Consider the following 54,085-nt stretch of genomic DNA (forward strand, 5'->3'; position numbering starts at 1 on the left):
TTTTTTTTTTTGGCCAGCTGTCTCTGCCTGTCTAAAGTTGTTTCCCGCCCACTATTTTTACTTTTTAATTTTTTTTTCATTTACAACCGTCTTTTTTTTTCTTTAATATATATTTTTTCTCTCTCCTTCATCCCTCTTTCTTCTTTCTTCTTTCTTCTTTCTTCTTCCTTCTGCCTTCTCTGCGTTTTCTTCTTTCTGCAATATTAGGATTAGGACACTTGTCCTCAATCAAACGGTCACTCTTTATTATAAATATGTGTTTCGAATTTCAAAAGAGAAGAGAAGAAAAATATTAGGGTTTGGTTTGAGGGCAGTCATCTTTGACTGATTTATAGAGGTCTCCGACGCCTCGAACGGCCGAAAAATGGAAGGTCCCGAATTTCTCAAATTGTTCGGTTTATCTTTGTAATGTTTTAGTTAATGAAATAATTTTAGTTTACTATTTTTTTGTGTTTTAATGTTGTGTTTTGGTTGAATAAGAGTTGAGTTCCTAACAAATGGTATCAGAGTCATCGATCCAATGGGGAGGACAAATGATGGTCGAAAATGTAAAGAGTTGCCGAAAAATGTTTATGGAGGAGGCTGACTTGAATGGGAGAAATGAGTCGGTAGTTACATGCTGAAAAAATGCCAAGAAGAAAAAAGAAGAAGAAGGAGACGAAAACAGAAAAAAACAGAAAAAGGATATGAAAACAGAATGTCGGCAAAAGTCTGAAAAAAAAAAATTACAGAAGACAGAAAGAAGAAAACGCAGAGAAGGCAGAATGAAGAAGAAAGAAGAAAGAAGAAAGAAGATAGGGGGATGAAGGAGAAGAAAGAAGGATGAAGGAGAGAGAAAAAAATATATATTAAAGAAAAAAGAAGAAGACAGCTGTAAATGAAAAGAAAAATTAAAAAGTAAAAACAGTGTGCGGGAAACAGCTTTAGACAGGTAGAGACAGCTGGCTAAAAAAAAAAAAAAAGAAAAGGAAGAGAATGAAATGGGGCACAACTTAAAAAAAAAAAAAACTCGTCTTGAGGATAATATAATTTTGAAGGGAAGGGAAATGCGAGGATTGAGACACTTATCCTCAATCTAACAGTCACTCTTTATTATAAATATGTGTTTTGAATTTCAAAAGAGAAGAGAAGAAAAATATTAGGGTTTGGTTTGAGGGCAGCCATCTTTGGCTGATTTAGGGAGGTCTCCGGTGCCTCGAACAGCCGAAAAATTGGAGGTCCCGAACTCCTCGAATTGTTTGGTTTATCTTTGTAATGTTTTAGTTAATGAAATAGTTTTAGTTTACTATATTTTTTGTGTTTATATTTTGTGTTTTGGTTGAATAAGAGTTGGGTTTCTAACAGACTTTTTTAGACTTTTGTCAAATTTTTAAATACTCTCTAAAATATTACGTCCTTTAAGGATCCTAGCAGTTCCATTGTGTCCCTCTACGCCTTTAATGGATCGTGTGCCTTGTGTGGATACCTCGATGTCGTCCTACATTGGATCAAGAGCAATATGTACACACAACTTCAACATTTAAAGACGAAGGAGCCTCCAAACGAGAGTGAGTATACAAAACAACCTATAAAAGTTTTGTCATAGATTTATAATACAAAACATAACCTATAAACTGATCTACTAAATCATGGTTGAATAATGCATGTTAAAATTTTAAATTATTATTCCGTTGTGGTTGTTTTATTTTTGAGACCATGAATGACAATCAAAATTAGTTATTACATACAAAGATTTAACCTTTTTCTAACAATTATTTTCAATAGCTTTTGAAAAGAATTATCACCAGTATGGGCACCTAAAATGCCTCAAGAGTGTAACAACAGCTACTCCTTGGAATAAATAAAACAACTTCATATGGTAATAATGATTAAAGAAACTGATTCAAACCTTCCCCAAAACAAAATATATAAACTACATCTAGTTTAAAATGAACATAATACTAAAGGAAAATTTTAAGACAACTATCATCTAAAAGTGTGAACTGAGTATGGGGAGAACTTTTGTCGCATGGATGGTTGAATTTAATTATGCCAATTTCATAAACATATAATAAACTAAGGCATACGAAATCGAACTGTCTTAAATGTTAGATTTCACTGTTCTAGGACCATGTCTCAATGCAAAACAAGCTAATGTGGTGCCTAACCTATAGGATCCAATATCTTATCAGTTCCAAAGGGTGTACTCTCAAATATCAAACCCAAGAACTATAGCAAATACTCATCATCTTGTATGTGCATAACATAGTTTCAAGAACAAAAAATATCAATTTATCTAAATAATAAAACCTGTCACAGATTGAATATGAGTAATTGGCACTCCAACTCAACGAATCTTGGTCAAGTAAAATCATCCTTATTTTGAAATATTAACATACAATGCAAAACTTAGTATACACCTATCAATATGTGCAGTGACAATTGAGAGTTGCATGAATGGATCCTTTAAATTAAGTTTTTCAGCAACCCTTAGGACCGGCTAATAAAAAAAGATTTCTTATGTTTAATATCCGTAAATATGAAAACGAAGATGAATTTAACTAAGGGTTTTCTTAAGTGTCTTACGGGCACTTGGTAAGTGCTGATATGAAAATTTACCAAAAAATTAAATTTTGATCAAATAATTTTCCCTACGTCAACTAAAACATAAAAATACACATTTCAACAAATACAAACATTATCTGAAAAAAATCACAATTGAAGCTGGATTTAAACCTGTATCAGGTCTCAGAGATCCTTGAACAAGACCGGCTCACCGGTAGCAGTGAAAACTGTTCTGCAATGGCTCTTACAAGAAAACGCGATTCACGGAGGACACTGTTTCATGACTTGAAGGCGAAATTTGTGGCGATAGTACTAGCACGAGACTTGAGGCACCGATTTGAAAGAGAATGGGAAACGAATTTGGGAGATTGAAGTGATGCGAAGGGGAGAAGTCTTGCAGATTATAGAGCTCCTGTAGATACTGTAGCAAAAGCTTCCGAGTTTCGATTTTTATCTAAATTTGATCGAGGAACGAGAGAAATAACCAACCAATTGGCAAGTTTTGTGTGTGGCGGGAGGAGACGATTGTGTTCATAGCCCAATTGAATTGGACACACTCAAAATTCTGCATTGGATCCAGTCCACTTAGAACGAATTGGGTTCTAGATGGCTTTCGCTTTCCGGCCCAACTTGTATCTAAAAAAAGAATTGATTTTTCTTATTTTAAAATTAAATAAATAATACTTTGATGTAAGCAAAGAGGAGAAACTGATAGCCAGCCACGTCTAATTTATCAATATTCTTCAATATTATTTTTTCATAAGTTTAGATTTAATAAAAATTAAAAATAATTTAATTTTTATATAATTTTATAGTTATTGAAACTTTTTATTTTATTTTAACTATTGTTTGTAAATAAATTGAAAAAGAGTAAGCACGTATAAATTTTAAAATTGATGAAAATAAGTGAAAGCTAAGAGTATTACTATTTTAATCAATTTTTTAATTAACCATGAAAAATACACATAAAGTAGATGAAAATTAAAAATCACTTCACCTGCTTAAGTTTCTTGTCATTAAAATGTGTGTTTGGTTTTAATAATTTTTTATTATAAAAAATAACAAATTACATAAAGATAAATTATTTAAAAGATTATTTATTATTATTATATTTAATTAAATTTGATAAAATATAATAGACATAAATAATTATTATGTTTAGTTAGAGGTAATAAAATAATACAAAGTATTATTTTATTTAACCCTTAGATATTATTACTTTTGGCCAAAGGACTATTTTTCACCCATAGTTTAATGTAAAAACAAATATATACTCACAAGATTTTAAAAACTCAAACACTTACTCATAGACCTACTTTTATTAAAGGCAAAGGTAAAATTAGTATTTTATTACTAACCTTTAAAAATTTATATAATTTTTGTCTTTTAATTTAAAAAACTAATAATTTTCCTGCATGATTAAGTTTTGAAAATTTCACTTTTCTCCCTAAGGTTTTTTTTTCCTTCTTCAATGATCAAATATTGTTTCCGTCGTTGACCGACATTCCCACCATCTTCTTCTCTTACCATTGACCTTCCTACCGTTTTTGTCCGATGAAGAGATGAAGATGATTTATTGTTTTTGTCTCTTCGGTCAGACAAAGATAAATCACCTTTGTCTAATTGACCAATTGATATCAAATAAATCTTTTAATATTGATCCATCTAGTTTTAGATCATTCTCTAGCCATAAACACAACAAAGATGGTAGGAAGGAACATGTTCATCGATTGATGAATATGGATGGTTCATCACGTTCATGGCTAGAAACGATGGCTGCATCATCATTCGGGATGCAAGAGGGAGCACCGATAGATAGGAGGTTAGTCGAAGAATGTTGCTAGAGAATGAAGGCAAAAAATGAAACCCTCGAGGGGAAAAGTAGCTTTCAAACTTTTGGATGAAGGGAATTGTTAGTTTTTTAAACTATGAGGAGAAAATGAGATAAAATTTTAGTTTTTTTTTAGTATTATTGGTTAAATAACAATTTTACTCTTATAATTAGTAACAAGTTTTAATATAAATTACATAACGGGTGGATGTATTGGTTTTTGAAACCTATGGTATGTTTTTGTCTTCCTGTTCAATCTTAGGTGAAAAATATTCCTTTGACTCTTATTTTAAAATATTATTTATGTTATTTATTATATTAATTAAAAAAATGTTATTTTTATCTTTAAAAAATTAATAAATAATGATATAATTATAATAAAATCAAAATTATCTTATTAACATTTTAATATTTAATGTGAATGTTGTAATATGATTATTTTTATATTATTGTTGATAAAAAATAGATTATCAGAAATAATCTTTAAATCTTAGTACAAACACTCTCAAAATATGTAATATTAGACTGAATTTTAAAATGAGTAGTGTTATGTACAAAATTTTTATATATAATTTTATATATAAACAATAATATATTATTATATGATTAAAAAATTAAAAATTATAAATAAAATAATATTAAATTATATAATAATATATAATTATTTGTATATAAAATATCCTAATGATATTATTGTTTTAAAATAGGGAAAAAGACTATTTCCCACCCAAGTTTTAGTCTTATCTCAAAAATATATCCATTCCTAATGAAAAACTCAAATATCTATCCAAAATTTAATCTGTTTGGACCTACTTATATATTTTCTATTATGGTTAAGGGATAAATTTTTCAGTTTATCAATAATATTAAATAATTAAAATTTTATCTTATTTCCCCCCATTTAATTTAAAAAACTAACATTTGTCCACTGAATTAAGTTTTAAAAAATTTACTTTTCCCCTCTAAAATGCAACCACTTTCTCCGGCAACGACGTAGAAGTTTTCTTCCAAAGGTCGACCATCTCTAGACGACGATCGTCGTCTAAGAAGGAAAACCGTCGTCTAGATCTGGATGACGAGCCTCTCCAGATTTGGACGACGAGGAGTCATCTATTTTAGAAGATGTTTCGTCATCTAGAGAATGGAAGACGCTTCGTCTTCCAGTGAAGGTGAACGAGCATTGTCCAGATCTAGACGACGCTCTTCACTCTCCCTCCAGCCACGTCGTTACCGGTGGCGGGAGGAAAGTGAAAAAAAATTAAGGATTTAGGGGGGTGAAAGTCACTTTTCAAAGTTCAGGGATGGGGATAAAAGTTAATTTTTAAAATCGGAGATAGAAAATACAATAAAATTATATAACTTAAATATAAACAGTAAAATGATTGTTTTACCCCTATATTTAACAGAATACTTAACAGTGGTTTAGAGATGGATGGGTGTTTGAGTGTTTTTATTAAGTGAATATACTTTTAAAATAAGGCTAAAACTTAGGTGGGAAATAATCCTTTTTCCTTTAAAATATCTATTAGGGTCTCTTGGCTTCAGGTAGTCTTAAATCTTAACGAGTTATGGGTGTGCCGTGCCCTCAAAATAAAATGAAGTGAAATAGAGTAAGCATAGGTAGTGTTGACCGTGACCTACAAGTAAGTGAAGTTATATTGAAAAGACAGTTTGAAAAAGAAGTAGGCAAAAGGGTTTCCGGTCCCTCAACGAAAGGACTGAAGCAACATGCTTGTTGCTGTTGTTGATGGAGACCCATAATTTGGCTTCTTCTTCTTAACCCCATTTCCTTTTATCGTTTTTGTGTTTCCTTCCAGGCCACAACACAACAGCAACTCCAATTATTTCCTGTTTTGAAACGGGAAGCCTTCAAAACTAAGACTAATACGTGATGATATATGGAAGAAGGTACAAAGGGAATTCAATTTTGAATGGTAATATTAATGGAGTATTATACATGTGCTGTTCATTTATGTACATCACGTGATGTATTTATTATGATGCATATATACCATCAATGAAGTGAACTTCCAACCCAAGTCTTATCCCCAACACCAAGTTTTGATTAAGCAATTGAAAATGAAGTCAATAGAATTAAAAGAAAACAAGGGAGCAGTTAAAGATAAGATAAAAATAGTACTGTAGAGGGCCTGTCTCAGAATCAGAAGAGATTTGTGCTGTGGGATGTTGGGTTACAGGGGTACACTTTCTTTAAAACTCTATTAAAATCTCAAAAGGATAACATCACCAACAAGACAAAAAAAGAAAAAGGAAAAGTTGTCTTCTCAATCTCATCATTCGGAATGTGAAATTTACCAGCACATTCCCTTCAAATGAAATGCAAATGAATTTGAATTCCATGTTAAACGTTTCCTGCTTCAAACCAGCAAGCATTTCATGGGTTGGGTGGCCCATGCTTCAGACCTACAGGACCCAGTACCACTAGTAACTTACTTTATTAATGTTAATTAGTTATTTCCATTATATAATTATATTAATGAAAACATTTCTGGTAAATGAAAAGTCAAACTTTTCCTTAAAAGAAACTTCATGTGGGATTAGATTTTTTTTAGATTGAATTAATTATATTAAATAAATAAAATTTTAAATTTAATTATTAATTTTATAATCATTAAATTATATAAATTAAAATTTTTATTTTAAAATATCGATAAAAATAATCCATTTTTCTTTTTACATGAAACTCCTCCATTGCTGCTGAAGACACCTCTTCCGGGTACCTCAACGAGATTGAGAAAGACAGTTTTCACACATCAACCTCCCCCGATTTTCTAAACCCATAACAGAGGTGAGGTAATTTTTTGCAACAGTTAAAATGGGGAAGCAGAAACAGAACATCTGGACCATCAAACAAGGTTATTATTATTATTAACAAGGAGAGTTTGACTGTGGCTTTTTGTATTTATACGAGATTTCCCATCTTGACCTCCTCCAATCTTCATTGTACTGTTATTACATTATCCATAATAAACCAGTAAATTAAAATAGGAACAGATGTCGGGGTACATTAGTAAATATAATTAAGTAATGTTTATGTGAAGGGGGAAATGGTGGTCACAATCTTTTTGTGTTTTGACCAGATCAGAGAAGAGCTGCCGAAATGAGCTTCAGGACAAATTCGTCACTTTTGCTACTCAGCCTAATTATAATAATATATAAACCGTATCTTTTTGATAATAGAGTCACGTGGGAAGGAGGTGGTCCTCCGCCACAATCTTATTATAAAAGTGATTCTTTTTCCCTCCATTGCAATTACTTAATTACCCATCTTTCTGCATATTAATTATCGGGTATTTTTACTGTGGATTTCCCAATATTATTACCTGCGGGTAAAATTATAAGAGCAATAATTACTGTTCCACTGAAATATTCGATGCTCCATGTGTTTCAACAATCAAATCCAACGTGATTTCATAATTCCATTTTGATTATATAATATGTATTGATGCTTTTTCTTTTTATTTATTGTACGCTGATTTTGACACAAACGTGAAAAAAAAATATGAAAATTAAATAAAGTTTTCCTCTTAAATAAATAAGATATAAAATAGCTAATGAAAATTACTTTTGCTGAATATCATTTTTCTTACCTATGCTTTTAATTATTAAAACAATTTTTCTTACATATTTCTTCTACTAAGGGCTTTCTTAGCAAAGACAACACTATGATACTTTCAAGTATAGAATTCAGAATTCTATTCGACTAATAACATACCTTAGACTTACAATTATCTCAGAAGGTGATAACAAGTCCTACAACCTTAAGATTTTGATTAGTACCTTTACAACAAATAGGAACAAGTCAAAAATAAAAGTCAATAGAGACCAACTTGAAGACTTTAAGAAATAGTGAGCAAAAAATGTAACACTCACATATACATTTTGAGGATATTATGGTCCTTTTGTTTGCATTTATGGTCATATTCGATTGTGGCTTGAGTTTAGATGTAAATTGAGTTAAGGATTATATATTTAAGGTGATGTACAACCATATATGAGGAGTGTATACCCGTACATCATATGCTATGTTATTCAGATAGATAACATGTCACGTTGGACATTTTAAAGGGATTTACAATTGTGCATACTAAGCATGCATTCCCGTTCATATTGTTACAGTGAGAAAATTTATAAAAAGAAAGTTATTGACAAATTAGAGATTCTTATCCTACAAACTTAATTTGTGCTTATCTTTATGATAAAGAGAGAGTTTGAGTGACTGTAGGAGGAGAAGATTATCGACAACAAACATTCTGACAAGAATAAGCCTATAAGTGGGTAATTGTTTAGGTCTTTTTTACTATTGGAATCTTGCCATCAAATATGTAGAATAATGATATAGTTAGTTGTTTTTAATAACAATGATGATTGAATAGGAATTTTGTGTGTTGCTTGTTGCACACATATTTTGCATACATTTTGTTGTTTAGAGTTGCGGATTTTAAGATCATTTCAGGTAGAATTAATTAGATTTAGGGTTGATTTTGTGTTATTTCATAATATTTTCTTGCTTTGCTCCAATCCATTTGGTTTTAGGAAATAGGGGTGAAATAAAGGAAAAGCATAAGAAATTTGAGTAAACATGAAAAAACCAAATCATATAAGAAAACTATAAATCCTTAGCACATGAGAGATACAAGTCCTACAAGAAGTCAAATATAGGTGCTAGAAGGAAGGAGTAGATTTGGCATAGATTTGGAGAATCCTATAAATCCAGAATTCTTGGCTTCACACAAGTTGTCAACCCTAGTTATAAAAAGAGCACATTACGCAACTAAGAGGAGACTTTTGCAACCAACTTTTACTTCTGTTTTTTGGACTTTTGCAACCACATAGAATAATGATGAGTAACTAATTTGTTTATCTAGGGATTAAGAGAGATTCTTCGATCCTTATGAACTTGTAGTGTTTTATTTTTAGTATTAATGTATTATTTTCATGTTTGTTTTGATTTAATGGATAAGCAATACACACCTTGCATTGATTTTAGGCCTCGATTTCATGCATGCTTGTAGGTTCACATAGATTATTGAAAGATAGGTGGTACTTAGTTCGTGCATCCATTAAACCTAGAATTTTAACTTTAGAGATAAATTAAAATCCTTGTAGAGTTATTAGTTGTTACAGAGCTTAAAGGGTTTGTATTAACTTAGTACCATGAGTTAGGTATATGTTTAATGTTTACACGTTTAATCAATCATGAGAAAGGAATTAGGGTAAAATAAGATAGCCCATTCCGATTAACCTTTTCATGGTAAGGTCTTGTATAAAACACTTGTTAGGTGAAATCTAACAAAACAATTATATTCTTTAGTCAATTTACTAACAAAAACTTAATTGCAATTGAAATAAGCTAAATAGAAAACATTTTTCAATGAAATATGATTAGTTATTTTAACGTTCCCAATCAACTTTATTGTTGTTGTTTCTTCATTAGACAATGACACTTTGATTAATCTTTTAAGCTTCACTTTATCTTTTATTAGTGTCTTATCTGACACTATGTGGTTAGAGGAAGCTCTACTATCCAAGATTCAATCTGTAGTTTTAGTCACAATACTAATGAAGTTGACTGTTAATGATGTCTTTTTCTCTTTTACAAGTAATGCCACAAGTTGATCAAACTGTTTTCGTGAGAGATTTAGTTGATTGGTTAGCCTTAAAACGTCTTCTTTCCCTTAGAGTTTGTTGCATATGTAGTGCGTCTTCCATTTTTCTCACCTTGCCATTTTGTTAGATATCCTATTATTTCAAAACAATTGTCTTTCATGTGCCCGATTTTCTTACAATGGTCACAACTTGGCTTTTCGTTATAATCCTTATCTCTAAACCCACCAGTGTTGACTTTAAAAGTTGTTGACTCAATTGACTAAGTCTTACCAATCGTTATTTCTTCTAAAGTTAGTAATGCATAAGCATTTGGAAGGTTGGACAATTGATCTTTGCATAACAAATTCGAACTTACTACTCCATAAGCATCATTTAGTCTCATAACAAATTCATGGAGTCTCTCTTCTTCCTTTTCTTTTGTTGCAACACCATAGGTACATCCAATGAATTCTACCTTGTGTTGCTTTAAGAATGCATTGAGTTGTTCCCACAAGCCTTTTATTTTAGCATAATATGTTGAAATGTTCATATCTCCTTAGTGTGTATTGTCTATTTCTGACTTAATTTTTTGGATTTTTGAATCGCTTCCTTGTGAAAAATGTTCTTTTAGTTCTTTCTACAATGCATGTGCGGCATCATGAAAAACCATATTGTCATGTAATTCTTCACTCAGGAATTTAAAACCCAAGACATCACCATTGAGTTATAGGTAATCCAATTTTCTTCATCAAGATCACTTACAAGAGGTTTTGGAAGTTTGCCATCAACAAACACCATCTTGTGTGCTTCAATATCAAGGCATTGGTCATGACTCTTTTTCAAGTTGAGTAATTTATTTCCTTCAGAAGGTGTGTGACCAACTGATCTCTAGGTTTATCAAAACTACTGCAACTAATAATGTGGTGCCTTTTCTGCCTTGATTGTGGTTGCTCTCACCATTTCTCTTTCTGTTTTTGAATATTGAGGCAATCAAACCAGCTTTGAGATCATGAAAAAATTTTCTTTATGGATTGGAAAAGAATGATTGATATTATTCACTTATTCGAATTGATACAACAATTAACATATATACAAAAAATATTCCTAATTAATGACCTAAATACAAGGCTAGGCAGTTGACCATTTTCCTAAAACTATGTTATAATAAAAGAAAAATGCATGATTGATATAGAAAATTGATCTTATCTCTCAATTTTAGAATATCTCATGATCTTAGTAAAATATTCATAATATCATTACTTAATCTCATTAATTGATTTAGAATATTCGCACTTGATCTCGATTTAGAATGTCCACAATTGATCTTAGTAATTAATTCATAATATCCACACTTCAAGATTATGTGCCTGAAAAGGAGAACTACGAGAGTTTATTTTTTCATATGGTCAAGGTTTTTGTGCATTTGCAGCCTAGTTTAGTCAGAAAAGCAAAGTAAGTGAAAAGAAGTGTTACGATGTAAAGAATAAACATGCTTTCATGAAAATTAAAAGTTGTAATGTATTTGTTATTGTGGAAATAGACGAGAAAGGAGCCTTGATGACTTTAGTTATGTGTAGTGATACATGTGTGTTTTTTTTTTTAAGAAACAGAAAGATAATGTGAAATTTGAGTTGCGTCAACCAAGATACTGTATAATTCATCTACTTACTAAGTATATAACACTAATTTATTCCTTGTAATTTTTTTATAAATATGAGATTATTTATGCGATGCTACAAGAGAAGCGAGAGTCATTGAGAGAGGATGCACAAGCACACGATTTATTTTATGATATATTATGTACTTTAGGCTTTGTTTTTATGCACATTTGTTATGTTTGGATTTGTAACTTGTTTTAACTATTTATATATTGACACCTTTTACATGTTTATTTATAAAATTCTATTCAATGCTCATTTAAAATTTATTATGACTTATTTTCACAGTGTTTTTGTTTAAATTGCATAGTTTTAAGTAAAGTAAATTAATACATCTATCAAAAAATGTATTATCTATAGAAGTTATTCATCTAAAAGAGTGTTGCATTGAATCATATTAAAAACTCTTTTTTGATTATCTTTTATACACACAATTTTAAATATTTATCGTTACTCATTTACATCATATAATAGATGCAAAACTAATATAAGGTTCAATATTGTGTAATTCTAATCGCAAATTAGAAATCTTTATTTTTCTCAACTTGAAGAAACTAGTAGATGGCAAATATCAATGGGCAATAATAAAAAACCGAAAAGGAGGAAGAGTGATTAAATAAAGTAAGTAGATTATCTGCCTTAAAATTGCCCAACAGTATCAACTTTAAAAAAAGGCATTATTATACATTTAATAAGAGTAAGATTTTTCAATGACATCACGTGGGTGTTGATGTTGATCCCACTCTGCCTCTGATTTTCGTGGAAGTCCTTCAAAAAGAAAGTCCCCATATATTTCTTTTTTCAGGAAAAAAAAAAATCATTAAACGGGTCTTCGATTAATGTTTGAATTAATTAAAAATCTGCCGATGCTTGACTCTTAAAAGTAATGAAGACTTGGATTTGGAAAGTCAGCAATTATGGTTACTAAATAAAAGTAAAAATTTTACCTAATTTAATAAGTAATTAGGGTTGTAAATGAATGCATTTATTTACTCAACCATTTTAGTTAGGTTTTGTCTTTATACCCAGCGGTATTATCTTAATAGACATGGTTGTGGTAGACCATCTCCGGCCGTGTTAGATTAAATTAAGTATTGTTTATCGTGTTAACTTAAAACCTTTAAAGGTACCCTTTTGCGAAATTTTAATGGATTGGTTTGTTATTATATATTTACATATAATTTAAATTTTTTAGCTTTTTTAAAATTATTTATTTTCTTATTGCTTGTATCAGATCGATCATAAGTTCAGTATAACTCATAAAATTGTGGATCATGCCCGGAATATTCTTGCCTTTATCCATAGTCAACCCCTTGGACATGTCTAAAAAAGGGTTTCAGTTAGTTCCGTGGATGGGAAGAAGTTTACAAAAAAATTGAGAAACCAAAGGGAGATTTTACGTTTGTGATGGTGCATGCACTCCACCTGTCTGATGAAATAAGCCAGTGGAGGGCTAAAACCCACGCACTAATCGTGCTAAGAAATCTACACGGTTACATTAAAATCATAATTGAATGCAATTAGCTGTTAACCCATTTCATGTTGGCAATGTGGCAAAAATATATTGAGGCAGTTACCTAACACTTATTACTAATGGGTCACGTGGCAATCACATGTTTGTTCAATGCCACTACCCCTTTCCTATACAGTGACAGATGTGACTGACTCTAATTGAAACCGTCGGAGGCTAAAAAAGTAAACTCATTAGTCAAGAGGTGCTGTTTTGCTAAACAACAAGGAACCTACAGAGGAAATTTCCACAAATGGTCTACCTGCTTCAATTTACTATTCTACCCTTTGTTGAATTTTCACTCTAACTATGAAATTTATTCTAACCCTTTTTGCCCTTCTATTTTCTCATTTAAACCTTTGGTCCCTTAAGTTTCTATTTTTGTGCAATAGTAAAAATATGTACGCATAACATTGTTCTTCAAGATTAGACTTTTAATTTATCTAGTAAAGTGATTATGAAATTGATCATTAAATTCAGGGTTTCACATATTTAGTGTTGTTGAATCTACTTTGAAATAATAATTTGACCTAAATAAAGTTTTTCGTTACCTTAAAAAAAAAAACAGTTGATATAATTTTTCTTAAACTTATTATCTTGGTAAAACAATTATCTGTTTATTTCTTAATTTAGTATATTATGTCAAGATAGCAGGAGAAAGAAAAACTCATTGATGATAATTATGTAAAATATCGCTAAAGGATAAAATAGTCAATAGCCTAGTTTGAAACAACGACACCGTATTGAATTATGTATAATATTTATAAAATATCACACTTCATACTTGTTTTGGTATCAAATTTAAAAAAGTGAAGATAAATTTTAGAGAAAATATTTTGCTTTGACGATCATGTTATACAGAAAAAGCAAAAAGCCAAGAAGGAATACGAGATGGAAGAGAGAGTAAGATATACAAATCATGATGTATTGTCATCAATATCATCACAAAACGTATAAATAAGGTATGATTGATGGGTAAAGACTATTTTTTTTTTCAATCTTATGACAAATACTTATAAGATTGACCGAGTTTTAGCTTGATTTTAGCTTTGGTATATAAATATATATGATTATTTATGCAATATTTGAAATTTATATCTTTGATATGTTTTTTTTTTGTTGAAAAAAAAAGAAAATCATTATTTGGTAAACATTGAAGGTTTAATTTCAAATTACATATATTTAACTTGTGATTTATATCTCCTTGTGTACTAATTTTGTATGAAAAACAAATAATAAAACCACAAATTTCTAAGTTCATGAAGCAAATTCTTGTTCTTTATATTTTTCCCAAAATTATGAATAAAATTTTACCCTCAAGTAGTTTTTTTTTCCCTTCTTTACAAAATACTTGGTGATTAATATTTTCCCAATTGTAGTAGAAATTACTAAATATTAATCAGATAATTCCTCTGATTGATTCATTATAGAATGTTGATAAAATGTAAGGTAGAATCCTTAATTATTGATCCTGAAACCCATCATGTCATATTTTTCATTTTCAATAAGATTAATGGAACTTGATGGATATTATGATTTTAATTAATACATCAGCTAGCTAAATTTCCTGCATTTTTAAGTAAAGAAATAAATGAAAAAGAAAAAAAAAAGATAGATTCTTTAAATCTCAATTAATATACTACCAATTATGATTTAATTTAATTATTAAATACTAATTAATACCCCTATCCTCCCCCAATCACCAAATCAAAAGCCAGCTTAGAATATCTGAACATATTTATTATCTGAACTCAAGAATAGTTAAATTGCAATTTAGAGTCTGATATTTTTATAAAGATTTGGGAGAATTTTGTAAATTAAACTCAAAATAATTGTAATAATAATAATAATAATAATAATAATAATAAAACAAGGATAAATATATGCTGTGTGGAAACAGCAGTATGTCTTGAGTTGTGGAGTGAGTTTGGAATTACCCTTTGTCTTCCCATCAGTTTCTTTCATCTCTCTCTCTCCAATTATTTCCTTTTCCATCTCAAAGATCAGTCTAAATAGTCTGTTCAAACAGTACACAGATATACTCTTTTTAAAGATGCGCTTCTTTCTTCTTAATTTGTTTCTTTCAACTTGAACCTGTTTAGAGCTTAAAAAAATCCAGTACTTTCTTATTTCACATATCAGTTTAACTCATTTGCCGTTTAACTTTTGTTGCCCTATGGAGTTCGTTTAGATTGTTGCTAGTGTTGGTGTGTGTCTAAAATATGGATTTTGGGATTCTGGGTTTGGATGGTCTTGTGGTGGGTCCTGAAAATGGAGCTCCATCTTCAGTTTCAGTTTCAGTACCACCTGAGACCATGGCAAGGGTTGTTGTTGGATCTAGGTTCTCTAAGCAAGAAAGATCCGGCTCTGGTGAAGATGACCGGGGAGCTTTAAAAATAGCCAAAACTGGTGACTTCTCATCAGCTTCCAAGGCAATGCCATTACAACAAGGCATTCCTTTGTTAAGATCTAATCCAATTTTTTCTGCTTCTGGTGAAACTTCTCGTCAACCGGGGCAAATGCTGAGCTTTCGTTCAAACAAACCAGAAACTGCATTATTCAATAGGACTAATGCGTTTCTTGAGAGAAGCCCGCAACCCACTGTGTTACCTTACTACAACCGCACACCTCTTGCTTATCCCAGACCTGCAGGTATATTAATAATATACTTCTGTGTTTTGTTTGTTCCGTTAGAACTGTTTTGCGGGTTTTGGGGAAATTTGTGTCGAAGGGGGTGAATATGGAAATTTTTGGAGTACGGGAGTAAGTTTTTAGTTCTGTTATGGGATTTTAATCTCGGTAGGGTTGAAGGTCTTTTCATGGGCATTCTGAAATTTTAAGTATTTGATTCTTGAGGAGAGAAAGTCCTGTTTGGTTTTTCTTCTTTTCATCACTAGCCGGCAATTTTTGTTGTGTTCTGTAAAATGTTTAAAAATATAGACTTGCAGGGGAAGTGAGCAAGAAATATTCGGAAAATCAACTGTACCAGCTTGTATGAGCGATTTGTTTGTCTTTGCCTTTCTCCTTTTTGTGACTTTTTAGCTTTATAGCTTCCTTTTATCCTGTTAAAGTTGAAATTTTCCATACATACCATGAATGTCAAGAGCCTAAGATAGTCAGGTTTACATTTTACAGGTGATAATTCTGGAGGATTGAATGTAGTCATGCATGGGGCTTTTCCTGGGGTTAAAGGGCCATTTACTCCTTCTCAGTGGATTGAACTAGAACACCAGGCCTTGATCTACAAATACATTAGCTTAAACGTGCCTGTACCACCCAATTTACTCATCCCCATCAGAAAGTCCGTCCAATCATTTGGCATGCCTTACTCAGCTACTGGGTCCTTTTCTCCCAATTCATGTAAGCTTCTTCTCTCTGAAAAGCTCTATGCTTTGAGTTTTTTTGTTCCCAATTCATGTAAGGTTCTTCTGTTTGAAATGCTATATACTTTGTGTTGTTATTGCTATTCTTTGAGTTCCTTAATTTTATTTTATGTGTGGTGTTTGGGTTTGTGCGCTCCTGTTAATTTTTTAGAAGCCATTCTGTTGCAATCAACTGGAGATTCGGAATTAGCAGTTATTACATTCGGTTTTTGCAGAAAACATAAAGTTTTCTGTTAATCTTTTCTGAGTTTCTTGGTATAAAACCAGGATGTAAGTTCGCTATAGAGTAACACTTTGCTTGATAAAATTTAGCATCTTCTTTGTTTTCTTCCTTTTGGTTGGTTGGTTTGTTTCTTTTCTGCTTTCATTTATTTATATATTTTTAAATTTGTGCAGATGGATGGGGGCCTTTCCATCTAGGCTATGCTAGCAACACTGATCCTGAGCCAGGGAGGTGTAGGCGAACAGATGGAAAGAAATGGCGGTGCTCAAGGGATGCTGTTGCTGACCAAAAGTACTGTGAAAGGCACATAAACAGGGGCCGCCATCGTTCAAGAAAGCCTGTGGAAGGCCAAACTGGCCATGCAGCCTCTGGGACCACTAATTCGATGGTGGTGCCAATGACTTCCTCCATGTCAACATCGATGATAACCAGTGATGGTGCATCCAACAGTCTAGCCATCACCCAGCACCAGTTCAAAAACTTACAACCTGGTGCTGCCGCCAAATCTACTGCAGATGCCTGTGTCAGCAGGTGAAGCATAAGCTTTAGAATTTGAGCATTTATCTGTTTATCTTATATGCTTTGATTTTTAAAGATGATACTGCAGTTTATGGTTTTCATACTTATACTCCCATTTACCTTTTCCCTAATAAAGGTAATCCAATTATTCCTTCTACTTTGGCAACAAAAACTAGTCCTAATGTTTAAGACTTAGGATTCCAGGATATATTTGTAATTGTTCTGTTTAGTAATTTGGATAAGAGCCATTCTGAAAAACGACATAATTATAAAATTCTAGAGTTGGACATTTTTTCTTGTCTTTTGCCTTTTAATCTTCTTTTTCCCTTATTCCCTTGTAAGGATCTTTTTACTATTTATTTCTCAGTAAAGTGAATTTGCGTGGCAGAGTGCAAGATTCACGAAGTGTCTCCATGATGTCTTCCACCATTGACCTAAAATCTAATGAATCTACTTTCCCTGTTACGAAACAAGACATTCCATTTGAAAAATCCTCTCAATCTGTTTTTGGATTTCTGTGCTCTGACTCCCTCCTTAATCCTTCCCAGAGGAGCTCATATTCGAATTCCAAAAACTATGGTGGGTCTTTCCTAGACTTTAATGACAGTGAAAACCAAGATCAAAATCCTCTTCGGAAATTCATGGATGACTGGCCGAAGGATGAGTCAAGCCGTTCCATTCTTACTTGGCCTGAAGAGCTTAAATCAGACTGGACTCAACTATCAATGTCAATTCCTATAGCTTCAGAATTCTCATCATCATCCTCTCCCAACCGTGAGAAACTGGCTCTATCACCCCTTAGGTTATATCGTGAGTTTGAACCTACCCAAGTGGATTTGGGGTTAAACAATGATCTCAATGAGCCAACCCAAAAGCTAACAAATTGGATACCAAAGTCTTGGGGAACTTCAATGTGTGGTCCTTTAGGAGAGGCCTTGACCAATACCTCTAACAATGTGGTTACCTCCGAGAGTTCATCTCTTAACATGGGAACTGAAGGGTGGGATAGCAGCCAGCAATTGGGATCTTCTCCAACAGGTGTCTTGCAAAAGTCAGCTTTCTGTTCACTCTCAAATAGCAGTTCGGGGAGCAGTTCAATGGCCGATAACAAGAAGACACATGATGGAGGAAGCATTGGTGATGCCTCAACTCTTCTAAGTTCCTCCTCCATTCCATCCCTGTAATCAGTGCAAGATAGTGATAGTCAGAAGTAGCTGGATCGGAGTGGAGAGCTTAGCAGCAACTATGTTTGTTGTACTAGTTTCTATGATTTGTTCTTCTTCACCATGCAGTTTTAAAAATTTACTCAGTACTTTGGCTAATCACTTTGTTAAGCATTGGCCATTCGAACTCATGAACCTATGGGTCTCTACAGTTTATGAATTGAAGTAATTTATGATATGCTTAAGTTGTTGCATACATTTTTGTTGATAGCCTAACATTTGGTTGCTGGAAGGGCAGCTTCTCTTCACATAATGAAGCTGTGAAATATATTTTGTTTTGATTACGCTAGACTCCAAAGTAGTGGGTTAGCTGTGTGAACTGGACCATAATGTTGTTATTATCTCTCCCCAATCTTTTTCCTGTTGGTGGATTCCTTGCTCCCCAAATATCAACATTATGGAATTTGTATTACACTATTTGGTAGATTGGATGGAGATTCCTTGACTCCAGGCAGGAGGCACTCTTGTGGCTTGCCCACCCGGCAGATCCTTGAGTGGCCCAGCCACTGACACTACTTACACCATTATGAACTTGGCTTAACTTTTAGTCATCATTTTTCTCAAGACTGGGACCTATTCTCCATTGCAAATTGGACTCAGAATATAAGTAAAATGATAATAGTACTGGTCGAACTGTTTATTTCATGATGTTTGCCAGTTTACTCATGAATTTTTGTCATCTTAACTTGTTTTTCATTGCTTGTCCGTTCTGCAAAAGCAGTATTACAAATAAACCAGACCTGCATAAAAGTTGACAGATAAGCATGCCCATTACTAAATTATTAAAGTGATTGCTCAGACATAAGGTTGAAATGTAAGAATGAATTTTACATTTGGGCATTATATGTTTGAAACATGTCGGATACGAAACATGTTTTGCAATTCACGTACTTTTACAAGCATGATATTTAGTGTCATAAAATGGGCTGCAAGATTTAGTAGAATGAATTGTTGATCTCTCAAAATCTCAATCACAGAGAAGTAGGTGAATATTCTTCCTCTTTTCCAGGAAAGACCAAATTCCACAATATATTCTTGCTCTTTTCCAGGAAAGACCAAATTCCACAATATATTCTTGCTCTTTTCTACAACCCACCCCGTCCTTTCTGCATTATGGTAATCAGAGTTTAGAAAATGAATTTTCTCATAGGAGAAAAATAATGTCCAATTGTAAATTGATGATAGCAATTGTTACGGTTTAACCTGAATGGCCGTTTGATTTATTGTCTAAACAAATTGTTCCTCCATTCCAAGGTAGGTAGACACAGCACCGAATTGGGCTGGGTCTAGAATGGCCTGTCATGCCTAGGGTCAAATTGTACCTAAATTTGTCAATTGGCAAGCCTTGCCAGCTCACTAAGATTGCAAGGTGCGGGCAAACCCAAAACCCCTTAAATCGCGCCTTCATTAACCCTCAACAAATCAGCCCACAGGTTTTGATCTAAGACCCTTGACAACCTGCACAATGGGCCAACCTACTTCCCTTGACATGTCGATGAGCAGGAAAGTCTCCAATGAATCCCAGCAATCTAAATTTAGCTTGACAGATTACCAACTTGTTCACCATTACTGATTTAGTGAGCAAGCCGCATATTTCTTAAACATCAAAAGCTTTAAGCAGAAGAAAAAACTGATTTTAGTACCCAGAAAACTAAGCCAAACTACTTCAAACCAATTTTATAGTGAATACAAAATTCCTTTCTGGACGTTACTTGATTCAGATTAAGCCCTCCATCTAATCATTTCAACAAACATATATTTAAATTTTTAATGGCTACTGAAAAGGTGGAGTAAATTCATTGTTGAGATAAACAAAGAATAAAAATGATTTCATAATGTAATTTTCGGAAAAAAAAAAAACAAAAAATCTATCCGGCCACAGAATTATTTCTGCTTCCAAGTTGCAACTTCATATTTTCAGTCGTCCAATTTATGCATTACATTCGGATTCATTGGCAAGAATGATTCGAAGCAATAAAGAAAATATACAGTCTTTACATTTTCTGAAAAATCATTGTTTAATTTAATAGCATAAAAAAAACCCAAAGCCATAAGGAAATATAGAACAAAAACAATTGCTATCAAGTTCCATTGCTAAAAATCAAAAGAAAGAAGATCAAAATTTGAAGTGGGAGAGCTCATATTCTATGGGTGTAAAAGAGTCTGTCATGCATATACGCATTCAGAACGAGGAATTATCTTATAATCATCGCAACACCCACTTCATTCATCTTTCAATCTGATCAAAAACAAATTCAATAATGGCTCAGACACGCACAAATGCTGTCATCAAATTAAAATCTATTTGCTTTGGTCCTTATAAAAGCAAAATCGAATCAGGATCGAGAAATGTAACTTGTCATCATTGCCTCTAAAACCCCAAAACACAACTACAAAATTTTACTAAGAAAGGAGAAAAAAACTAGAGAGAGGCGGAGAATAAGAAGGGCTCTGTGTCTGCTGCTTCCTTGGTTTAAAACCCTAATCACCGTGTAGGGATTATATAGACAGCAAGAGGTGGATGACTGAAATGACATGGCTATCCTTTAGTTTTTGGGCTTGGCCCATGATGTTTTTGGGCTTGGCCCATGATGTTTTTGGCAATCCTAGCGGGCTGGCAACTCAACATTCTCAAACTCTTGTAATGGCTTCATCTCTTTATCTCCCAAACTTTAGTTCATTAAATTCTTTATTTGTAGGCTTAATCTTTCCCAATCTCTTTCTTCCAACTGAACGGTGAAATTTTATGTTTGTCTCCAGTAACTCAATGACTAACCGTCATTAACCGGAAGTGGGGGGAGATGAGCCATAATTTCATCAAATGTGTGGGGAGGTAAGTGATAGTTTCTCATACATGCGGGGCAAATGAAAAATCTAAATCCACAAGGTAGGTCACATAATAACCCCTAGGGGCGTTCGGTCGAAGATTTAAAAATTATTTTTAAAAATGATACAACAAATAATATAAAAAAGAATTTGATTATTACTTATATCTTAGCTATTAAAGAAAATATCAAAATAATTTTAATTTTGTTACTACTACAATAAAAATGCTCTCATTTTTTTATTAATATATCGAGAAACATAAAAAATAATATAAAATAATTATAACAAAAATATTTATATAAAATAATTAGTTAATATTCTTTTATTATATTCAACTTAATATAATAACTATTTATATTTACTAATTTTTATTAAATATAGTAATATACAACGTAACAAAAAACATCATACATAGAATAGCAAAGAACAATCAAGATTTTTTTAATAATATATCAATTTCATTAATCATAAATGAGCTACAAAAATATTTACATACAACTCACAAAGCTTTACAAAATTGGCAATACTAGTCTATTAGAACTATTACTGTTGGATTCGTGTGCAAACAAACACAAAACTTAATAATTTGCACTGTTGAATTGCTTCATCTTCTTTATACTTGTTGACAGAAGGAAACCCATAACAACTTGTACTTGAAAGAGTTTTCTTTGTCGAAGAGAAAGATAAACAATGCTTTTAAAACGGATTAGTAATTGAATCGGTTATCTTATTAATTTATAGTTGAATCGATTTGATTAGTTTAATAAGTTGATTTTATTTAAAAATTTATAAAAAATAAAATTAATCAAAATACCCATACCTATAGAGATAAGAACATATAATTTTTAATGAGTAACAATTATTCATTTGATTTCAATTAAACAATTAAAATTAAAAAAATCTCAATCTTATGATAAAAAAAATATAATTCTGTAAATTATTACCTATAAAAGACGTTTCAATGGATATCAAATATTTTTTTCTTATTTTTTATTTTATTTTTGAACTTATTTTTCCTTATAGACTTTTAGAAATTCATCTAATGTAATAAAAAATAACCAAAACTAAAAAATAATTAAAATTTAAAAAAATTCAAAATTTTGGTTAAATCTAGTTTTTGACCAAATCAATGAAAAAAATTATTTTTTTATATTAATTGAACTAGATTTGGAGTCGATTTTTAGTTCAATCGATTGAACTGATTGATCTGATTCAATTTTAAAATAGTTGAAGATAAAGAACATCCTCTTGCACAAAAGTCCTCCTTGCAATTTCCTAAAATTCACCATTTAACAAGCCACTAATTTATAATTAAAGCTCACTGTTTTATTAAGAAACACCACAGTCCAACAATTTTTTGAACACAACCAACAAGCCAATTCAATATTCTTCACATCCTTCCTGAAATAAATTATGTAATATTTGGTTTGATTAGAAATACACTGAACCTGTTATTATACATTCATTCATCTGCCATCATAAATGTTATAACACTATCCTCCTATAAGCATATAACCCCAAGAAATCATCTATTTTTCAACAACTTGACAAATTCCAAAGTAAAAAGGAACCACAACAATATCAAACCACTCCATGAGCATATAATTCTCTTATACAAAAGGGTAAATTTATCATTTTAATATAAACTAAAAATAATAATAATAATTAAACTATTTTTTGTGATTAAACCAATTATATCGAATATGACAAACTTTAAATTCAATGAATGACTTCACAACTATTAAATTAAGTAAGTCAAAAGTTTGATTTTAATGTATTATCAAAAAAAATTTAAATTCATATTTTTTTATGCATAAAATCTTTTCTTTTACCGTTTAAGTTATCTGCGAAGGATAGGGTTGGATTCGAGCCGAGCCAGCTCGGGCTCGAGCTCGGCTCGGCTCGGTTCGAGCCCGAAATGAGCCGGGCTCAGCTCGGCTCGATCGAGCTCGAGCCGAGCTCGAGCTGGCTCGGTATATTTTTTTTAAAATTTTTTTATACAAAACGGCGTCGTTTTGATTTTTATATATATACAAAACGGTGTCGTTTTGATATAAAAAACGAGCCGAGCCGAGCCGTTACCGAGCCGAACTGAAAACGAGCCGAACTCGAGCCGAGCCGAATTCGGCTCGAGTCGAGCTCGAGCCGAACTCGAGCCGGCCCTCAAAAAGTCGAGCCGAGCCCGAGCTGGCTGCGAGCCGAGCTCGGCTCGGCTCGAATCCAGCCCTAGCGAAGGAGTCTATTTACAATATTTACATATTATTATTTTCTCATTTTTAAAATATTATCTCTTCATCTTCTACCACTCATTTATTTTCAATAAATGCCAATATCATTTTTCTTTCTCCTCCTCATTTCCATTGCCTATTCTTCTTCTTGTTCCACTCCTTTATTTTCAATAAATGTCTTCTTCTCCTACTAATGTGTTTCCAATGAATATCAATAAATCTCTCTTATTCTCTTCTTTCCATTCCCTTTTCTTCTCCCACTATTTTATTTCCAATAAATGTCAATGTATTTCTCCCTTTCTCTTCTTTTTTCTCCCACTTATTTCCTATGCATTACCATATCTTCCCTTTTATTCTCTTACTTATTTCTTTTTAATAAATGCCAATATATCTCTTCATCTTCTTACTCTCGCTCCTTTTTTAACTCATGTAAATCTAGGGTAATTAAAAGATTTTCTTAGAAAATTGAAAAATGAAAGAGTGATAAAAGGAGAATAATAATTGTTAGTGTTGGTGGTAAAGATGACTATAGGAAAAAGATGAGTGATAGTTGATGGTGAAGATGAGAGAAACAGAAAACGATTGATTGCGGTCAATAGTGAAGAACAAAGATGACAAAAGGAAAAGGAACTAAAAAAGAAAACATAAAGAATTTCTTTAGAAAAATAAAAATAATAAATTATAATTTATGGAGGATAAATTAGTAAATCAAATAATATTGGAAGATAGATTGGCCAATTAAATTTCCATACTTGATTGTGGCCTTTTTATAATTTTAATAAAAATTAAAAACACATTGATAATTAAAATTTTTATTAAATATAATAAATTTGTACCATTATATTAACAAAATGAAATTTATTAGTATAAATGAATAATAAATAAAAAAATTAGATTTTTTAAATTTAAAAAAAGTAAGAATTTATATTTGTAGCTTTACCGTGCCTTTGGACGGGAAAAAAGTGATTTGGCCTATTGTTAGCGAAGAGAATATTGTGACCACATCTATATATCATAGTAAAAGTATAATAATTGTCCAAACTTTAGAACCGTCTAAATTGAAAAATAACATAATCATGGCTGGCGGCTAAAGAAACCAAAATTGCACGTGGTTAGAAGAGAGAAGAGAAGGATCTAACTTCTTTCGTGGCAGGAACCCACAGCATAATGAGGCTTTAAAAACGAGAGAGCTGGAAACATTTACACCCACAAATATTTATTTATGTGTAATGATTTAATTTGTCTTTTTGAATTAGATTATCGTTAACGGTAGAAGATGCGCCACTTGGTCTCCATTTTTTTGGGTATTCGATATATTCTGGAAAGCCTCATAACTTATTAGAGAATATCGTTATAGTAAAGCAAGTTTATGATAAGAAACTGAGAACATGGCTTTATGAAGGTGATTTGATATCGATACCCACCACCAGTGCAAGTCTGTCAGCTGCCGACCTTTTGAATATTTCGCTTAATTTAGCTTTTTTGTGCCATACATGGCTTACATATGTATGACCTGCGGTCAACAACCGTACCAATGCAATCGGTGCAAATTGCTAAAGCGTTTTGCTTCTTCAACTCTTGCCACAAGAAACAAAAGAATGGGGAACTTGTGTTGTGTATTCCTTCCTTCCTTCCTTCCCAACACAGAAAGCACGGGAAAGGTCTGCCATATTATGCTATCAAAATGTCAATACATGAAGGCAAATGATGTCGTTAACATTGAACCTTGGATCGTGGATCACTTTTAGATGTTTCGATTAGATGCATAAATTCGTATGTAATTAGTCGTATTCTTTTCTTGTGAAGTCATGCATGACATGACATGACATTAATTTGATAACTTAAAGGAGTGAGATAACTCTAGAACTATCATCCACTTTCAATAAAAATTAGTACATCTCATTGTCTATTTTCGTGTGGAATAATCGGAATGAAGCCTCCGGAGTTTTCATTCTCCCTTTTTCAGTTCTGAAAAATAATTATTTTTTCTTAATTAAGTTTTTTTTTCTCCCTTTTTCAGCAACTATTTTATCTCTAACAACCTCTTTTTTTCTCTCTCTGATCATTAGCTAACTCTCTCTCATCATCAACCGTGAGTTAAGAAATGGACTAAATCTTGGGTGGGAATAAATCTTTAATTCAAATCCGAGAAGATAGATGATAACATTTAAGAAATGGGATATAACTGAAAAAATGAAGATCATTATATTTATACCTACGACCGAAGATTTCAGCCAAATTTTTTATCAAAGTAATATGCGGGGAATATCCATTGCTTTATGTATTTTTGTAGAAAAATTTCTTCCTACTTTCAAATCGCAATAACTTACCTAAAACAAACCACAAAGGCTTTAGAATTAAATATAGCACAGCGTATATTTCCTCCTTATTAAACCCTAACTTTCAATTAAGTGTCGTAAAAATGTGGTGACGGTTGCCTCTTTTCAATTTTATATTTGCTACTTGGATTTCGTTCTTAATCAAAATTTGTGCCCCCCCATTTCTCTCCTTTTTTAAGGATGATGTCACTAATCACTTATTATTATACACCTAAAAGCTCTGATTGCCTCTGCATTTTCTGATTAATTAAGTAAAAAAATAGAGGATTAGTGAGAGGGAGGGCTATACTTTTTTGATTGATTAGAAATAAAGCAAGAAATCATTCGCTACTTGTGATAGACTCCTAACCATGTCCTTATTTTATTACAATTTTGCCCTTCCATGACAACTATCAACCCATGATTGATCGTTTGCTTTTATAAAAGAGAAGTGGAATCGCCAACCTTAAATTATTAAATTAACCTGTCTTTTTACGGTCTCAAATGACGCAATTATCCTTGAATAATGGCTTTGTTAATGATATTTAATATGAATGAAGGGTATTTAAGACTTTGCAAGTCCTCCAAGCTGGGAGTTTTACATTATTTATATCCCTTGACTCATTATTAAATTTAAACACGGCAATGATTTGATATTTTTAAATATTGGCATCATTTCCCTGGAATTTTCAGTGGCTTGCCGACTGGAGCAACAAAAACAAAACACTGGCTAATTAATTTTTTACACTGTAATAATAACAATGATAACAACAAAAGCCGCGGTTGCCCAAAAATGACCGAAAACCCCACCACTTATATATCTTAACTTGAACAGCTAATTTTAGTTACATAATAAACGAGAGAAATTGAGACGACTCTTTGTTCTTGTTTTACAGTTTAGTGGAATCTTTATTATAGTTAAATTTATGTGATTATTGACGGGGTTTGTTAACTTGTGACGTTACTGCATGCCCATGCAGACGTAAACTGTTGGAGTTGCCGGAACATCAACAATTCACGCAATTCCGACAGTTTACGTCGGAGCAAGCTGTGCTCGGATCGGAGCCGATCATTGTCTGTTCTTACAAGTTGCCAGTGAAACAAAACAAACTGCAACCGGTTTGTTAGTTCTCGGTTCTCCATCTTTAGGCGGTTCAGCTGGCTCCTTAGGTTTTCTAAATGCCTCTGTTTCCGCATGCGTGACCTTCTCGCTGACTCCCGGTTCGATAACATGCGTCTTTGCTTCCGCTCATCGATAACTGACGCCGGAGGTTTCGTTTCATCGCAACCGGAGTTTGAGTTGGTTTGTTTCTGGTTCATTTCATCCGAACCGGAACTCGAAACCACTGGTTTTGGGGGAGCTGACTGGGTTACGGCTGAAAATAGGTCACCGTCCCATGGGATGAACCGATTTTCAAAGTTTGAAAAAGGGTTTCCGATCGCCGGATCCGATGGGGATATCGCCGGAATAGCGGACAACATGACTCAGAATTTTCTTTAAGTGAGTAGAGGAAGGAAGGAGAGAGAAAGGGAAGAACTGCAGTGTGGGGGGCTCATATTTATGGACGAAATGCTGAGCCCACATGACGTATGTAGAATACGACTTTATACGTATTTTGATTTGAAACCGTATTCGTCTTTATCCGCAGTATGCTCAGGTGTGTTAACTTTTGAGTCAGGTGGCACTATGGTAGGGCTCAAGTGTTGAGTTACTTTTTAAAGCGACATACACTAATGGGGTCCGTTTAAAGATCCGTTTCTAGCTTAGTCATGAAGAAACAAAATAAACGGGCCTACAATGGACACGTGTCGTTGACTGATTAAGCCGGCGTGTGAGGAGCCAATGGTTTCGAGAGCTGATGACGTGGAGAAAAAGTAAGAAGGTCGGCTCTGCTTTTGTGAGCCGATGGGCAGATTAAGCCGTTGGATATTATAAACAATTTTCCTTTAGTTTTTTGGTCAGAAAATGAAAGTGACGGCGATGTTGTAATGGATAAGTATTTTTTAAGCCACGGCGGGCATGCTGAATGCCCACTCCATCAATAATTGTCACAAAACAATTAAAATTCCATATTTTAATTCGGAATAAAGTTTATAAAGTAAAGCATCAAATCTCAATTTATAAGCAAGATAAGTTGGAATATTCTTTTTCTAAGGACATAAAACTATCAAAATCTCTTCATTTAAGTAAATATTCTTTTTATTTGATTAACTGTGGAAGTTAGATAATTTATAAATAACAAAGATGTAATATTCTTTAAAGAGATTGATCATTTAGAGAGGCACGAGGCCGGCAAACACCTATATATTGGCAAAAGGATACTTGAGTTTTCCTCTATAATTAATATATTTTTTATAAACTATCTGTGTAACTTTTTCTTAGTCATTGAGGAATAGGTATAATAATATATATTATCAAATTGAGGTCCTTTCCTTGCATGTTTGATCCATGCAAGCTCATTATAAAACCCATTAAATATGTTTAATTAGGAAATTATTTTTGTGAAGTTGTGATTATGATAAAGCTGCAACGACCATTTAACTCCCATAATTGTGTATGTTAAGCCATTGGCTGAGATTTCGCAGCTGGCTAAAAGCTGTGAATCGCTCACTCTTGTTCATTACAAAAATTAAAAGATCGGGCAGGCTCCATGTGAAAGATCCCCACTTTATAAAGACGGTGCTGCCTATTCTTTAAGGGGACACGTAAAAGAAAGTTGAACCATTTAAACTTTGGTGGAAAAAAAAGAGAGATATCTGAAACTTCTAAACTAGGTAATTTTGCTTGAGAATGGGTTGCTTGAAATGAATATATATAGTAAAGATGTGTAATGTGATCTTTCGTTAACCACTTGTTTACACAATTTAAATTTTTTACAAAAAGACCTGTGATAAGAGTAATAAGAATTGGTTAATCAATCCTAATACCTACCATGACGAGAGAGAAGTGAAATATAAAGAAAATAAGATATAAAATTTTTTTAACATAGTTCAATTCGATGGTTGAAAACTTAGGATTATGTTTGTGTTATTAATTATCGTAGATATAATGATATGTCCCTTGAGAAAGACTTGATTTTGGACAAAGATTCAAAAAAGGATAATTGAACTTCTATAAAAACCATCTATCTTGGAACAATTATTATGCGTGAGATCTATAATGTAATGATAAACTAAACTCCACATTTCTTTCTATCCTTTTGTGTCCATTTTTTCCCTATATTAGTCTTTCATATATATAGGATGAATAAGAGTTACATTCAAATAATTAAATTTGAGTATTTCTAATTGAAATACGGTTTTTAAGATATATTTCTATTCTAACTGAACTAAAAAAAAATAATTATATTAATGATATGATCTCAATTTGGTAAAAAAATGATAACTTTCTCATGTCAATAATAAGGTGAATAGGAAAAAGATCTTGAAAATGCTAGGAAGAAGAACTTCTTTGTGATGTTCTTGCTATCTCTAAAAGTTGTAATATGATAAGAGTTACTTTAAAAAACAAAAAGATTTATGGTCCTAATTCAATGGAAAGCTTTGTGTGACCTTGACATGAATTGTTGTTACAATATTTTTCATCAAAATGGGACATGTTCCTATCACTCGCCCCATTAATTAACAGGAGGTTTTGATTCATTTCAGTCTATTTGATTTACTGCCCACGTTAATGCATTGATTTCTTCTCAATCATGTCCATTTCTTATCTAATAATCTTTATTTCTACATCAATTCTGATCACTAGAGGTGGTAGTGGCCTAAGCTTGATATATGACCCATTAATTAGTGAATCGTACCAAAATCTATAAATAAATGGGAAATTAATTAAAATAGGGGAATAATTTGTTGTCTATACCAATTTAGGTCAAAAAAAATTTGAGTTATACTCAAGCAAAACCTATAATTTGTATCAAAAATACCTTTCCATTATATTACCTTCTCCTTCACCATTTTTCTTTCAACACAAACGACAATCACACTTAAATAAGACAACATTACTTAATCAACAAGATCGTTATAGTCCATGTAAGCATTTTGACTCAAATGTATATTAAACAAAAACTTTCATTTGTTTGTGTTAGTATTGTTAGTTTCAAGCATTTGAGAATAAAGATAACAACGTTGATTTTTGAAAGAATGTGATGCTTCTTTTTGTTTTTTGGAACTTTAAACAATTACATAACTTGAATACAAGCAATATATGTTTTTTTTTCAACGAAGAACAATTATTGGTGTCTAGATCGAAGGAAAACCAAAACTGCAATTTTCTTGAAAAATGCTATGCGCATATACTTGTGCATGTTTGTGTATTTACCTGAGTGCGTTTGTGTGCTTCCATGTGTGTGTGCGTGACAATTTACATTTGTGCACTTTGGACTATAATAAAATTTTTTAAAATGTTCTCGGATATGGTGGGCAATGGGTTGTTGGTGTTGATAACACTTTGAAATATATTGGTGGGGTTCAAATATTGGTATCAATGGACACAAAGATAAATTATAATAAATTCATAGAAGCAGTTTTTTCTTGGTTAGACATCGATCGAAGTTGTAATGATGTAAAAATTTATATGCAAAACCCAACCACCTCTAGTGATTTATTGTATCAGATATAGGATGACTACGATGTTTGGATTGTCATGAGCCTATCCAAGGCACGCAAAAGAAATTTGTTATTTCTTGGTGTGGTTACAAGCCCTAAAGAAGCCATAACCAATTATGAACAACAGTATCTCAAACCGTTATAGAGTACACTCAAAAGATGTTTTGAGATGGAGGACATTCCAATAAATGATTTCAATCAAATGAAAAAAAATATGTGGTTGTGATGATGGTGGTATTGATGATAGTAGTGATGATGGTGGTAATGATGATGTGGGGGTTAGTCTTAGTGGGTTAGCTTTGAACAATTTAGATCATGAAATTCCAATACACTATGGGCTCATTCCCATTAATTTTCAAGCTTTAAATCCATTTTTTAGGGTCCAAAGTATAAGGATGTTAAAAATAAGGTATTGAAATTCATTTAGCTTCACCACAAGATGAGAGATTCAAAGTAAATGATCAGTTTGCCAGTAAAAAGGTTTTAATAGATATGTTTCACAAAAATGCATTGAAAAATGGCTATTTGTTCAAGGTGACAAGCTCAAATAAAAAAAGATGGGATATCAAAAGCAAATGAAAAGCATGAGGGGTGAAGTTAAGTGACTATGACGTTTACGTGTTGTGCAGGATGGAACAATTCACTTGTTCTTGAGATGTAATAATACCACATTATAGATAGGCTAACAAAAGAGCACTTGGTAAAATATTACATTTTATGTTTACAATGGCTAAATGTATCTATAGGTTGAAGGATATCATAACGGATGTAGCGAATAGGTATATAATTAATATCTCATACACTCAAGTTTGACATATAAAGAACTAGGTTTTGAATAAGATCTGAGGTTCACTAGAGGATTCATTACAACTTGGAAAGAAGAAACCTTTGCATTGTTACACACATTGAGACATATGAGATAATCGATTCCATTTTGCTTTATAGGTTTAGGGTGCTCAATTAGAGAATTTTGAGATAACCGATATCCTTTCATTTATATTGATGGAACATTCTTGAAATGTCTATATTATGAGACACTTTTTATTGTTGTGGAAAAGATGAAAACAACTAGATTTGCTTATTAGCATTTCGTATAAGGGGAAATGAGAAAACTATCACTTGGACTTTGTTTCTAAGAGCTTTACATTAGTGCATTGGTCATCTCCAAAAATTATCAATTATTTCAGATAGACATCATGTTATCACTTATTCTATTAGAGATATATTCTCGAATGCATACCACGGTTGATGTAACTATCATATAAAAGGAAACATGTATAATAGATACAAACAAATGAAACTTGTGGAAGCGTGACATAAACCTTACCATTTTCAACACAACTCAATACTGCCTATAAGACTGTTGCTTAAAAAAAAAAGTCAAAATCCAAAAATAACAATAAATAAATTGAAGAACAACTTGAAAAATTAATAGAATAGTGTATACCTATAGATATATAAATTATGAATTATATTCTAGTCTTTCATATGCCAAATTTTATTATAGATGAAAATGTTGATCACATCATTTGAATTATTTTTAGCAACAATAACATACTTTACCATAAGTTAATTACTAGTGACATGTAATATATATCAGCTTCTGACATAATTTCAAATGAATTAATATAAAGTGAGCCAAATGATGTAGACATTTTATGGTTACAAATCTAATTAAACAAACATCATATTTAAAAATAATTATTCCAAACCAAAAAATTAAATAAATAATAAATTCTATAGATCGTGAGATCCAATGTACCGACTTAATTTATAACTTATGAATATTAATTCGTCGGTTCACTGTATAAATTTATTTTAAAGATGTATTATAGCCATTGATTAATCACAAGGCTTTTGCCCAACAAAATTAGGCATCAATTTTAATATTCTGCGATCCTATATCGTTCTTTAAAGGGACGTCCCCTTCGTCCTCCTCCTTCTTCTCCTCCTCCATGTTGTGCTTTTGAAGATCTGCGTTATTCTTGTCAATGAATGGCACATCAGCATCAGCATCAGCATCAGCATCACCATCGGGATTATTATCATCGATGGTGCCAACATAAATGCAAGAGCACCGCTCTAGAGTTTTGAAAAAGACAGCCGCCACCCCATGAAGGAGCCATGCAGCCACTCCATCGAGCTTTTTGCACGCAACACAGACAGGTGGTGCGGTGGTTGCTGCTTCGACCTTCGGTTCCACCGTTTCTAACGAGCTGATAGATCTACAATAGCACCAGTTCGTGCATCTCCTAGGAACGTTAGCAGTATCCATTGTTTGACGATGAAATTAACGGTTATTACTAAAGGGTTTTGAGGGTTAATGTTAAATGAGCTTAAAAATATCAAAAATATGTTTATATATTACATATCACAATCTGCTAGATGAAATAGGGCAGGTTCTTTGGATGGGGACGAAGGATACTTGGCGAAAATGTCAAGGAAAGGGACAAGAATAAGAATATTATATTTATATGAATGTATGTAAAAATATAATAATGTTTATTCATTTAGTGGGGCAAATATTGGACCATCTATCCTGAGTTTTCTTGGTTCTACCGTTACGTCAATTATATATATTAAATTGGTTGTGTCAACGCTGAAATTGTGTCACTCACCACACTTGTTTAGGGCAACAAGTAGCCCCATTTCTTCTCCCGCTAAGCTCACTTTTTTATGTATAAAGGTTTCAGAGCATTGAAAGATAATTTTTTTTTTATATTTTTTAATACATATTGTACAAAAACAAAATTTTTAATAATACCGACACATCAATTTTTTCTCACATAATTGCACGACCAATAAAATTTTATCAAATTTTCTTATTAGGTTTTAACGTGGCCGTCCATTGTAGGAGATATGTTTGTTTATATCCCAACAACCAAGATTTGTTTTTGAGTAGGTGAAATATGAAGAGGGTTAGCTAAAATTTATAATAATTTCTTTTAAATAAATAAATTAATATTATATTACTAATTTTTTATATGTAAAATGGTACTTACCCTCATATTATTTGTGTAGTTAAATCTCATAATATATGCTCATGAAAATATAATTTTTTTCAATAATTACTTATTATATATTATATGATATCATAAAATATGTCTTCTTAAAATAATAATAGTAAAAAAATAAAAAATTTAAATATTATATTATTATCTTAAAAAATATCATAAATATTTTTTAAAATTTTAATATATTTCAATAATATTATTGTCTTTATAAAAAAAATGATTAATTTTTAACTATAATTTTTAAAATATATATTATTTTTTAATCTAATGATTATGAGTTCTCTGTTAACAGTAACCTTCCGATAATCTTGCTTTAATAGTAATTATAGCATTGGTTGAAAAACTTGTCAATGCGATGCAAGTTTCTATAATTCCAATTATTACAATGAGATTTGAATCTTTAGAAATATATATTTTTCATTCATGAGAATGACGTTGTTCATAAAAAAAACAAAAAAATATCTACCAAATCGAAGTAATTAATTACACCAAATCGGCTGGATTTAGCTCGGCTGGGCGCTGTGAAGATGTACAAATTTTGAAATGAATAGTTTATCTTTACTGGAAGAATTTACCCTAGAATCTATAATCCTATAATATAATTTATTACAGTTATTAAGAAACCCTAATCATCCTGTCCTGCAAAACTCTTCCCACCTAAATCTGGAAATATGGATTTATTTATTTGTTTATTTATGAAAAGTCATGTTCACTACTCTACTCTACGTACAAATTTGTTTTTGGGGAAAAATATTTTTTAAATTTATTTTACATATTTGTGAGTATCACTCCCCTGGTTATTACACTATTGATACCGTTCGGATGCAATTCCCCTCCTCCAATTGGATTCCTTTTAGATGCCGTTTGAAAAAATAACATTTGAAAATATTAAAATATCATTTTTTTTTATTCTAAGGATTATATTGAAGAGATTGAATTTTCAGATATTCTTATTGAAGAAGCGAAACTTTCAAATTTTTTTATAAAATAAAATAAATTTTTAGTATTTCCTATTGAAGATATTGAACAAATATAATTTAGATTGTTTGTTTTGTTTTGTTTGTGGTTTTTTTTTTAACAAGGTAATTAGTTTTGTACCTTCAATAGAAATTTGTGAAAGTTTAATTTATTCAATAGAAAAATTTGAAAGTTTAATCATTTTAATTAGCGTTAAATTTGATGCAAGTTTGTTTGAGCTTGAAAATGAGCTTAGCTTAAGCAAATTCAAGCTCGAGTTTGATCCTTATAGTTAAATATGTTTTAGCTCAAGTTTTAAAGGTGTTCCACTAGCCAAGGTCACAACCTTAGAAAATTTCGGTACAAATTAACAAAAACGACGTTATTTTGACTAATACATATCAAAACAATATTGTTTTAACTTTTTTTTTGCCTTATTACAGTACTAAACTGAGCTCAAAGCTTTGGATTGAGCTAAACACGAGCTTGAGTTTTCTCAAGCAAGTTGAGCTTAAATAACTTGAGACAAGCTCGAGCTTAGTTTCACTCAAATCAAACTAAATTCAAGCTTAGACAATTTTGAGTTCAGGTAAGTTAAAATCTAACTCCACCTTGGATAGAAGTTGAATCTTAGAAAGAAAAAAAAAAGAGTTGGATTTCTTTAACATGAAAAAAGAAATGATAATTTGATGCAGATTAATTATCCTTTATTATTCTTTATTTTTTAATAATTTATTCCTTTGATAATTTTAACTTTAATAAAATAAAATTTTCTAAATAAATTCATAACTTTAATTCTTACATAAATTATAATTCTAAATCATCTAAATCATTGAAATATGTACTTTTTATATCAAATATTTCTTTGATGAAAATTTATTACTAAATATATGTCATTTAAACATATATAATCAGATTTAAAAATAATCTAATTTTGAAAAGCTGTGAAAGGTAGCCATTAGAATCATTTTATAAATCTGATTATTTTAAATTAAATTCAAATTTAAAAGGTATTTACCAAACACTTTTATTATTGTAGCTTAGAATTTCGAACTTTATTTCTTAATTTGTAGCCATCACAAACATATTTTAAAGTTGAACATGCCCTAATGAACACATTCTTGAGCCTGAGCCCATCTTACTTGGCCCGGAATCCTTGAACAAAACGGGACTCCTACACAAATTATCATTAAAAGAATGTCTTAATTGCCAATTCAGTGAGATTCACCCATTGTGGCTTAAGTAAATGAATAATACTATGTGTATCTATTTAGTGAGATAAAGGTGGTAGTTGAAAATGGGTTAAAGAGTTTCATGGAAGTCTCCAGTGGTCAGAGATGTTGCCAGAAAGGAGAGGAAAGAAAACTCTAAGTTTTGGAGGGGAAAATGCGATTTTCTTAAACTACAGAACTTTAATCATGGGTGAAATTATTAGTTTTTAAAACTTAGGGATGAAAATGTAATAAATTATATTTTTTTAATATTACTGTTAAATTAACGATTTTACCCTTATCTTTAATTGAAAATTTTAACAAAAATTGACTTATTGGGTGGGATATTAGATTTTTGAAAATTAGCGAGTATCAATTTTGGATTCCATTATACCTTGGATGGGAATAAGTCTTTTGGCCTAATAAAACTATATATACTTACTTTAAGTATATAAATAAGTACATATTTGATGTATATATTATATAATTGAATAATTTTAAATTAAAGATAAAATAACATTCAATCTTATAATAATACATATAAGTGTGTACGTATTTATATGTTTAAAATATATATAGCATAGTATTACTTTTTCGATTATATGAATTGACTGATAATTTTTTGTGGAGATTGTCAACTAATTTTGATGTTGGTTAACAAGCAGAACAATTGAAAATGGACTGACAATTTATTTAAGGGACAGTTGGCTCAAATTCATATGCAAGCATGGGTTATATACTTACAGTTTGAAATTAAAAGCAATATGTGAAAGGGCCAATCCAGACAAAACAGATTATGGAGGGCACAATCAATTTCACCGCCTCTTTACAAACCATCCAGATAAGGCCGCCTCTTAAAAGGGCCAAGCCCAAGCCGGTAACATTGCCAGAGTTACCTTGTTGAGTGTTACTGAAATTTCTCATCTCTTTGTTCTTCGTATGACTGCATAGGGGTAAGATAGACATATCAATGGGTTGGGCTAGACCAGCCTCTGCTCAGCCCATTGGAATGGTGGGCTATATTGGATCAAGGTTCACCAGATGATGAAAGCCCATGACATGACCCACATTATAGTAAGCCCATGACGAGCGCCTTCTTTGTCTTCTTCTAGGAAGACGAATAACTTCGTCTTCCCAATAAAGCTCTTCATCTTCTCAACTTCATTCAACGACAGTTGGATGTCTAAGTGAGAGAAGAGAGATCGTTGAAGGGAGAGGAAGCATCGAGAGAAAGACCACTGATAATGACGCCGAAGTTTGAAAATTAAACCTTCTGAGGGAAAATGTCATTTTTTAAAACTTGACATAGGAAAAAATGGTTATTTTTTAGGGTTTAGGGAGGAAAAAGAGATAAAATTTTAAAGAGTTAGAGTTTTGTTAACTTTAACTAACCATAGTTAGATAAATGAGATTTTCAGAATTAAGAGGTGGAAACTTGAGAAAAAAGGATACTTTGGATGGGAATAAGTCCTTTGGCCTAAAAGAAACTCTAAAATTTTACTTAAACATCTTTACTTCTTGATAATTCCAAACTTTCTTCAATCTCTCAATCAAATTTTAATTATGTTTAACAATTTAGTTTTCATTTTTTTAATAATTTGTTATTATTATTATTATTTTTTTTGCTTTTTAATACTTTAATAATGAAAAAACTTAATATGTTTTAAATGAAAAAAAGGTTCAAATGATTGGGACGAATTCATTTTTTAGGCTCAAATGAGAAGGAATGGGTGCAATGTAAATATTACAAGAGTAGAAATAAGTAAGAGCAAAATTAGATCTCTTGTCCTAATACATTATTACAAAAATACTCTAGTTTACGAAATCTAAGTAAAGTAGGTGAGCAACAAATAAACCAGAAGAAGATAATGTCATTTCCTACTTTCGCTTTATCTGTTACTTCATTGGGATTTCTCAAAGTAGAACATGTAATGATATATGTGAATAAGAGATATAATTTTACTCTTACTTGTTTTTTCAAGTTATCTCTTACAATATTTACATTGAACCTATTTATTTTTATTTAAACCTGTAAAAATGAATTTATTCCAATCATTTGAACACCTTTTTTGTTTATAATATATCAAGTTTCTTCATTATCAAAACATTCATAAGAAAAATAATAATTAATAAAAATACAGAATTATAAAACAAACAGAAATTAAGTTATTAGATAGAATTAAAAATTGATCGAGAGAGTATAAGACTGAAAAATTATGTTTTAGGGAGATGGGAGAGTTTATATAGAAAAAAAAAGAAAAAAAATTTAATCATGGGCTACTAGCTAGGAAAAAGGGTGCAAAATCCTCTAATTTTCAATTTTTTTTAAAAATTTTGTCATGGTCAACTATAATAACAGGTTATGTCGAGTCAGCCTACTGTAGTAGTAGGCCATGCCTATTATATGGGCTATGTCAAAAATGTTGGCCTTAGCCAACCCAAGGGTCAACTCGAACCCCTTAACACTTCTAGGACAAGACTTCAATGGGGGTTATTGGGTTGCAACTATAACAAATTACAAGTAGAAAGAGTAGTTTGAAAGAGTACTTAGACAGTGAGTGATGGTGGTTGTTTGGGCGGTGGTTAGAGAAGGAGAGGTGGGGTGATAATTGTTGAGTTTTAATAGAATAATATTGTAATTTAATAAAGTAAAAAAGGAAAAATATACTAATTAATTATGGTCTTTTAAGTCATATAAAGTCAAACAATAAGGATAACATAGTAATTGTAGTCTTTGTAACTATATCAAAATTTAATTTTCATTAACACAATTAGGTTTTGGATAAAAAAACTTATGTGATTTATGCATTCAAGAAGAGATGAAAGAGATGTTTTTAAATCAGACCTTGAGTGGAAAAATGTTAATTACCCGACAAAATAAATAAAAAAGACAGATAAAATATAAGTCAAATGGAATTACTCTATTTTATTTCAATTTTTTGACCAATTATGCTACTAATCTTCACCTACAAAATTCTATTGTATGCCTTGGATCTTCATTAATTATCCACGCCACATGGAATGATGGAAATACCAAAAGTCCACCACATTGTCCCCACATTGTCATGCCCAACCATTAAGAAACGATTCAAATTCCCTATGTATGAAAACAAAAGCATGCAGTTGAATCATAACCAAAATTTTCCCTTCTCTTATTTTGGTAGATCAAAAGCTGCTATCATCTGTAAAATTAGTGTCCATGACAGTGAAGAATGATGGAGATTGATTGGAGGCAGCAGGTGATGGATACAAAGAAATATTAGTCAATAATAGCAAGCCTCAGGCTTACAGCATCCAGACGTGGGGTTTGCATACATTGGTTCCACCGGCCTTTGGTCCAATATTTAGCTCCATACATCATTCTCATGGTGAACAATTATCTATTTTTTCCCTCGGGAAAAGGGTTTTATAAATGTGGTGGGACACCAGTAACCACAATTTCATGCCCTAATAAACCCCACAGAACTTTGTTTGATTCCCAGATAAGATAAGCAACCCAAAGTAAGCTACGTGTTCCATTTTTCATACTCGCTATAAATGACACTCGATAGCTCTTTTTGACTACACATCACCGCCTGCCTCTATCGTACGAAACCAATCCAAATTATTGTAATTTGATTGTCTTACAATGATGGTCGGTTTGAACTATAGGCCCTTCTCTTGTTATAATTATTATGCTTAAATCCGAAAATAGACAAGGAAAGCAAATTATTGTAATTTGATTGCCTTAAAATGATGGTCGGTTTGAACTAGAGACTCTTCTCTTGTTGTAACTATTATGTTTAAATCCGAAAATAGACAAGGAGAGCCTTGTTTTCACCGACAAGTTCAATCGGGAAATCAAGGCCAATGCCTGGAGGAAGAAAATTAGAACTGGCAACTCATAAACGAACCTTATTCTTATTAGTTCAATAATACAAAACTGTGGATTAGCAGTTGATTGATACATGCTTTATCAAGTCAATTCTACTTTGATAAAGAAGAAACTCTGATTAAGTGGGGAAAGGGTTAAATCTTGTATCAGTAAGCTGTTCATATATATTTTTTCCTTTCATGGAGCCCACGACACATGCAAACAAACATGAAATGGGGAAAATTTATGGTCTTGCATTAATTTTATATGTTCAACTTTCCACAAATGTCAGACAAATAAATCATACGAGATCAAAGAAATTAATTAGTAATTGATCTTGACAATTTGTTACTGTAAAGTCATAGACTGCCGGGGGATTCATCGTTTCTCACCATGAAAGGTTCATCATTCATAAAGAATAATTAAGGATATTTTTAATTGGTGATGGTGAATCATAATGGGGCAGACTCTAATACAATATTCTTACCATCTTTCCAGAACCTTTTTTGAAATTAACGCAAGACTAACAGTTATGCACCTAATAATTGAAGACAGAGAAGATGCTCACTACTGATAAACCATTCTTTGGTTCTGTATGAGATCCTTTGTGATGCTGGCTGCATGTTAGTTTTGACAGAAGTTTTTAATGGATATTAAAAAGTGAAGGATTATCAAGAGTTGGTATATAAAGCTGGTTTCCCTGAAGTGTGTCTAGGGAGGGCATAAATAATTAAAAAAGGTCCATTGTTGAAGGTGAGAATTTAGGATTGCACAAAAGATACATCAGCGACTTATTAAAGGAAGTCCTTAGTATTTTTTGTTGTCTGAAACACTGAGTTTGAGTGGAGGTCTCTTTCCACCACGTTTTGTTAATGGAATATCTATGATATTGCGTAGATGTGTCATCAGAGTCACGAGAGCCCAACACCACCAGGCTATTAGCTCGCCTGTGACTGATGAACTGGTGATGGAGATTGACGTCTAACGTACGTTTGCGTGGCTGAATGTTTTACTTAAGTAATAAGATTTTCAATAACATGTTTTTATTTTTATTTTTTTTATGGTTTATTTTGGCAAAGTCTCATAAAAATGAGTTTATTAGAGAGAAGTTTACGACAGCATAGTTTCATGACTCTCATCAAAGAGTTTCTGCAAAAATTGTTGAGATTCAAAATCAATAAAATTATATGTACAAATTTTTTATACATAGATATGTATACACATGAATGTGTTATATGTAATAAAGTGATTTTAAATTAATAATAAAATAATACACAATTATATATATATGTGTATATATTTATGTATTAAAAAATTGCTTATTCAAAACAACCTAAAAGACTTATTTTGCTTCACAGAAACTCTTTTGACTGATAGATAATTCCAACAAAATTAAGAGATAATTATAAGACAACCACAAATTAAGGGTTTATACAAAATTAATTATTTTTGTATCCACTGTTAAAAATTTTCTTTTTTAATTAATAACCCACAAAACAAAACTAACTCTACGATGTATTTGATTTGAATAATGTTTGATCATAAAATCGAAAGACTACGAAAAAGATAAATTATTTAGAGATTTTTTGCATATAAATTACTATTATATTTGATAAAAATTTATTACATCATTATTGGTAATAAAATATTTTTACAATTTTTTATTATTTGATAAAATAAATAAAATAATGTTAATTATAAAAAGTAAATTACGTGATAATCCTTTATATACTTCAATTAAACCCTCTAAGATTACTCATCCTCAAGAAACTTTTGCATATATTAAAATTTTGATAAGAATTATTTAATTAATTTAAATAACAGTGTGTGCAAATATAAAATAAGTCTCTTGTTCAATAATAGGCAACATAAAACAAAATAATAATAATAATAAAAGATCAATGATCATATTTTTGTATCCAAATTCCATGAGCATGTACCCTACCACTAAAATAAAGAATTGAGAGCAATAACATTTATATACAAATAGTGTTATATGTATAATTTTGTATATAAATAATAACGTATTATCATATGATTAGATAATTAAAAATAAAAAATAAAATATTTAATCACATAGTAACACATCATTATTTACACATAAAGTTACGCATATAATATTATTATTATGTATAAATATAAAAGAAAATTCGCAATATGATGGCATGAAAGTCAACAAAAAGTTTGACGTTAAATAAGTCGAGTGACCATAAGAAAATAATTAAGAAATGTGCAGTAACAAAATCATTTAAATCGTGAGGGAAAGAGAGGATTCAACTACCATATCATATCACGCAAGATTAGTTGGAATGTAAATTCATTAAGTTGGATAATCAAATGCATAAAGCTTGCTTTACCTACCGAAAGGAATTCAACAAGAAATACTTTTGACTCTTCCCACCAATCTAAAATATCCATATATGCCGCAATTTTCATTCCATTTCTCATTCCTTTTCTCATTCCCATTTGCTTTATTATTAACACTACTTTTAATTACATTGTCTTTGGTTCCATAGTAAAGTAAACACACCAAGAGCAAAGCCCTGAACTTAATTAGATTGCCGACTTGTATGAATAGTCTATTTGTTTAACATGTTAATGATATATTATAGTAGTTTTAATCTACTTATTGAAATGTTTTCTATTATTATAAATGTTGCTACTTATATTATTATTTAGGCCGAAAGACTTATTCCCTCCCAAGGTATATTATATTTTAAAATTAATATCCGTTAAATATTGAAAACTTAAATCCATTCATGAGCTGTTAAAATTAATCGGATTAGTTAACTTTATCTATTTTCTCTCGTGTTTAGATAAAAATATTAAAAAAACTAAAAATTTATTACATTTCTCTGTTTTAGTTTAAAATTGTATATTTGAAAAGTAATTATTCATCTCTTAAAGTTTTTTCTTCTCCTCTCTAGTCGTTGGCATTTTCTCTCCTTTTCAATCGTCTTCATCGATAACAAAGGAGGCAAGGAATGGTGACAAGAGAGATCAGAGGGAGAGAAAACATCAACAACTACAAAAGAGGTGTCAAAAAAGGGAGAAAGAAAAAGATAAAAACCTTAAAAAAGAAAATTTAACATTTCAAAATTTAATTCTAAAGAAAAATATTAATTTTTTAAACCTAGAGAGAAATAGGCATATTATCGATTTAAATAACGATATTATCTTCAAAACTTAATTAATTCTTTTAATTTTAATAATTTATATATAAATATTTACATTTTCATTATTCAGCAAATATCAATTTAAAAATATAATAAACCGGTAGTGGGAATAAATCCTTGGCCCTATTATTTATGATAAGAAGAAAACTAAAAACAAGAAAAGTCAAAAGATCTCATATAGCAAAAAATAGTGTAGATTTCAAATGCGTCTCTCTCTTTCCAATTAATTTGTTTGACCGCCGACTTTTATGAATCATGAATCATTTATTGCTTTTTATATATACCTGTTTTTCCCGTACTTACTTGCATCGATTCATATTTTTCAAAGTTGATAGCGCCGCATGGATTATGCGAACTTTAGAAACAAAACATTAGATTAGGGTTTCAATATCGTTAATAAAATGGTATACGTTAAGAAAAAACATTGATTAATTATGAGAAACAAACAAGCTCATATGAAGGGAATAATATTATGACCAATTAAACAAGTATAATATGAAAGATGTGATCTTTGACTAATTAATTAATATTTAAGAATAACGAACATGTACGGCATGTGAATGTAACAATTAGCTAGGGCTAAAATAAAAATATTTATCATATTTTGGTCGTTGAAAATTATAAATTCAATTGCATTACGTGATTCAGTGGATTTCTTTCAATGCGACTTGATATACATCATGTAATAAAAAAATGAAGACGTCTTTAATTTGTTGATTATTCATACTGAAGAATCTTCTAAACCTTAGTCAGTTTGAATTGTAATGAGATATTGTGCTAATTTTGTTTCCTTTTAATATCACTTTATATTTCTTCAATATCGGCGGATATTATGTAATGCCTAATTGTCAGTTTTAGGGTTATTAATACAAGAACCTTCGATTAAGAAAAGAATACATTCGACCAAGTCAATAATTTTGTTTGGAAATTAGGGTTCTTATTGAGAGAGAATCCAAATGACATTATACCCATGAATCAAGGGACGACTTGTGACCACCCTATTTTTTATTTTTTAACTTGGGGCTTTGCCCATATTTTTAGGATTAATAGATCGAACTCATAATTATTATACTAGATAAGTTAAGGTTTCACAAATATAATAAATGTTCGAATCTATACTTTTACTTAAAAATTTTAATATTTTATTAGTTTTATTAACTATTGGAAACAATTTAAACATGTTAAATCAAATTTTGTAAATTACAGTAAACATAATTTCAATATACTCGACTTCAAGTTTACAATGAAGCCCATTCGAATACTATGTGAGGTGTTGACATGAGTCATTTTCACAACCGCATTTACCCCACATATTGCATTCTTTTAAGAGACTTGATTTATGTGTAATTTTGGTTTTGTGTTTGGAGAAAAAGAAGAGTAAACTTTTTCTAGAAAGATATTGCATTTTTTACACTTGAGAGAAGAGAGTTTTGGACTTTAAATAAAAGTTCAACTGTTAAGAACTTCTATACTAACTATCGTTGAGAATAAAAATAAATCAAATCAAGCTGACCCGTCATAGGTGGACTCAAATCTAATACTAACGCTCGACAATCTTAATTTGCCTGTAAACCAAAAAAAAAAAAGGATAAACAAAGCCTATGAAACTAATATAATATACAAGGTGTTATTATTAAAGTTGGTTCATGGATCTCTATATTTTATCGTAAGATTACATGTTCCGTGAGATAATAATTTTTTTTTTCCAATGTACATGACATAAAAGGTATGAATTAGTAAATTTTTTTATATTAGAATTTCTTCAAGAGTGATGTCCATTGGCTGGACGCAACTGGGAACCAGCCTGTTATGCCACTAATTTTACTAATGGTTTGTGAACTAATTCACTTTCTCACATGAAAGAGAGTCAATAGTCGCCCTAGTACTTAATTACGTTTTGAATATTTTAAAGTCTTCTAATTAACGTAAGCGGGTATTCTGGCACTTATTGTTCTCATCTCCTGTTTGTTCATCAATCACACCCCAAAGGGTACGAAAAATCTTTGCAGAAGATTTCTTCCCCGTCTATGTCTTCCAGTCGTTTCTAGAATCCACAGCATAACATGCCCTTAATCAAAGGCGGACAAGTTTTGCCACCCAAACTAGTTTGAATAATGAAAGATGATGAATCTACAAAACAAAGAGTTTGAATTCAAGAGTTATTAACGTTATACTAAAATTAAATTCTGAGCTTTATTCCAGTTTCATTAAACAATATATTGTTGAAATATAGAAGAATTGGAATCTCAAATTAAAAACTATATATGATCAATATTTTAAAACCCAGATTGATGGGCAAACTGATTGTTTCATCAGTTATATCTTGACTGGTTCAACCTATTTTTAAATAGTACTAAACATTTATAAAAATTTTAAAACATAAAATATATGACATTCACTAGAACTTAGGAACAACTTTGTATAATTATCAGTAACAACCGAATATATTTTTTATTTGGTTTGAGTAAATTTTACGTAAGTCAATATTTATATATAAATCGGACTGTACTATAGTTGGTTTGCAATATAATCGATTAAATTGACTAGTCTGATCTAGTTTTAAAAAACTATTGACATAAACTACTCACATAAAATTCTTGAACATCAAACCACTATTATTAACTACATTAAAAAAAAATTCATTAATGAATAAAAATGTAAATCTATTGAAAAATAAAATATACACAAATTAAATGAAATGGTTTGTTAGTATTTGTTCCAATAAACAATCATTGGTTTACTTGACTATCGATAGATAAACCCTTCTCTTAGTCTCAAGTTGATAGATCTTCTTAATTGTAATATCCCATATATGGATAATATATATTTTAATTGATCAAGCCTAATTTGATCTGTTCAATATGATTAGTTCAAAGTCGAAGGGATAATCCAACTCAGATGAAGTTTCTTATCAACCAAAAAAAAATTTACTATTTACTCCAATAAAGAATCATTGGTTTAACTGATAAACTCTTCTCTTAGTCTTAGGTTGATAGATCTTCTTAATTGAAATATATCGTATACAGATAATACATAGTCTAATTGATCAAACCTAATTCGATTTATTCAACACGATTAGTTTAGCATCGAAAGGATAATCTAACTCAGATAGAGTTTCTTATTAAAAAAAAAATTTAAAGGCAAACATTAATACTTTCCTTTTATTTTTTTTAAATTAATACACTCATATTGCCTATTCTTTTAAATTTACCAATATTAACTTTTTTATAACAAAAAATCTCACCCAAATTAAACTGTTTTTTAAAATTATACTAATCATACTAAACCCCAATATATTGACCTGTGTATTATATTAATTTACCCATATTAATTACTCTTAACTATCCGCTCACCTAGTCTAATACTGTATTATTAATGACGCACTAAAAACATGTCCTGGCGATATCAACGAGGGTTTTAAAATCTTTAATATTTTTTTTACTTTAATTTTATCTCTTAATATTACCTATATTATGCAATAATATATGTTATTTAGAGTTATATAATAATATATTAGAATTTATTTTTGTATTTACATCTATTGCTAATACACGAAATACTATTATTATCTTAATTTTTTTTAAACATTGTTATTTTTCCTTTTTTATGAGAAACTTTAGTGTGTACTTTTTCCTTAAGCGGTTTCCCCAATCTCCCAGTCAATTTCACACGCTAATTTATTTATTTATTTAACCTTCTCTCTGTCACCCCTTCGGCCCTCTCTATAAATTGACCGCAAAGTTCAATTCCCTCAGTGTCTCAAATCCATCTAAATATAATATTATTTCTCTTCCAAATTCCATCATGGCTAAAGTTAAGGTTGGCACCCTCTTCATGGTACTTCTCCTCGTACTGTTCTCAACACTAATCCACGCCGCCCGTCCAGAACCAGCTTTTCCCAACCATTCTCCTACAAAAACCCAACTGGTTAGTTGATATTTTAATCTTTTTCTTTTTCTTTTTTATATTCTTCAGAAGAAAAAAAAAAGATAATTTATCCTTTTCTTGTTGATTTACATATCTTTTTGGGGTTTTGATAGGTAGATGTAGCGGGAGATGACTGCCAAGGAGGCTCAGATGAAGAGTGCTTGATGAGAAGAACTCTTGTTGCTCATACTGATTACATCTATACCCAGAAGCAGCATCCTTGAGATTTTCTTATTTTACAATTTAGTTTTATTACAGTAACTATGCATAAGTCAGTCAGTCTGTCACTCTGTTGGCTTCGCTATATAGCGTGGCTTATTTCATCCCAGTCTGGGATACAACGGATCACTGATTTATCTACGTCTGTTACTTCTTCACTCTGTTTATCAAGTAAAGTTATGAAGTTTGAACTTATAATGGGCTTCATTCTGTAAATATATTTATTTTCTGATTGTTCTTCTTTGTGCTTCACTTGGGTAAACAACCTTATTCAGAGTAATTATGGTTCAAAATGAAGAAATTTCAAAAAAAAAAAGCAGACAATATCGTGTGACCATTGGCAAATATATAAGACATTATTAATATGCATATGCATATTTAAGGTGAAGCTAATTAGTCAAAAGGAAACTGAAAGTAATTTAAACCAGATTTGGATTGATGTAAACTCTCACCTAAACACGAAAGCTAGATTCCTTGGCTGCTAAGGTTTTGCTCCTTGCTGAAGCCGATTTTCTATTAAATGCTCAGCTGGGAAAGTGAAAAGGCAGATCCTAGTTGCTGAAGATAGTTAACAGTTGAGCGAAAATTATATGGCAGTTGGCTATGAAATCAAAATAAATGAACTTGTGAAGTGTTCAGCGTTATCTTCCTTTTTTGTTTCGATTCAGTACACACCTGTTGACGGGCAATTCAGATTTTACATTAATGGCAAATAGCTACTCTCTCCACTACAAGTAAATGAACCATAAATCCACAATTGGGCCTTTATCTATACAGCTTTTGACTATCAATTTTGCGGCCGTGTATTAAGTTAGCAAGTTATGAAACTGGTGAAACAGAGGTTTCCCATGGTTTTGCAACCAACCATTTACCCCCAAGTTAGACCTTCTTGATGTAATGAATGATTTCAGCATTTCATGCAAGTGGGTTGAGTAGTTTGGATATTCATGTTGTGGGCGGCGATTAAGTGATGAAGAACAAAATATAACGATAAATTAAAGGTGTTGGGAAAAAAGTAGAGCCCTTTAGATTGTTAAATGTTTTGTAGCGTTGTGGGTTAATGCTATTATGAATAGATACACACCTACTGGCTTTTAGTCACATATTTTCTTATCATTCATACGGCAGAGCTACAGCATACGCGCTTAAGAGAGAATCAACTTGTAACTTATCTTTCTGCAGCCTCCACCAGAGTGTAATTTGTTAAAATTTTATGTTTGGAGTAGCCAAAACGGCTCTCACATAAATCCTATTTGATAATGTTAGAGAAATATAAACAAAAGAAATTGAGAGAATGTTTTTTTTTATGTGATAGTCAAACAAGTTTATATCTAGTCCTTTTATAATATAATTAAGGAAAAAGATTAAGGAAATTGTCTATAACTAGATATATAATTAGGGAGCTAATGATGGATACAATTAGGGGGAGAATGGTGGGATTAGTCTTACAATTAAGGGAGCTAATAGGGGATACAATTAGGGAGTTAACATTGGAGCTAATGGTGTAATATTACTAACATCCCCTTTCATACTCAAGATGGTTATGTATTAGTCATGTAAAGTTGGTCAAAAATAGTATGAACGCGGAAAGTTAATTGAGATTGAATAAAGAAATTTACGTATTGATCTTGGGAGGAAATAAGACTAGAATGAATAGTACCCTAATGCACATGACACTAATAAAGTGGCAATCAATCTCGACATGTTTAGTGGGCTCATGTAATACATCATTGTGAGCAATCTGCATAGTTTGTGATTGTCAAAATAAAGTGAAGTAGTGGATGAACAATTGATCTTAGGAATTGATTTGAGCTAAGTTGGCTAGAGCTTAATTGTCAACTCAACTTATACAAGCCCGAAAGAAACTTGACTTATATGAGTTTGAGCTTTAGCTCAAGTCTAAGGGTTTTATTTGTTGAGCTCAAGCTCAAGCCTAAAGGTTTTATATCATCAAACTTAAACTCGAACTCAAGTTTAGGAGTATTCGACACATCAAGCTCATAAGTTTGTAAAAGTTTGATTCAAATCGATAAAAACGATATTGTTTTGACCAATATACATCAAGACGATATCGTTTTGGCTTGGTTACAACATTAAGCCAAACTTAGTGAGCTTAACTCGATATTGTAAATAAATTTAAGTTAAACTTGATTTTTACTCCCCTTAAGTAAAGCCAAACTCAAACTGGTTTGAGGGGAACCCATCAAACTTGAGCTTGACTCTTTCAATCTAGTTGGCTCAAACTTAAACTCAGTTTGACTTGAATCCACCCTTATATCCTTATATCATAAAGTAGTCATCATAACCATATAAGTTGAGAAATAGTGTTAGCAAGTGTTATTTATTGAAGGAAACATTTGTGGCAGCAACAATAAAATTCAAGGGCTGAGAAATCTTTGATGAGGAGTGCTAACCAAACGTCTATTTAGCTTGCGAATGATAGTAATGAAAAATAGTATGACTAGGTTTCTTAATTACAATAATTGCAAAAATCCCTTTTTGATAATTTAGAGAATTGTAGAGAAGCTAAAGACAAAGTCAGAGCAATAAAAGTAGTAATGGTAAGAACAACATCAGTATACAATGAGAATTGCTCATTTTGAAGTGTTTTCTAACAAGTTTTTTCAAAGAGCAAATCGTTGATCACAACTTCAAGAGAAGGTGATGGGTGATGATGAAGCAAAATATCATTAATAGATTCAAACTTAATGCTACAAGTCATTAGAAGATGCCTAACACGTTAGCGATCACAAAGTATAACATAAGTAGCAACTATAAAGGTGTTGTCATATTCAAGAACACATTATGTTAATTGATCCCAAAAAACTTGTAATTCGGAGATATAATTGTGGATGGTTTGTTCAATTTACTACTTCATGTGATGGAGATGTTTATTGAGCTAAAGCTGAAGCATGTTATCATAAATAGAACAATGATCTTTCACGAAATTTCATATCTTTTTAGGAGAGTTATATATGTGAAATTATAACTTTATACTTGTAACACAAGTACTGAGAAAGCAGGTTAAGATTTGATGATTTTTCTCTTCCCACCTTTTAATGTGTTCATTGTACTTTTCTTTAGATTCATCAGTATTATAGCAGGTTTAGGGATCTCGTTCGTTTTATGTCACTAAAGAAAGGATCCTTTAAGAAATTTTCACATCTCTTTGGACCATAGATCATAATTTGAACCATAAAGGTGATAATAATAGGATGAGAGTCATGTTGAACAACTTTAAAGGAATCCTTAATGAAGACAAATAACTCACACAAAAGAGGATAATGAACCTTCAAAGTGACGCATGAAGGCAAAATTGGAAAATTTTGATTATTAAAATGGACTCAAAAAAGTTAAAAACTTTAAAAACCGATTGGTTAAAGTAGAAAGTTGTCTGGTCAACAATTTGAGGTGAAAGAATCAAATGCAACAAGTTTATTGTGCAATTGAAATGTGGCATGCGCTAAATGGTGAAACATTGGTTTGATGTAGAAGGATAATAATATCCTTGTTGATGTGGCATAGTGTTAGAAGAAGAAAGTGCATGTGGTGTGTGAAAGACAACACTGCTTTATTGGGGCACTATCATTAGAGTTGCACTTGTTAATTGTGATGAGATGAAGCTTTTGATTTGGTTAAAAGTTTTTTCTAATGATAAAGATAAAGAATGACAACGAAGAATAATGTAATTAACATTGTAGAAGGACACATAATTCTTCAGCAATCATAAAATGTTAGCAAAAAAACACATCTTGATAAAAAATTTGATACCATATTATCTCTTTGGTGAGAGTTGAGATGAGCCATCCATCTATGTTGGCATTAGATGACACATGGATTGGACCCAATCATGTCACATTGTTATGGAATTACTCTATATAGAAATTTCTTTGTCAAACATTTTGTACTTAAACCAAACGTCAGTTGTTATGCAAAAAGCCAAATCTTCATCACAAGTAATTATTATATTAACAATAATTCATATTTTATAATATGCTTTAAAGAGATATTATCATTCGTTTTTTTAAATGTATTTGAAAAATGTTGTAAAGTTAGGTGGCAATCAACCATGCAAGTCTTAAGGTGGCATGCTTATTTGCAAATTGAAACCAAGTGTTGTGCATATTGGCATTCACCCATTGGATAGGTAGGTGGCAAAATCTAGTTTAAATACCTCATCCTACACAAGATGTACTAATTTGAGAGAATTAGAAATAAAAAACACTTATCTTCTTCAAGTTCTCAAACTTTTGTTTACTTAAGTCTAATCCCTCTTCTTTTATAATCATAATTTTCATTATGTTATTTTATTATTATTATTTCAATAGTAAGTTTGACCAAAACAAAGGTTTTAAATATCAAATATTTAAAGGTGAAAATTCTAGATGTAAATTACAAAGTTAAAGTTTGATGGGGACTAAGGTTTTAGATATCAAATGTTTATAGTCTAAGTTTTGAATTCCCTAATTAACCCAAAATTTTGAGATTTTTTTGCCATGATATGGATTTTTTTATTTTTTTTATTTATAGGTTTTAGAACATCAAACATCATAAAGTGTCAATGCATTGCTTTTAAACTTGATGTAAGAACTACTTGAAATGGACTTTTGACTCAATTTTTCATCTTGATGCAATGAATCTTGAAAATGTTTAACTACCTAAAAAAAATCTTAACAATGTTCTAAAAGAAGGCAACTCAATGTCCTAATTGGATCGAGCAAAAGTAACAATATTTTTTTGTCATCACATATAAGAAGAATGGAAAAGTGAATATATCACGGTAACAGATTTACTCAAGTTGTGAAAACACTTAAGAGAAAGATTTGATTACTATAAGTCAATATTACTCCTTACAACTCGACATATCAATGATTGCAACATGTTAAAATAACTAATGGTTATAATTTAACATAATTTAAAATCACTTCTTTGTAGAGGTTATGTGAAAAAAATTTATTCAATAGATATATGGTAAGAGAAAACATTTTAAACTTTTTGTTCTTCCAACATGCTCTTGGTAGTAATATTAGAAATGTAAGTAATTTCTAAGGATATTTTGAATTGCTATCATGCTTACTTGTTGCAAAGCAAAATAATGAAATCTTACTAAGGAAGCATCAAACTAGTCCAACTGGTGATGTTTCATTTCTCGAAGTGAATGCCACTAACCATGGTGGTAATTCTAAATGAGATTATAGTCGTAGACACAGACATGATTGAAATAATTCCTAACCTTGAGGTATTTGTATAAAGAAATTCAAACAAAACTAAACATCGTGTGATGGTTTTATTTTGATAATATGATGCATAATATACACTATAAACAAATTCTATAGCGTCATAGCTTAATATTATTTTTATGTTAAATTTTTAAAAATACTACTCCATCGCACACATGAATATTTTGATGTCATAATGAACTAAAAATGTCTCTTTTTAACTAATTATATAATTAGTTGTACATCATTATATCTCATATGATAATCCAATGGTGGGGTTCTCAACCTTCAATGTTACATGGATATGGTTGCATCTTACATTTATTCCCAAATGAGAGTTTAATGTCTTTCTTAATCCTTGATATGTTGTATCTTCTTTAATAATCAACTATCTTTGTTTTCCATCAATATAGGTTATCATGTTGTTGTCAGTTGAAATCCATGACTCTAACTAACCTAGACACGTCAATTGGGCCGGATCGAATGGAGGCCCAACACAAAGCACGAAAAAAAAGTATAGCATGAGAAGACCTAACCCGGTATTGTAGCGTGTCGGGCTAGGCCCATAGGCCTATTGGGTCAGGCCTTAGACTTTAATATTAAGCCCATGGATTGGCCTGACTCGACTCGATATTGTTAAAAATAAAAATAATTTTTTTTCTTACTTTTGCCGGTAGAAGCAAGGCTTCTGCCTTGTGTGCTTCCTTCTGCCTTGCGGTAGAAGGCTTTTGCTACAAGGCAAAAGTCTTGCTTCCCTTTGCCTTATGACAGAAGTCTTGCTTTCCTCTGCCTTATGACAGAAGTCTTGTTTTCCTCTGCCTTGTGGCAGAAGCCTTGGCCTCTTTAATTTTTTTTTAAAATTTTAAAATTAATTAATTTATTTTTTCTATATAAACCCATTCAATTTTTCTTTATTTTCACTTTCATTTACAAATCTCTCAATCTCAATTATTTCATTATATTTTCAATCTCATTTTCTCTCATCAACTTTCTTTCAAAAAATATCTAAATTCACAAATAATAATTATTTGTGTTTATAATTTTATTTTAATTTTAATTTTATCAATACAAAATATTACAAATGGATCAAGTATCAAATGAATTCAATCCATTTAAATATTATCATAGTATATATTTATTTATGTTTTATAATTTATGCAGTATATAAATTAATTTATTTATACTATGTTACAATTTATAATATTTTTCATCATATAAATACGGTATTTCTCCGTCATAAGTGAGAGATTATAAATAAAATATTCGAGGTACTGCCTTCGGTTTTAATAATTGAAAAATAATTTGTGTTTAAAAATTTTAAATAATTTTTTTTAAATATTGATTAAATGGGTCGGGTTGACCCATTTAAAGCCTGACCCGACCCATTTCTATATGGGCCAGGCCTTGGGCCTTTATATATTAATGGGTCAGCTCAGCCCGAAAGCTCATTACTGTTTGTGCTTTGAGCCGGATCTATTAGCTTGATGGGCCAAGCTTGGGCCTGCCCAACCTGACCCATTGACACCTCTGAACCAACCATAATAATTTTTTTTTGATAAATACTATAAGGAAAAAAAATTTAGTTATTACATTTGTAAAAATATTATAGAAACTTTGCATATTCATAAAACTCTAACCCTTAAATGGAGATTTCAAACAACCTTTACAGTAAACTATCAAATAAACCCCAACATTAGAGAATATCACACAACCCTCAAAAGTTTAAAAAATCACCTTAAGCTCATTGGGCATAGCGACACCTACTGGGCAAGTCATACCATTGCACAAAATTGTGTCTACCCACAATTTGTTGACCGTCTGCATAAAAGCTAAGTCAAGTTACATCAATCATTGATTAAAATTAAGGATTTACTAAAAAAAAGGTTCTTTTAACTCAAATTCTGAGCAATCCTTAATTAAAAAAAAATTAAGAATTGATGTAATAAAAATGAATCAAATTAGATTTAATTTTAATAGACATAAATAAAAAATCAAGGGTTGCTAAAATTGGTAGAGTATTAAAACTTTCAG

General features: G+C 31.1%; 3 protein-coding genes, 2 long non-coding RNA genes and 2 other non-coding genes across 8 annotated transcripts in view; 2 read left to right on the forward strand and 5 right to left on the reverse strand.

Annotated features, from left to right (window-relative positions):
- The window catches only part of LOC123209031, a 9,920-nt gene extending 6,869 nt beyond the window's left edge, over positions 1 to 3,051 (reverse strand). The window contains exon 1 of the long non-coding RNA XR_006500924.1: positions 2,716 to 3,051. This is a non-coding gene — a long non-coding RNA (uncharacterized LOC123209031). The remainder of the gene's footprint in view (positions 1 to 2,715) is intronic.
- Positions 3,052 to 15,060: 12,009 nt separating this feature from the next.
- LOC123214244 (growth-regulating factor 1-like) lies at positions 15,061 to 18,695 on the forward strand. Of its 2 annotated transcripts, none has more exons than XM_044634025.1 (4): positions 15,061 to 15,805; positions 16,289 to 16,513; positions 16,933 to 17,290; positions 17,646 to 18,695. In XM_044634025.1, exons 1-4 carry the CDS (start codon positions 15,376 to 15,378, stop codon positions 18,460 to 18,462), a joined length of 1,830 nt encoding a protein of 609 aa, XP_044489960.1. In that variant the 5' UTR covers positions 15,061 to 15,375; the 3' UTR covers positions 18,463 to 18,695. The 2 variants fall into 2 exon arrangements, with proteins under 2 accessions (XP_044489960.1, XP_044489962.1); XM_044634027.1 differs by having other exon boundaries at positions 15,062 to 15,805; positions 17,667 to 18,695.
- Positions 18,696 to 19,308: 613 nt separating this feature from the next.
- On the reverse strand, positions 19,309 to 20,965 carry LOC123193722. Its single transcript, XR_006497125.1, has 2 exons — positions 19,705 to 20,965; positions 19,309 to 19,607 (listed from the first exon to the last, which is right to left on the reverse strand). It is a non-coding gene; the product is annotated as an uncharacterized LOC123193722 (long non-coding RNA).
- On the reverse strand, positions 20,635 to 20,720 carry LOC123196170. The gene has a single exon (XR_006497625.1). It is a non-coding gene; the product is annotated as a small nucleolar RNA snoR8a (small nucleolar RNA).
- LOC123196193 lies at positions 20,763 to 20,872 on the reverse strand. Its single transcript, XR_006497630.1, has one exon. It is a non-coding gene; the product is annotated as a small nucleolar RNA snoR126 (small nucleolar RNA).
- A 5,621-nt stretch (positions 20,966 to 26,586) lies between the features above and the next one.
- On the reverse strand, positions 26,587 to 27,415 carry LOC123216251 (basic leucine zipper 4). Its single transcript, XM_044636658.1, has one exon. It carries the CDS (start codon positions 27,353 to 27,355, stop codon positions 26,822 to 26,824), a length of 534 nt encoding a protein of 177 aa, XP_044492593.1. The 5' UTR covers positions 27,356 to 27,415; the 3' UTR covers positions 26,587 to 26,821.
- Positions 27,416 to 46,420: 19,005 nt separating this feature from the next.
- LOC123229807 (putative phytosulfokines 4) lies at positions 46,421 to 47,030 on the forward strand. Its single transcript, XM_044655786.1, has 2 exons — positions 46,421 to 46,616; positions 46,730 to 47,030. Exons 1-2 carry the CDS (start codon positions 46,494 to 46,496, stop codon positions 46,838 to 46,840), a joined length of 234 nt encoding a protein of 77 aa, XP_044511721.1. The 5' UTR covers positions 46,421 to 46,493; the 3' UTR covers positions 46,841 to 47,030.
- The last annotated feature ends 7,055 nt before the right edge of the window (positions 47,031 to 54,085 follow it).

Source organism: Mangifera indica, chromosome 1 (genome assembly GCF_011075055.1).
Source record: "Mangifera indica cultivar Alphonso chromosome 1, CATAS_Mindica_2.1, whole genome shotgun sequence".
NCBI classification, from domain to species: domain Eukaryota; kingdom Viridiplantae; phylum Streptophyta; class Magnoliopsida; order Sapindales; family Anacardiaceae; genus Mangifera; species Mangifera indica.

Bases quoted from the DNA above. Each gene is read 5' to 3' on its own strand.
- LOC123214244 (XM_044634025.1), top strand. From the start codon at position 15,376: ATGGATTTTGGGATTCTGGGTTTGGATGGTCTTGTGGTGGGTCCTGAA. The intron at 15,806-16,288 runs GTATATTAATAA...TACATTTTACAG, and splicing joins TGCTTATCCCAGACCTGCAG to GTGATAATTCTGGAGGATTG. The intron at 16,514-16,932 runs GTAAGCTTCTTC...AAATTTGTGCAG, and splicing joins GTCCTTTTCTCCCAATTCAT to ATGGATGGGGGCCTTTCCAT.
- LOC123216251 (XM_044636658.1), bottom strand. From the start codon at position 27,355: ATGTTGTCCGCTATTCCGGCGATATCCCCATCGGATCCGGCGATCGGA.
- LOC123229807 (XM_044655786.1), top strand. From the start codon at position 46,494: ATGGCTAAAGTTAAGGTTGGCACCCTCTTCATGGTACTTCTCCTCGTA. The intron at 46,617-46,729 runs GTTAGTTGATAT...GGGTTTTGATAG, and splicing joins CTCCTACAAAAACCCAACTG to GTAGATGTAGCGGGAGATGA.